Source organism: Cyprinodon tularosa, unplaced genomic scaffold (assembly GCF_016077235.1).
Source record: "Cyprinodon tularosa strain WSP-4 unplaced genomic scaffold, ASM1607723v1 ctg317, whole genome shotgun sequence".
Lineage (NCBI taxonomy): Eukaryota > Metazoa > Chordata > Actinopteri > Cyprinodontiformes > Cyprinodontidae > Cyprinodon > Cyprinodon tularosa.
The window spans coordinates 58,795-130,883 of record NW_024039027.1 but is presented as its reverse complement, the minus strand read 5'-3'; the positions used below and the strand labels follow the sequence as shown (position 1 = coordinate 130,883).

General features: G+C 41.1%; 1 protein-coding gene across 1 annotated transcript; it reads right to left on the bottom strand.

Annotated features, from left to right (window-relative positions):
* Positions 1-67,396: 67,396 nt before the first annotated feature.
* Positions 67,397-69,404, bottom strand: LOC119788434. Its single transcript, XM_038292763.1, has 4 exons — positions 69,055-69,404; positions 68,799-68,960; positions 68,614-68,706; positions 67,397-67,833 (listed from the first exon to the last, which is right to left on the bottom strand). Exons 1-4 carry the CDS (start codon positions 69,388-69,390, stop codon positions 67,504-67,506), a joined length of 921 nt encoding a protein of 306 aa, XP_038148691.1. The 5' UTR covers positions 69,391-69,404; the 3' UTR covers positions 67,397-67,503.
* Positions 69,405-72,089: the final 2,685 nt, after the last annotated feature.

Sequence of the window (72,089 nt, the reverse complement as noted above, 5' to 3'; positions counted from 1 at the left end):
TGCAGGGTTGAAGGCTCCGCTTTGAACGGGTCATTCTAGCACATGAACATGCACTGATCCAGGACCCCATTCACAAACAGACTCTGACTCCATCTGTAGCTCTGGTGGCACAGTATGGAGTATCAGTGGATGCCCTATGCCTCCTCCTGCCGGGTGGAGCTGAAAGGTCATTTAATGTCACACTCTCTGTTGTCCAACCAGTCTGATCTTAAAAGGTTAACTAACTCAAAGATGACATCCTGAATGAGCAGCTGGTAGAAAGAAGTAACTGCTGCGCTTTGGGAACCAGCTGCTGCTGAATTTTGTCCACCGATCAAACTGACTATAAATTGTTTTGCTGGTTTTACTGCTGTGTTCTTAGAGCTACTTTTTTAAATCTCTTTCTCAATATCTCTACCATAGGTTAGAAGTAAACTAAACCCTTTACTGGGTCCCCTTTAGCCTCATGGCTTCTTTACACTAAAAAGTTAAATTAAAACCGACACTGTAGATATGACTTAAAGCTGGAGGTTTAAAGATTTATTGAATATGTCTAAATACTGTACATCCATCTATGCCTTCAGGCATTGCTTCCAATTCATCTTCAACCTCTGAGTATTTTTCTGAAGAAACTGTTCTTTTCTCTCTTTTTTTATTTATATAGCACCAAATTCACAACGCATGTCATCTCAAGGCACTTTACAGTTCAACCAGATCATCCAGTCAAATTTATAAAAAGTTTTCTATCTAAGGAAACCAGTTGATTGCATCGAATCATTGACTCAAATGCAATTCCTCACACTAAGCATGCTTGTAGCGACAGTGGAGAGGAAAAACTCCCTTTGAACAGGAAGAAACCTCCAGCAGAACCAGGCTCAGTGTGAGCGGCCATCTGCTGAGGCCAACTGGGGTTCAAGGAGAAGGAAGCAGAGACACAAAAAGCAGCTGTAAATGGCGGCCCCGTCCAGGAAACACACAGCCAGGCAGACGAGCTCCGAGCCAGCTCCCACGTCAGAGGACGAAGAGAGCACATCCAGCCAGTCACGGTCAAAGAAACAGGACCACACTGGAAAACAGGCCAATCTCCAGCATCTATAAACAAGGGTGTTGATGGAAGCAGCACAGCTGATATTTCTTTCCAGGAGGGAGTCACAGCCAAACAGAGGAACAGACGAGGCAAAGCTACTTTGAGAAAAAGCAGAGAGCAGAACGTTAGAGATTGAACTAACAGATTCTGCAGAGTGGGAGAATAGAGATAGAATGAAGCAGAATGATGAAATGGGGGTTCCTATGTTCTCCAGAATTTGGGTGATACTGAGCTGCACTATTTGGAAATATCACATTTTTTTTGCTTTAAAGAGGATCTAATAAGTAGGACAGCACATACAGTTGTAGCCATTTACAATTTTTCCACTTTCCTTGATGGGCCCTTGGCTGATCCTCTACAATTCCTTTTTAAGCATCAATCTTTGTAGTAAAATATTCTTCTGTCATGATTTTAGGGCATTTAGATCTATAGAAAAGCATCATCTCCTGGTCAGACCCTGTGATTCAGGGAAAGGGTGGAGTCTGAGTAAAAAATGCTCGCCCAGTATAAGGCCAGTGGCTGGAAGTTGGAAGGGATTTTGGTCGGAGTCGCAGGGGAGTAGGCTGTCATTCGACTGGTGTTTGACTGTGAGGGGAGTTTTAAATGGCTGCTACTGTAGTGACATCAGCGCAGCTCATTACCCTAAACTGTATCATCACTTCACCATAAAAGTATCTGGATTTGCAGCACAAAAGCAGCAAGAATTGAAATATCTTCAGACTGTAAGTCATGCAAAGCTGATGTGGAACTCAAAGGCTAAACCTGAGAGTATCTTTGGGCTCAGCTTAAAATTCAAAGTATCTGGCTTCAGTGAAACCTGGCTAAATAGCAGTGTCCCATAGCAAACATGATTGATGTTAAGGTTCTAGGAGAGGGTGGAAAGGGGGAGGGGACTTTATCTAGTTTTAGATGTCCAGTTAATGAATTGAATAATTCTGATTTGTACTGTTTGTGTCTAAATGTCTGCGACAAAATTCAACACAGTGGTTTTAATAATAACCCTCTCAATTTTATTTAACACACGTCGCTTAATGTAGGAACAGATACAACTTTATTGGTAAATTCAAACCTAAATTGGATGGATGATAATAAAAAGGAAAAACTGGACATTATTACATCTGAACATAAATAACATGGCGTCATTATTCAGGCAACAAGTATCCCCCAAACTAATAGATCTCTATTTGAATTGGGTTTTGCAAACAAACCACAGAGCTGAATTAAAACCAACGGTGTTTAATGGGTCTCTCTGATCATAAATTGACCTTGTAAGTTAGAAAGTTGACTAAGAAGCAACTACAAACAGGCTTTTCTGGATTTTCAATGAAGCACCAACAAAGTGGAATTCCTAAGCAGAAAATTCTCCAATTTAAAAATGAGCTGAAAAATGTAAATTTATAAGAAATGGAAACCAGTGCAGTGGTTTTCCAAAAGGAGACACATTTGACTATAAAAAAAGTTTATATGTGCTTTGAAAAATTATTGGAAGAAAAGTAAATTTTCCTTATATGAACAAATATATGATTGGGCTTATGAAAAGGAGGGATTTAGTTTTAAAAATATTATTCCAGACAAGCAGGCTTCTTTAAGTCAGGGAACTGGGAAGCGCACTGATTTTATCTCATGCGTCTGTTTGCTAACAGCTTACTACAGTTTGTCTAAATCGAACAAATGTGAATATTTGTGCTGGTAATATGGAAACAAATTTAACTCCATCATTGTTAATTCAGTTGAAGAGTTTGATATTACAATGACGAATTAGGAAAAGATTGACCCAATAATCCATGAGGTTGAGAATTAAGCGGCTAAAGATATATTTGGCTTAAAGTTAAAGTGAAGGATGTTTTTTTTCTGGGCTGCTCATCAAAATAGGTGGCCTCCTAATTGTGAACTATTCTGATGTGTTTACATACGGCCATCCTAGGCGCTTGTTTCCATTTTTTTTTGGAAAGTAAGCTTGTATAAGCGATGCAAACAGAAACTTTTAAACAGAGCATGCACAATGAGAAAATGGCTTGTGCACGCTTGTGCATGCCTTTAATAAATGTTCCCTCTCGGGAGCAAGTACAGGGTTGTGCATATGCATTTTCTGGAGACAGCGGGTCTTTTCAAAAATTCCTGAAAATTCTCAACTTTTCAATAAACGATAAGTGTTTTAATTAAGAGTAATATCAAATTAAATGTGCTTTACTGGAGGCATCCATGTTTGTCAAAGAACACTACTGCCACCTACTGGTTTGTGACGTCACGGTGCGGTATCGGCTGTTGATCAAGTCCCAGTGCTGTATCTGGTGTTTGTCACAACGCGCTATTATCCAAGTCATCTTGAAAACATTCTTCTTCCAAATGTTGGCTACAAATTACGGGTTTTTTCTCTGGCCAGAAGTTCGATGGCAAATCCTCCCTCTTCAAGTTGGCGATCCAACGACAAACCCGTCCGTGGAGGATCAGGAATCAGAAAGGTGGAATAACTTTTTTTTTTTTCAGTTTTAACCGATGTATTCCAGCATCCAGCTGCCATGCACGTGGGCATTGTCAGTTTCACTATAGCTCTGGTGAATTTCAATGGTGAAGTCCTCTGGAAATCTTCAATAATTGTTGTTGATTGCAGATGTGTCTAGTAGTTCCCATTGATTTAGCTTGTAAAGCGGGGAGAATGGTGCTAGGCTTACCGCACCGTGACGTCACTGCTGGAAGATGGCAGGAGGGAGGGGTTACTATATTTGGGAAAAAAAACTCCCAGATTCAGTGATCGCGATGAAAATTATTGTTTTTATATTTTTACTGATTAACGCTCAGAGATGGCAAAAGTACTCACTTTCCGTACTTGAGTAAAAGTACAGATACTTGTGTTAAAAAATACTCTGGTAAAAGTGAAAGTACTGGTTAAACTTCTTTACTCAAGTAAAAGTGACAAAGTACAGGCTTGTAAATTTACTTAAAGTATAAAAGTAAAAGTAGAAACCACTTTTTTCATGCCGTTGCCTACATTTTAAATGGATGTCTGCCAATAGGACTAGATCTCCGTTGTGTTCATTGTCAATCATCTCGTCGTCCGTGCTACTATGCTAACGCCACCGCCACCAAGCTGCAATGATTTGCCGCCAATGAATACCGCCGAATCTGTTGATTCATCTTGTAGTGGTGCGTCAAATGCAACGTAGATTCCCATCCAATTAGATTGAATTTGGTATTGATGACGTGAAAAATAATAACGGTAACTCCATTGAAATGATTCAAAACTAAAGTAACGAGCCAATTTTTCAAAATGTAAGGAGTAGAAAGTACAGATATTTGTGTAAAAATGTAAGGAGTAGAAGTAAAAAGTCGCCATAAAAATACGTAGTAAAGTAAAAATATCAGAAAAATCTACTTGAGTACAGTAACGAAGTATTTGTACTTTGTTACTTCCCATCTCTGTTAACGCTAAATTCATTAAATCATAGATAATAATCAATGATTATTCCATCCTGACCGGACTTATGAGAATTATTTCCTTTCACAAAGTTCTGTTTTTTGATCTCTAATAAAATCCCAGAAAAAAAATGGCCAGTTTGTGGTTCTGTTGTGACTGAATGTGATGAAGAGCATCTATTGCAGCGTAACAGCAGGCTTAGACATTGCTCACCAAACCGTGATGGATGGGATGTTATCTCACCCAGAAGGTCAAGATCTTCAAGCATTACAGAAGGAAACCTAAGAGCTCCCTTCACATCACTTATTCATGGGCTAAATCGCTCTCTCCACGTGTGGTTCCTGCAGCAATCATTTAGAAATTCAGCTGCAATTTTTTTTTACCTTAGTGTCTAAATTATAGTAATTTAAATGGTAGGTATAGCAATGTTATGTCTGTAAAATAACAAAGATCCGTGGTTCTACAGAAGTGTTCCCTGCTGTGGTGATAGCAGGCTGAATTTCTGTGTGCAGAAGCAAAAGCTCGTCCAGCTTTCAACAAAGCAAATTTATTCGACCTGCTGCCTCAGCCTAGACCTGCACAGTAAAGCCTGACAGCCAGTTTAATCCCATCAGCATATGTCTGTGAGCGTGCCCATGTGTTTCCGGGTCCTGAGTCGTGTGCTTTTTGATCAAACAGTGAATGTAGGGACAATTTCTGTTGCTTCGTCCCTTTCCCCGGTCTCCTTTATGTTCGGTGTTTGTGTCTGGGTATGTTTGTGTGTGCACAAAGGCAAACTAGCGTGAACAGCAACAGGCCTTCCAGCAGGATGCAGCACAACCAGGTCAAAAGGAAAAGTGAGGAAGCGAGAGAATGAATGGAGTTTGCTGCAGAAAGGCTCAGAGGGACAGACAGAGAGAGGGAGATTAAAGTCAGTCAGGAAGGGTTCAAGTGGGTCGGAAGCACCCCGTGGGTAAAAACAGTGATGGGAAGGCTGATGGTTTACCTGAGGAGTCAGAATGAACAGGGGGGAGAGTAGGAGAAGGAAAAGTACATCATGAAGAGGCTTTGAAGGACAGTGTGGGGAGATAGGAGGGGGGCTGGAAAAAGGAATGAAGTATATATGAGGAGCATTTGAGGCAGAGGAGGGGCTGCATGGGATGAAGGCAGACAGCTGTTTGGTGATTCTCAGGGTGCTCAGCATAATGAGGCTCCGTACGGAGCTGCTCCACCAGAGAGCACTGTGCTGCTAAGCAGTGTCTGCAGGTGCTGGCTCTGCTGCAGCAGCCTAGTTTAAAGTCTTTACAGCTGTTTTAGAGATCTACTCGCTGCCAGGGTTTCTCAGTGGCCCCGCGCCAAGTTTAGGCCGAATGATTAACATACAGAGCTGCGCTAAGTGAGTCAACTCTGCTAAAACGGATGCTTTTACTACCGGAGGCATTTAGACTGAGATTAATACAGCAGCAGGAATGAGAGATTTACTCCAGTGTAGAGTTAGATAGGTCACAGATTCCACATGTGATCAGAGATTTATCACATGTGAAGCTCATGAGATCAGATCCCATCTCATGTGAAGGAAATTTGGGGCCCTAGGCAAAGAACAAGAAAAACAGACCCGTTATATACAGAAGATACAGAAATTTTAATAATGGGGACCCATTATTTGTTCTAGGTTTTGTCCCTCTCTTCTTGTTCCTTTTCTTGTTGTTTTCCTCTCAATGTTTCGTACTCAGCTGACTTTTCATGCAGTATCAAAAGGAATGAAATTTTTTTTCCAAGCACTAAGCTCACTTACCTGATTGCTCCATCCTGGGTTTCCAAAAGGCGACAGAAAAAGTAAATAACACAGTCCTTCTTTTCACTTTAGACATGCCATGATCTTCTTATCAGCTATTATTATGAAATAATAGCTGCATAAATCTGTCATAATTGGTTTTAGAGATCTGACCCACATGCAGAGAGACTGGTGAACCGGAACCGGAAAGTCTGAAGGGGAGTTCACAGTGATCAGTTCAGGGACTGTTGGAAAAATGACTGAGGCTTGAATATGCTGAATAGAAACTCACTTTTGGGGGGCTCTTTGTTAATTCTTGAATCTAGTTAGTGGGGGTTTGATCCAGAGAAGAGGGAACTCGTTGGAGAAACAGAAAATCAATGCTATGGTTTAGACTCTGCTAATCTCAGCTTGGCTAGAGTACCCAAAACTGGCAAACACTCTGGCGTCGAGGTAGTGACAGCCCACTGCTCAAGTACTCCTCTGGTAATAAGTCCTTCCAATGAGCTGCAGGTGTGCAGGGAGGCCCAACGAGGACAGGGCACCACCTAATTGGTGTAGAGATGAAAACACAAAAACAACCCAAACAAACTGGAATCCTGACAGAATCATGACAGCAGACAAGCTAAAGGAGAGCAGGAGGTCGGGTTACCAATCTACTTGCTCTGGAGAGCAGGGTTCAGTGCTTTTATATGTTGCCGACAAAGTCTCCAGTAGCAGAAAAAAGTCGCTAGATTAGGCGTTAGGTGCTTTTTTAAAAATAAAAGTGCTAAAGGGATCTGAAAAGCTGCTGAATATAGCGAAAAAAGCAGTAAATTCGTAGGACTGATCATTTATTTTCAAATGGTTTGCTGCTGTCTGAATGGACCTATCGGAGCATGTACAACAAATGGATTGATGCAATTTGTGGACAATGTGGGGCTGAGACAGACTTAATATTATAAGCATTCTGATGGATTTTTAGTGAAATTATTTTTTTTTTATCAAAAACGTAATTAATTTGCACAAATAAGGAATAGTTGTATTGACTATACACGTAAACAGATATGTATAGGGCCCACAGGAACTTGGGGAACATAGGAAACTGACCAATATTGCCTGTTAAATCCCCCCTGGGCATCAGAGTCATAGCCTCATAGACCTTCTATTCACATGAAAACTAAAGAGAAAGCTACTGAAGCACCCTTTAATATGCTGCTGCTAATATTCAGTAATGATCACATGGAGACGGTATGAGGCTTACAGTAGGGGTGAACATAACACCGTTCACCATTTTAGCCTTTTCAGTTTGTTAGCATAGAGCTGCTGGATAGGCAGAGTCAGAGACAGATCTACACCATGAGTGAAGTCTCTGTTTTTATTTTACCTGGTATTCTAATTGGTCTACCCTTAGGGTTACCTGACCGTCTTTGTTGCTAGAGTAAAGACTGAGATTATGCTCAATGTGCCGATGCTGCTCAGTTCAACATTAAAGACAAACTAATAGTTGGATTGTATTGATGAAAGCAGCACGTGGTGAAACCCTTATAATAAGAAAATATGGAAACGAGTGACAGTTTTCTGTATAAAGCTGAGATGAAATGTTGTGAATTGGATGAAACAAAATTCACCACAACCAAATTCTCATGTATACAGCTGCTTCATCTTTTGATTCATAATGTTAAAAAAATAATTGATCTGTATCAGCAAAGTTCTTCATACTTTGCTATGTGCAAGTTTGAAGACCTTCTCATGGACAGACGGACAGATAAATGAACATCATCCTTCACATTCATGCGGACACAGTTTTTATAAATGTGCATCATCATTTCCTTATATGGGAAGCTTGTTTTAAGTAGCCAGAAGAGTTTAGAAAGGGATGAAGAGTTGAAGATTCTCAGAGTGCTTTATTAACCTCTTCTACGGGCAGACAAACATGTCCTTTGAACTGTTTGGTCCATGTGCCTAAATTTCTCCATCTGCAGCTTTTCTTCCAGAGAAACAGATGGAAATAGGCATAGAACAAATCACCGAATTTGTTTCATAGAAGAAGAAATATAGCCAATGAGGAGCAAATGAAGGATCAGGCACAGACCCAGTCAGTCACTCTATCAAAGATAAAATAGTTTTTTCCTGGAATGGTTAGCCTTGTTGCTGTTCGAAGTGTTTCTTCCAAAGAGTCCCACAAGGACAGTGAGAAAACACAGGAGAGGACGGAATTGATAAAAAAAAAAAATCTGTTTTAACTGCATAACATAACAATCAGATATTCTTGACTCCATATATGTCACATGTATTTCCAGGTCATCCCCTCTACTGAGGGAAGACAACAGTTTAGCAGGTCAATGCCTAGAAAAAAGAGCATATGCCTCAATGACATCCCCATGGATACAGTGCCAAACATAAATGTTGTCGCTTGTTACTGACACTGTCTTTGCCAAAAAGCTTATTTCTTTAAGATGCACCTACGAGAGGTGGAAATGAGTTAGCTGGAATAAGGCCAGCAGTCAGTACCCGACCTTGTTCTGATTCACACAGATAACGCTGTCATTTACTGTGCTGGGTAGAGTAGGAGCATTACCACATGTCCCCTGCTCGGTTTGACAACTTCATCCGTCATAGTAAGAAAGCTGCAGGATAAACAGAGTTTGAAGGTAAAATGCAGAGTGTGAAAGTCAATGCATTCTGCTCAATATGGCAAAACAGCTTTAATGCTCACCTGGGGCAAAACACAGCCGAAGAAAGAGATAACTGAGGCATTTAATGACAGAAGACATTGGGTTTGGTCTGGCTTGGCACAGGAGACAGGCTAACCTACCAGATTAACATCTAGTTTCATTGGAAGGTTAAAGAATTTGTTCTGTACAAGATGATTGCCTGGATGTGTATGTTTATAAGCAGACCATCGGAAGACATACAGTAGTAGCCATTCAAACTTTAACCACTTTCCTTGATGGGCCCTAGGCTGGTCCCCTACAATTCATTTTTAAACATCAATATTTGTACTAAAATATTCTTTCTGTCATGATTTGTGGACATTAAGATCTAAAGAAAAGTGTTATACTCAGCTGACTTATCATGCTGTCTCAAAAGGAATGAAAGATTTATATAAAGTGCATATTATCTAATTATCTTATTTTAAGAGTAAAAATACTCATTCCATTGGCAGATTATCTTATTTATGTGCTCAAATCAAGGCTGAATCTAAGAAATTTTGACCGTTTTAGTAAAAATGTTTTTTTATCAAAAACATAATTAATGTGCACAATTAAGGAAGAGTTGTGTTGGGATCCTGAGGCTTGCCCACCAGAGGGCGCCGAGGATCCCTTCCTGGGAATTTTTTTGTTATTGTTGGGATCTGGGGTTCTGTCTACCTTTTCTCCACCAGAGGGCGCATGGGATCTCCTGAAGCTGGAGCTGACTTCACCAGCTGTTCCTCATCTGCTCATCAGGAGACCAGCATTTAAGTGGGCTGAGGACCGCACTCCGGTGCCAGAGTGTTAGTCAGTCACGGTTGAACCTGCCAGAAACCCCCTGAAGAGTTTCTCTGGTGGAAATCTGTCTGTCTGACCTCAGAAGAACTCTGGAGAACCTAACCTGTCAAAGATCAGCCAGCCTGCTCCCAGAAGAATCTGGAAGGGAAACTCTAACCTGGAGATCTACAGGCTCAAGCAGAGCTAAGCCTCCACCAAGCCCTCAGCCTGCCGTCAGCCTCTGAACCCTCCTGGTTTTCTCCCCCTCTGCTGCTCTGCTCAAACTCCAGGACAGTAACCCAGCCGTGACCAGCCCTGGACCTGATTACCCTATTTTTGCACTTCTTCTTTAATTAAACATTTCATCTTTTTCTCTGTCTCTGAGTTGTGTTCTGCATATGGGCTAGCATCCAGAAACCCATCATGACAAGTTGTATTAACTATATATGAAAACAGAGTTTTATTTGGGCCCCAGGAACTTGGGGCCCGAGGCAACTGCCTAGTATTGCCTGATGGTAAATCAACGCCTGCACGTACGTGATGTCAACAGCTTCTTCAGGTACTCTCTTTCACGGTGCATACATCAGTCACCAACCGCTGATGTATTCAGCTCCCTCTGTAGTCGGCTTTATGCAGCGTCTGTCTACATGGTAATTCTAAATTTCCACTTTCAGGGCATCTATCACGGCTGACAAAACACAAATAAAACGGACTGTTACTCTCAGCATCAATTTTTACCCTGACGTTATCATCCCAGCACTCCAGCGCTGCTCTCCAGTCTTTCATATCTCCGCCCTCTCTCTCTTTCACTTTTCCTCCGCTCCCTGATTCATCCAACCAACACCTCTATTTTTCGTTTACTGCTGCCCTGACTGCTCACAATGCAGAAATTTATGGCAAGGATGGAATAAAGGAAGATGAAGAAGTAGTTGTCTCCTTAAACCACCATATCAGCCACAGTTTAGAGGTTTAAACTACACCCTCTTTCTTGCAATTCAATGTTATGATGTCAGCTAAGCCTGATGGGAAAAATACTGCTAAATTCATGTCAGTAACCGGAGAGTCAAAGATGAAGGTTTGGCTTCTCCTTTAAAGGCATGTCAGTGGAGTAGGAAGTAGGGGTGTGTGTGGGAGAGCAGGTTTGAGGACATTTCTGATTGAAGGTGAGTTTTGAAATATGAGAATTAGGGCAGGAAATGAAAAAAAGAGGCAGATAACACGAAAGCAGGGAAGACAGAAGAAAGAGAAGGCTGTTCTGGGTGCGGAGTAGACTGGAGGCGAGAGCTCTGATCCTCTCTCCTCTCCCACTCTTCATGACACACTTCATGAGTTGCCAAATTAGACGTAGAACTTATGAAAAAGCACTTGAACAGCCAATTATTTCCCCTTCTTATGAAAATCCCCACGTTAGAGTCGGCTTATTAGGAGATGAATGTGCGTGGCATTTAGCTTGTTGTCTGATGCACAACTGAACGCAGGAAAAGCAAGTATTCAAAAGAGGGTGTTTTTAATATGCAGTGCACAGCATTTGCTGACACACAGCTGCAAAGATTAAAGCCACTTAGGCTACGGGAAGCTCCTCAGCATCTGCAGAAATAGAATACCTTTATGTTCCTCTGAATTAACTGTAGGGCGAAGTCCTAAACAATCGTATAAATTCACAAGCAGTAAACTTTTCTCCTATTTGTTCAGAGCTGAGATAATCATCTGTAGTTATTGATTCTATTCAGACGATTTGTCTTTAAAAAGCTTTCAACGTTCACCTTGGCGAGATTAAAAATATCTTATGGGCTTCTGTAAAATATGTTGTGCATTGATCCACTGAAAAACCTGCAGTATGTCCAAAAGAAACTACAGAATATGTGTGTTTTATTTGTTCTTTAGAGACGTTCAGAATAATATTACTGGGAGGCTAAAGCTAACATGAACAGTTTGTAAGGAAACACAATTCTATGTCTTAGAATAAAACAGAAAGACATTAAGTTACAATGCCTAAATGTATGCTGCTAATACTGAGCATGTCTACCCTCTGACTGTCATGGTTGGGTGGAGGTTTTTGAGGAACCAAATGTAGAGACCAGGAGGCAGAGGTGAGTCTTGCAAATTTAATGAGACAACTGAGCTAAATTCCAAAAATGCAAACACAAAAAATACAAAGATTCAAAAACCAAAATGTCAGGAAAAACTCAAGTGGGGAACCAGAGATGAGGAAGCAACGAAACAAAAAAAAAAACACTGAGTGACTCCAAAGGTGGTGTATATATTGGGAGACTTAGGCCCCGTCCACACGAAGTCAAAACGAACACGAAACGCTAATATTTTCCAGAACGTTTGTCGTAAAGACTGAGACGTAAAATAAATGTGATCGTCCACACGAATGCATGAAAACGCTGCAAAATGTATGCCAGGCCTGTAAGTGGCGCTGTGGTGCCAAAGCAAAAATAGGCGGCGAAATGTTGGGCATGCGTAGTAATATTTATACATGGTTGCCCTGCGGGTCCATTTTCGTGGTTCAGTCAAATTCAGGTGCTGAACTATGTGGTCGATATTGCTCTGTTCTTCCTGGAGATATTCCAGAAGAAGGAGATTCTGTTGTAAGCCCGACAGCAGGGTGAGTAGCATGAGCAGCAACCATTCAACACAGTACAGCGCCATTGTTGTTGCGTGTAAAAAAAATATGCGGTTTGTGCTTAAAGATGGAAACGCGAAAACGGCGTTTCAAAATCGTCCCACTCTGAAGGCTTAATAAAAAAAAGGTCGTTTACAGACCGCCGAAACGCCGGCTTCGTATGGATGAGAGGCTGGTTTGGTGAAAAATTTGTGCGTTTAGGCCAGGGTTAGACTTCGTGTGGACGGGGCCTTAACCAAGACAGATTAAGCAGCAGATTGAGAGCAGGTGTGGGCAAGACCAACGAGGAGGAAGGAAAGGGGAAAGGAAACAATCCCAATGGGGCAACAGTGTAACTAAAGCACTCAGCACTGGTAGAAATCAACTAAAAATAAAAATAAAAACAAACCAAAACAGAGGGCAGAACTCTGACACTGACGGATCTGTAAATAAAGACCAACACCACTGATCAAACATTCTTTCCCTTGAAGACCAGTGGACATACATAGCATCCCTATGCTACCCACGCAGGCAGAAGAGAAGAAACTGCAAGCTGTGAATTCTATGCGTCGAGAGCAGTCACCGCTCCGTTCTCACCACCCAGTACTGCCCTACGCTGTCCTGTGCTTCACATGGCACTGCTCTCCTTTCACTGCGCGGGGAGAGCGTAGCAAGCTACAGTTGAAAAGTCTGAACTTGGAATAAAGAAACAAAAGCCATTTTAATTTAGCCCTAGAAGGAATTCTCGTCATCCTCCCTTACTTCCAGCACAGACACTGACCAGTTGCAACTGCCTCTTCTTGCACTATGGTGCACTCTCCCTAGCCTCTGGAGCTAGGCCTGGTCAGCCTGCCTAGCCTTACTGTGCACCCCTCTTTTTATGTGTATCATATCAAATATTAGGATTAAAGAGTGTTTTATTCCAAATATGACAGCTTGACATTGATGTGGTATGAATACTTCTGCAAGACTCGTCAAATAGTATAAAATGAGAGGTGTTTAAGGTACCTTTGATTTTCTTCCTGTCAGCATGGTAGAAAAATCCAACACCCATTAGTAATGGTCTCCTTATGCACATCAGTCTGCAAACCTTGCTTATCTATTATCTTTATGAGCGGAGTTTGGTTTTGCAACCTTGCACTGATGAATACCATGGGCGGACCCCCCAACTCACCCTTAAAGACTAAACTGTATCCTTTCTATCGTCACACGTCTTGCTCTAGCTGCGTCAGCTGTTAGATCACAGAGCTGCAGTGAATAACATGACATCTAAAGCCTGTAAGCTCATTTCTATCTGTGTGTGTGTGTGGGGGGGGGGGGTGTCATTTGGGAGGTGTGTATGTATGTTTTCATGAGGTTGAGTGAGAAAGTGGTGTGCCGTCCTTGTCTGAGTCAGCGTGAGCATGCTGTGGTGCCAACTTTGAAGATCAGATTTGTTTAGCATCTCTGAGGTGTGTGTGTGTGGCCAGGTCTTTAATACCTGGTGGGGCCAATTTCCTAGGAATATGCTACATTTTGGGGACTCATAGGTACTTGTGGGGACCAACAACTGGTCCCCATAAGGAAAGTTTCTCTTCTTGGGGTGGGGGTTAGGTTTAGGACTAAGGTGTGAATTGAGTTTAGGCTAGGTTTAGGGATAGGTATGTGTCGGTAATGGTAATGGTTAGGGCAAGGGTCATTGTTAGGCCATATAAATTAGTGGGAAATTAATGGAAGTCAATGGAAGGTCCCCACAAGGATATTGTGACACAACATGTGTGTGTGTGTGTGTGTGTGTGTGTGTATGTGTGTTTATACCTGTCTAGCCCTAAAAGTGAGGACCATTTTTCCAATTTCACCATCAAAATGAGGAGCAGTTGTTACAAAGTGAGGACATTTTGCCGGTCCTCACAAGCTATTTTGTAAATGGTTAGGTTTAGAGCTAAGGTGTCAATTGGGTTAGGGTTAGGGTGAGGTATGCCTTGGTAATGGTTAGGTTTAGGGTTAGTAAATAGAATTGAAAAGTCAATGGAAGTCAATGAGAGTAAACACATGGTCCTCACTACATATAGCAGAACGAGTATGTGTGTTTGTGTGTGTGCCTTCAGTCTCAGTTTAATATTAAGTGTACTGAGCCAGCCAGCCAACAGTGAGCATTAGCAGAACAGAATGATTTGACACAGCAGCGGCGGCAGATAGTGAGTGCACGCACATAGAACACTCAGTAAGGCCGGATGTATGTATTTCCTTACGGATGGATATGTGTATTATAGAGATCAAGGATTCATATTTGTCAGACAGTACGTGCATGCTGGGTGGAGGCAGAAGCACTTTATCAGCTGGCCCGATAAAAACAGCATTACGAGTGCAATGGTGTTTGGCCAAAGTAGAAGGGTTGCAGACGAAAGGCAGTGGCTGGACTGCTGGAGGAAACACAATCCAATTTGATGCATTACTCAACATGTCAAAACACATTTCTCCAATTTATCTGCGTAGGTTCGGGAGGGTTAGGGTGGTGGGAGCAACTGGAGGGAACGGTGCAAAACACTGTTTACCAGGATGTAAAGGGGGGAGGGGGATGGATCATGAACTGGGTCATAGAGAAAAAAAGCTACTCTGCCTGTTTATAGCGCATTTAAACTGGTCCAGTTTCATTAGAAGTTGCCTTTCAGTATTTACACAAATCATTTCTGCAGGTATCATTAGCTTACAATAGCAGCAGAGGCTTCTCACTATTTACAACTGTATCCTGTTCTTCAGCCGGTTTAGGTACCTGCTCGGGGCCTAAGCATGGCAGTGACCTTACGCTATATGATTGGCTAAAGGTTGCAACATGACATAACACACTGTGGTTGCCCAGACAACAATAATAACATAATGCAGCATATGTGTGCCGTGTCGGGAGCATCTGTAATATTAGCATGTATAATGACCGATGAAGTTTTACTTGATTGATAACAAAACCAAAAAAATCTAATTATGGTGAAGAAAGTAACTACAAGACCATGATAAAATGGGGTAGAGCTGGGTAGCTGTGCTTAGTAACTAGCAGGTTAGCCACTTCTAGCGTGGTAATTTAGCCATATTTGTCGGGACTCCTGTTTTGTGTCTGTGTTTTCTGTGTTTGTCTCCCTTCATCCACCAGGAGGCGCCTGGTTCTGGTCCGCCTCCTCACAAACCTGCGGATGTTTTCCTCGTTAAACTGAGTGTTCTTAAGCTGCTGACTGCCACTACTTCGCAACCGGAGTGTTTGCCAGTTTAGGGTACTCTAGCCAAGCTGAGTTTTGCTGAGTCAAACTGAGTTTTCGTCTACAAGAGTTTAACTTTGTTTTGTCTTTGCCTCTTGGCAGGAAGTTGTCCTGCTAACTGGATCTCTCGGACCTTCACACTCTGGAAGGACAAAATGAGCTTCAAACTGAGCTTGGGTTCAAACAGGAGGTTTGGATCCACTTTCCCCAAGAGATCGTTTGAGCTTTCACTGAGAAAGGGATTATTCTCCACAACGACCCATTCAAGTACCGCAGGAAATCTGAGTGGCAGTCAGTATCTCCGTTCTCAAACTATCAACTATCTGGGTAAAACCTGTTCCGCCCTCCATCGAATCAGACCAACACTGGAACCACAGCACACAGACAGGAGTCAAGAACACAACAACTTCACTGGAAACATGAGTCGGCAACCAAAACCTCTTTTCCAAGTTTCAAATTCCCCACTGAGCCTGAACTAACCGCTGTGTCTTCCCCTCACTTTGCAGTTCCGGTTTAGCAGTGTTCAGAGAAACACCTCTCTCCCTTTTTACTTCTTCAATAAAACCTGTTAAACCTTTACCTGGACTCTCTGTTCAGTTTTCTACATTTTGGGTCAGAACTTTGACCATCATGACAATATTAAGGTAGACTACTTTTAACTTTGTGTCAACAACACCTTTTTGTTTTCCTCATGTAGAATAAATGTTGTTTTCTCTGTCTAAATTCTCTACGAAAGTGATTTTTAAAGATATTTAAATTGTCCTCCCTGCACTTAGATCCTAATAAAAACAATATGAAGAAGAACTGAGACTTTTTGGTCACCTTGTTAAAGGGCACAGCTCAGTCTGTTTTAGAAGGCAGTGCTTTTCTTAAAGACTGACAACACTTGTTTTCTACCTTAAGCTACTTTAGAGAATTGATGACATGTAAAATAATAACATATATGGGTAATAACACTGTATGTTGAGATTCCAGAAGAAAAACGGGTGCAATACAGTTTGACTGAGTGGCATTGCCATAATATGATGTCATCAGAAAGGACTGGGCCCTGAGCAGATCTGGTACCTACACCGGTCAAGACGATCCTCGCTCATTAGCCCCTAGCAGAGATGGCTCTGTGTGTTGTCTGCAGCTGGAAGCTGAGAGCAGCACTTTAAGCTCTTTGTTTGGCATCTTTCTGCAGCTTAAGAGCTTTTCTGATGGGAACACCTGATCTTTAGAAAAATAACACAAATTTTATGAGCAGACTTCACTGAAAAGGTCAGAAGCTGTAATATATTAGCTTCAGCTGGTCACTTTCTTGATGATGTCACTTTGATGCAAATCATTTTCCTGTATACCATTCCCGTTTGAGCCTGTACAGTTCTACAGCTTAGTTCCTAGGGTCTGTATCCAATGGTACATATTTTTGGTTCCAAGCCAACATCATCTTGAAATTTGCGCTTCCTTGCCTGGAGCAATGCAGACGATGCAGCTGCTTTATAGTCATTGTCACTGCTATAACCAAATGATTCTATTATCAGGCTATAAAAAGAATATCGCCGTTAATCTATTTCCACAATTAGGATGGGAGCTGGCTCTATACTAATGATTTCACCTTGATATTTTAGCACAGATGTATATCTGGGGATGAGAACAAATCAGCCTTCCAAAATGTGAAGGCATGCTGTGAGATTACTACATTGAACGGGACGTGCTGATATGTATGCAGCTATAAAGTGTTATGCCGAGAATTACCTCCCCTGTCGTGGGAGCATGCATCTCACACACTGAAGAATATGGTTAAAAGATCCATTTTCATTCCTACTTCAATCCGTTTTCTCATCAGTGTGTGAGAGGGGAGATAATTCTCAGCAGCCAGGTATTTCTGTCAAAAATTACGTGTAATTTTGCAAACAAAAAACGTAAACCAGTTATTTTAAATTCTGGAGGTAGCACCCACATATCATGGATGCCTTTTGCAAAATTCAAATGAGCTATTTTAATCTAGACTAATTCCAAAATTACAGTAAGATAAATCTAAATTATGCCCGCCACTATTTCAAACATTTCTACCCCCATATTTCCTGCTTAGATGCTAGGTTGCTAAATATTGCCAAACTATGCCAAATGCAGGAGTTAGTTATGGATGTGATGTAGTTCAGAGTTCTCTCTTCAGTTTTAGGAAAATTCTTGTGCTAAACCAGATGCCTTCTCAGATTAGTAGTCACTGGCCTTGCACTTGGTGTCACACCTACTGCTGGAGCATAATCTACACGCCATTATGAAAAACCTTTCACCGCTCTGGTGAAAGTCACTAATGATATTCTCATGGCCTCAGATAATGGACTTGTATCTGTGCTCGTCCTGTTGGATCTCAGTGCTGCATTTGATACAGTTGACCATAATATTCTTTTAGAAAGACTTGAATATTTTGTTGGAATTAAAGGAACAGCACTAGACTGGTTTAAATCTTATCTATCTGATCGAATTCAGTTTGTTCATGTTAATGATAGATCTTCAACACGCTCAAAGGTTACCTGTGGAGTACCACAGGGATCAGTGCTAGGACCAATTCTCTTTACTTTATACATGCTCCCAATTGGTAGAATTATTAGACAGCATGGGATTAATTTCCACTGTTACGCTGATGATACCCAGCTATATCTGTCTATAATCCAGATGAAGCTAACCCATTACATAGATTACAGGCATGTCTGAAGACATAAAAACCTGGATGACTCTTAACTTTCTGCTTCTGAATGCAGACAAAACAGAAGTTAGAGTCTTTGGACCAGAGTCTTTGAAAAAGAAGCTGATTAGCCAGTCACTTCATTTGGATGGGATTAAACTGATTTCAGATAATAAAATAAAAAATCTTGGTGTTGTTTTTGATCAGGACCTGTCATTTAAATCCCATATCAAAGAGGTTTCTAGAATTTCCTTCTTTCATCTGAGGAATATTGCAAAAATTAAAAATTATTTTAGTTATCAGGCTCCTCTCCTGTGGAACCAACTACCAGTTTTAGTCCGTGAGGCAGACACCCTGTCTACTTTTAAGGCTAGGCTTAAAACTTTCCTTTTTGATAAAGCTTCTAGTTAGAGTGGCTCAGGTTATCCTGAGCTATCTCTATAGCTATGCTGCTATAGGCTTAGACTGCTGGAGGACATAGGGACCCCCATTTCATCATTCTGCTTCATTCTATCTCTATTCTCCCACTCTGCAGAATCTGTTAGTTCAATCTCTAACGTTCTGCTCTCTCTGCTTTTTCTCATAGTAGCTTCATCTGGTCTGTTCTTGTTTGGCTGTGACTCCATCCTGGAGAGAAATATCAGCTGTGCTGCTGCTATCATCACCGTTGTTTATAGATGCCAGAGATCAGCCTGTTTTTCAGTGTGGTCCTGTTTCTCTGCCTGTGACTAACTGGATGTGCTCTCTTCGTCCTCTGACATGGGAGCTGGCTCGGAGCTCGTCTGCCTGGCTGTGTGTTTCCTGGACGGGGCCGCCTTCTACAGCTGCTTTTTGTATCTCTGCTTCCATCTCCTTGAACCCCAGTCGGCCTCAGCAGATGGCCGCTCACACTGAGCCTGGTTCTGCTGGAGGTTTCTTCCTGTTAAAAGGGAGGTTTTCCTCTCCACTGTCGCTACAAGCATGCTTAGTGTGGGGGATTGTATTTGAGTCAATGAGTCAATGCAATCAACTGGTTTTCCTTAGATAGAAAACTTTGAATCATTTTCATTGTATGATCTGGTTGAACTGTAAATTGCCTTGATACGACATGTGTTGTGAATTGGTGCTATAGAAATTAATTGAATTGAATTGAATTAGCTTTGTTTTCTTTGTTTATTGCACAGGTGGCTTCTGACATCATCACAAAATGTTTCCAGAAAATAAAAATATGATTAAAATAAAAAATGATTTTTGTCCCACAGTTATACTCCTACCTCAACCTTGCAGTCCTGGCGCTGGTCTCGGATACCTGTGTACGGTTTGTTGAAGGAGCTGGGCGAAAAAAAACGCCTGGATTCATGGAGCTATTTCATTTATAATGCGAAGGACAACACCAGAGGAAGGACGCCACCAAAGAGTCTGCGGCTTCAAAATGGCAGGGAAGAACACAGCGAATGTCAAGCGACATCTGAACCAAAGGGAAGACGGTAAGGAACGGGTGGGCCTGTAGTAGTAGTACTGCGTGTTTGTGTGTGTGGGCACACATTCATGTGGCTGTGTGTGCCTTCCTGTGCCAGAAGAAAGATGTTCTACTGATACACTGAATATTAGTCTTTTAAAATTTCTTCCTCCCAACTAGACACCTGACACAGTGACACTACAGCCAAATCAGACGTTGTGGAAGGGCGGGAAGTCTGTTGCAGAGATGTTGGGAGCCCCCCCACCGTAAAAACCTCATGCCAAAGAGCAGAAAGCCCTGGAGAACTCAGTTTCAAAGTGAATTGGGTTTTTTGGCCTGCCTGCAGGGACCATTGAGGATGAAGACTTTGTGGATATGATGAAACAAGATGACAAAAGGTTCAACGTATGCAGTGAGATATATGTTAAGAAGAGAAGTAGTGTGTGGAGAAGTTCTATTATTTATAGTGTTGACTAAAATGATTAAAATGACTAACATATGACTAAGACTAAAATAGATTTTCGTCATTTAGACTAAGACTGAGACTAAATAGGGAAGGAAATGACTTAATATGACTAAAACTAAAATAGATTTTTGTAATTGTGACTGAGACTAAAATAACAAAAGCTGAAAAACACTTAACCCCACGCTGCTCCCTGGACACCACACAATGGCAGCCCACTGCTCCCCAAGGGGATAGGTTAAATGCAGAGGTAAATTTCTCCAATGTGAGATCAATAAAGTTTTTTTATTATTATTATTATTATTATTATTATTTGCTTTGACTAGCATATTGGGAAGAGGGAACTTAACGTTCACCTCAGGCCTAAAGATAGTCGACTCCAGGACTCTCAATTAGGCAGCCTACTTCTATCTGGCCTAAAATTGTTCATAAATCTGTTCATTCTTTTCCATTTGTCATATATTTGATCTGGCATATTAAAGACAAACGTACACAATTGTTGGGATTGGGATAGAAGAAAAATTTGAAAAGCTATTTTATTCTCAGTAAGCAATAAGAGGCAAACGCAGTAGAAAAAAACAAGCAACAATCCAACCCCAGTCTGAGAGAGAGTGAAACAAATCTACAAGCAGATTGCAGCATGTGATCGTACCTCTGGCACGAGGTTTGCACTACTTAACATTTGTGCAGCAATCTTTGTAGATAACTTCCTAAACAGTCACGTATTGCAGGTACTAAAAAACCTGCATGTGCTATTTCACGCCTCTTATTTGCAAGCTTTGATGAGGCCATCTTTGTCCCAATGAGGCTTTTAGATACCAAAACACGGTGCCATTTGGTCTTAATAGAGATTTTAAGTTGATTTGATCTGGATTTTATCTTTATTTCAATAGTTACTCATTGTTATAGACAGACTTTTGTAGGGACCGAATTGAGTACTGATTTCTGTACCCATCCTTAGTTCTGGCCTGGAGGGAAATGATAACGCAGCGCTGTAGCCTTGCAACAACAAGGTCCTGCGCTCAGATCACATTCCTGGCTCTTTGGAGTTTACATTTTCTCCCAGTGCATTTGTGGGTTCTTTCTGGGTACTCCAGTCTAACATCTATTCGGTATATGTGTGTGAGAGCATGGTTGTTTGTCCTGTGTGAGTCTTATCCCTGTGATGGACCGTAGAGCTGTCTAGAACTCTCAACCAATGAACAGAGACAAGTGTTGACTAAAATGTCTTTAAAGAGGTAGTTTAAAACCCTTAAATGTGGCTGGAATAAAACTATTCATTAGGACGATGTGAGCTAAATTTCCTCCTCAGTTATATGAATCACTCTTTGTCACTTTTCACAAAGATTGATTGCTGACGCTGCTGTTGCATAACTGACATAACCATGAATTTGATTTAGGGAGCAATTGTGTTTTACATACAGCCTAGGTGGTTTGGTGGGAATTTCTCTTAGGATATTAAATTATCGTTTGAAAAATTTACTACCAGAAAAAAGAATCAAGAGCGTTTATTGTCTTACTTATCCTTAAAGAAAGGCAGAGACACCGACTCAAAATTCACATTGAGTGAAAACTGTAGAATTAGGGTCTTTATTGGAGACAAGTCGAAAAAACATGACAAGACAACAATGTCTGGCCCAGTCTATTGGGCTAAAAGTTAGTTTGACTTTCAGCAGACGTAGTTTCAGGTGCTTTTGGTTACTTTACATCTCACTGCGTGGACGGTGTGATGAACTTTGTCTCTGCCTCTCTCCTTTAGCTTTCATCACAGCATGAAAAGTTTGGGTTATTAAAATCCAGCTGAATTTCACACCACTGGTCTTGCTCTTAATGAGCCGCACGTTATGCTGCTGTTGGCTGTGCTTTTACAGAGAAAACCTTTCCATTTGTACTATGGTTATATTTTTCCTGATACCAGATTGTGTGTAGAAAGGCCGAAAAATAAAAAAAAATGTTAACCTTCAAACACTTTCTAAGATATTTCTTGCATAGAAAGTTTTATATGAACTGGTATTTCTAATTCATGTTGTTGATGACTCAGTGCTGCATTGAGCTGGTACAGTAGTAGCCATTCAAAATATCCCAGTTTTTGGTCCCCTACAATTCCTTTGTAAAATCATAGGGAAGTGGTGCACGACTTTACATGAGTGAATAAAGTCAATGTGATTGGTTGTTTATCAAGGGGTCGGGAATGTTGTGACGGAAGGTTCATAAGATAGTCTGGTTGTGGCCGGTTTGTCGGAAGCATCTTGCTAACCAGTTAGCAACTTAGCGCTAGTAGGCTCCCTATGGGAAATTCCATTGGGACCAAGTAGCACTAAATTGGTGACTTAGAAACAATACTGCCAAGGAACGCTATGGAGAGCGGAAACTTGCAAGAGGAGGAGTTTTGTTTCGTGGATGAGTCTCCTCCGTCATCCATTTTTTATTTAGAGGAGGAAAGCGGGGAGGAAGATGTTGTGGAAGAGGACGCCAGGGCGGCAGAATCTTGGTTTGGTATAGAAGGCTTCCAGCCATACATGTTTGAGCCCTTGCCTCGCAACGCTGCCAGTTCTGTTAGCTCTACACCTGCTGAAGACACAGACGTCCATCCCCGTGAACAGTGATAAAGTAAACATTTCTTATTTCAACCGTTGCTTATATTAGCTGCGACATATGAAGATGCTATGACCGAAAACATTTGATTGACATATATATATATATACATATATGCAGTGTTGTGCCTGAACTCGTTCATTGAACGAAAGTTCATGAACTCGTTCATATTTTGGGCGAACGTGAACTGAACGTACTGTATTACTGCCTGATGAACGTTATTGTGAACTCGTTCATTCTGGTGCCTGTGAACGGCACGCTCTCTCAGTTCAACTCCGTTTAATAGGTTGCCAGATTTCTATAGAGCCCTCCAAGCGAAACCCCGGCTAAATCACACCGTAAACAGGCCTTAATATGTAGCGGGAAAAACACCCAATCTGGCAACACCAGCTACCAGCGTCGTAGCCTACAGCCGCGTGCGTCATCAAAACAAAATGCAGCGCGGAAGCCACAGCAGCGTGGAGGCGACAAAGCAGCAGTATGATCACTTAAAACAGGTTTATGACCAGGTGGTCGATGAGGATGATGGCAACGATCTTACATTTCTCTGCAAACTTTGCCCGCTGGCTTTCAGTAAAAAAATCCGCACTTCAGTAACATCCAAAGCAAATCTGAAACGGCATATGTACTGAAATGGAATTTCAAAAGGAAAAAATTATTAAAATAAAAAAAAACATTTGCACCTTAAAGACTACTTTCCTGTTTTCTTTTAATAATTCCTCATTAAAAAGACCATTCAAGCAGCACATTTTTCCTGATGTTTTTGAGAATATACTGTAGGGGTGAAAGCTGCAGCTGCTACTAGTGTGAAGTGAATGGACAGCAACAAAGCGTTAAAGCAACAATGGGGAAATGCTGTCCCCTCAATGCTAATGGAAACCCTGGTTGGATAAGGATTCAAAACTGGATATGAAGATGAAATCTGACGCACAGTTTCAGTGTTACAACTGATAAAATAATTGCTGTCTGTGGTTCTACAGTAGGCTATGGTGTAATTGAGCAATATATGAAAAAAAATGAACTATGAACTAGTTAATTTTTTGGAACTGTGAACTTAGTTCAAAATTTTGAATTATGAACTATGAACTGAACTAGTTCATTTTAAAATGTGTGAACTGAACTTTGAACTAGTTCACGTAGAAAGAGAACTTTCCCAACACTGAGTATATGATTGGCCAAATTTAGTTGTTAAGGCTGATGTATAATAACGGGCCTGCATAAGATAATGAAATGTTTTTAATTCTTCAACATATCGTCTGTTTAAGCCAAAATGCCTTGAAATTTGAACATTACTTCCCTACTATTTTAAACATCAATATCTCTACTAAGAGCTGAAAAGAAGCGTCATCTCCTGGTCAGACCCTATAATTCAGTGAAAGGGTGGAGCCAGAGTAAAAAAATATGCAAGAGGGATTCACTGCAGTGGCTGGAAGTTGCAGGGAATTAGGCTGCCATTCAGCTGGCTTTTGCCTGGAAAGGGCCATTTTGAATGACTGCTACTGCAATGAACAGAGCTTAAATGGGACTACAAATCAGCTGCATTCACATAATAGTCAGTATCTAAATTGCTGGTGAATTTTTATAATATCTATAGGCAGCAAAGAAAGAAAAGGCTGAGTATGATGTTCTACTGATTCAACCCTTTTATCGCAGCCTGGTGCCAAAAGAGATGAAACGATACGAAAATGGTGTAGAGTCTAGCCAGAAACAGAGACACCACTTTATTTGCCCTGTTTATCTTTATGTGAGCCCTCAGCTTTCCAACGTGACCAGTGTTGAGCATGTCTGAGGAGCAGGTATCTCCCTGCAGACGCCGCTGCAGGAGCTGTTAGCAGAGGGGTGTTGACCTTCTCACTGCAGGACGTCGATAAAAAGCTGCCAACATGTGCTTTCTAAATATAATAGCTTCAACCCATCTGGAGCTGCAGTTTTATTTCTTTATAAACACCAAAACACTCTCATTCAGTGAAAGTTGAGGTGTCTCCCCACCTTGCTGATGGCGTTCAGGGTCAGTCCTGATACTAGTGAAAGAAGCTTTTAGCCATTTATTGATTTTTCTTAAGTGATTTTGTGCTCAGAGGTTGTTTATGCTTTCCACTTTCAGATATTCCTAAAAGAAAATGTTGGATCAGAGATATTTTGGTATCCTGGAAAATAGAAAGCCTAGCTCACCTCAGACAGTAAAATCTGCATAAAACGGTTCTATACATTTTTACCTAAATGTTTTTTTTCTTTTAAACTTATAAGGAATAAAAATATATGTTCTTCTTTTAAACATCCCCACAATTTGGAAAATGCAAAAGACAGACAGAGAGATTAGTTAGACCTTAGATGGTTTTGATTATTTTCATTTAAATCAGTGTATTTCTGTGATGTTGGCTTGAATCTGTCTTATGCTACATTCACACCTTAAGCAGCAGAGGCAGCAGAAGATGCTAGTTTACATGCAAAGTCAATGGCTGATGTGCATTAAGGTGCAGAAAAAGGTCCTGCAGCGCGTTTTGAGCAGCAGGAGCAGAGCATCATGAGCCTTTGAGCATCTGACGGTCATGACTTAATAAGCAGCAGCTGCTGAAGTTGGAAAATTGAACTTTTGCTGCTCACTATGCCACATCAACCAATCAGAGAAGCTGATCTGAGAGCTGGCAGGGAGACAGACACAGCATTGCTGATGCAGTTTATTAACTCCTAAATTAACTTAAAATTTCAAAACCTGCTGGCAAAAGGTGTTTGATTTTATTATTCTGGTGCCTGCAGTGTGGATTACATGTAAACTGCCTTCAAGCCACAGCAAACAGTAACGGGAAACCGCAAATACGCGACTGGGGCAAAGGCTGCCATTGAACGGAATGCCCAGTGAGCACCGCAGGTGTATGGGGGGTTTGAGCAGCTCTGACGGCGAAATAATGTCTGAAGGATGGATCGTGATCTGGATAAACTGACTGCAAAGATGAAGTTTTCAAGTGGACTATCTCACTAAAATATTAAAACTACTTTTCCCCTCTTATAACAGCAAATATAGCTGCCATGGTTACAGGCAAAGAAAGGGTAGCGTAGCTCCTCCCAACGTGCATCAGACCCACTTTTTGACCGTGCAGCTAGAGCAGCAAAGAAGCTTCAACTGCGTGTCAGAACTGAACTTGTACAAGCATCAAAAATGAAGCAGCACGCGATTTTTTTGCTGCTGCTGCTGCGTGCGTTCTGAACGTAGCATTAGTGCTGCCCTCTGTGGGTTCAGACAAATAAAGAAAGAGACAATTCTCTCCATCTATCTTCTAAAGCAGGCATCCCCAAACCCAAAACTCAAGGCCCGCTGTCCTGCATGTTTTAGAGGTTTCTCTGCTTCAGCGCAGCTGGTTATAATTGAGGACTGAGTTTGGGGATGCCTGTTCTAAAGCTTCTCCATCCATGCCAGCAGCCTACGGTTGAATGGCCAATCAGAGTCACCAGTGAACCTAGTTTGAAAGCTGGAGTACCCAGAGAGAACTTAGGGAAAACATGCATACAGGTGCTGGTCATAAAATTAGAATATCATGAAAAAGTAGATTGATTTCAGTAATTCCATTTAAAAAGTGAAACTTGTATATTATATTCATACATTACATACAAACTCATATATTTCAGATGTTTATTTTGTTTAATTTTGATGATTACAAAGGACAACAAATGAAAATCTCAAATTCATCATATCAGAAAATTAGAATATTACTGAAGACCAATAAAAACAAAGGATTTATAGAAATGTTGGCCAACTGAAAAGTATGAACATGAAAAGTATGAGCATGTACAGCACTCAGTATTTAGTTGGGCCTCCTTTGGCCTGTATTACTGCAGCAATGCGGCGTGGCATGGAGTCGATCAGTCTGTGGCACTGCTCAGGTGTTATGATAGCCCAGGTTGCTCTAATAGTGGCTTTTAGCTCTTCTGAATTGTTGGGTCTGGTGTATTGCATCTTCTTCTTCACAATACCCCATAGATTTTCTATGGGGTTAAGGTCAGGAGAGTTTGCTGGCCAATTAAGAACAGGGATACCATGGTCCTTCAACCAGGTACTGGTAGCTTTGGCACTGTGTGCAGGTGCCAAGTCCTGTTGGAAAATTAAATCTGCATCTCCAAAAAGTTGGTCAGCTGCAGGAAGCATGAAGTGCTCTAAAACTTCCTGGTATGTGGCTGCGTTGACCCTGGACCTCAGAAAACACAATGGACCAACACCAGCAGATGACATGGCACCCCAAACCATCACTGACTGTGGAAACTTTACACTGGACTTCAAGCAACGTGGATGAAGTGCCTCTCTTCTTTTCCTCCAGACTCTGGGACCTTGATTTCCAAAGGAAATGCAAAATTTACTTTCATCAGAGAACATGACTTTGGACCACTCACCAGCAGTCCAGTCCTGTTTCTCTTTAGCCCAGGCAAGACGCTTCTGACGCTGTCCGTGGTTCAAGAGTGGCTTGACACAAGGAATGCGACAGCAGAAACCCATGTCTTTCATACGTCTGTGTGTGGTGGTTCTTGAAGCACTCACTCCAGCTGCAGTCCACTCTTTGTGAATCTCCCCCACATTTTTGAATGGGTTTTGTTTCACAATCCTCTCCAGGGTGCGGTTATCTCTCTTGCTTGTACACTTTTTGCTTGTACACTTTTTTCGACCACATCTTTTCCTTCCCTTCGCCTCTCTATTAATGTGCTTGGACACTGAGCTCTGTGAACAGCCAGCCTCTTTAGCGATGACCTTTTGTGTCTTGCCCTCCTTGTGCAAGGTGTCGATGGTCGTCTTTTGGACAACTGTCAAGTCAGCAGTCTTCCCCATGATTGTGTAGCCTATAGAACTAGACTGAAAGACCATTTAAAGGCTTTTGCAGGTGGTTTGAGTTAATTAGCTGATTAGAGTGTGGCACCAGGGGCCATCAATTTTGAACCTTTTCACAATATTCTAATTTTCTGATATGATGAATTTGAGATTTTCATTTGTTGTCATTTGTAATCATCAAAATTAAACAAAATAAACATCTGAAATATATGAGTTTGTATGTAATGTATGAATATAATATACAAGTTTCACTTTTTAAATGGAATTACTGAAATCAATCTACTTTTTCATGATATTCTAATTTTATGACCAGCACCTGTACTCTATGCTGAGAGGTCAGGACCTTCCCTCTGCAAGAAAACAGTGCTACAAACCTGATCACCACGACTTCCCACGAAGATGACGGAGTTTGTCACAGCTTTTCAGGTATAATGAGGCATTACACAGCAGTCGGCGTAGCATTTTATTAAAGGTTCTTTATGATTTAGTTACTGTATATCATACTTACTGTTAGGGGTGAGTATTGGCATGGGTGTTGTGATACGATGCTTGTCACGATACTCGGGTCACGATACGATATTATTACTTTATTGTATTATAACCATATATTGCGATTTTTTTTCCTGCTATCAAAATTAAATGCATAGATAAAAAAGCAACCTCTATATATGCTCATCAGATGATATTGATGGTTGAGTTATTTTGGTATCCATGTTGTTTGGGGTTTAAATGAGTCCATGTCTTCCACTGTGAATGCCTAAACTATAAATAATATGCTGCTCCGCACAGCAAAAGGGTGCCACAGCGCCATCTGCCAGAGTGGCGGAACAAAGGTAGCCCATTTTCCCTCAGTTTTAGGTAAAAAAATGTTCCTTTAAAAAAATCGATAAATCGATAAAAAATGGATAAAAGATCGATATCATATTAGGCTGCCAAAAATCGCGATATATTGCCAAAATGATTTTTTTCCACACCCCTACTTACTGTCACTTTCCCTCAGCCTGACCACACCCCCACTTTTTCCCCTTCACTCGCACAGCTACCACCATGTCTTTTGGCACCACCCACTTTGGAGGCATCTTTCTGAATGTGTTTATGGGCAAATATATCCTTTCACATCAGAAGCTCTTTTAGTCTCATAAAGTGTGCTTCATTCCCCAGAGTTCCTTCTCTCATTAAGCATTTTGCCCTTGGAAGCACAAGTGACAGGACTCACACTCTCCCGTAAGGCGGAAAGGAAGGACTCGTTATTGTGTTAAATAAAAAATAAAAAAACAAAGAGTCTTAAGCTGTGCTGAAAACTATGGAATAAAAAGCTGTTTTCAAGAAGTTTGAAGGCAGACAGTGAAGTCTTATTCGTTGCCTTGGAGCAGAAACACTAGTCTTGTGTTCTTTTTGTTTTGGTATTTTTCCTGTGATATTTTTGTGCTTGGATCCTTTGTGTCTCAGCTCAGACTCATTGTTAACAGACTCATACTGTTAATTAGTCCCCGTCTCATAGCTTCATTCTTACAGTTAGTCTACTTATTTCCCAAGCGCTGATCTGGTTTGCTCTTCCCTTCATCTGTACATGTACACTTTAAATCCCTAATCTGTAAAATGAGCGAATTACTGAGGCGTACAATCTGCTGCAAACATTCTAAGCACGAATACACTCCCACTCACTAGGATCATGACACCACTTAGAGCTTGGTGAGGGAGAGCAGTTGTGCATTGGTGAAAACACTATAGACGGTGCTGAGTAGTGAAAGTTGTTTTATTTCAGGGCTGTAATGTTAAGGATGTTGCTCCAAAGCACTGAGGCACCTTTACATTTGTAGGTCCGGGGAGTCTACACCTCCTGACAATGTCACAATTGTCCAGCCAATTGTAGGCCTGGGTTAATAATTCACAACTTTGAATTTTATGAAACATTAAAAAGAAGTGAGTTGACATTAGGGCTGCAGCTAACGATTATTTTGTAAATTGATTATTCTGTTGATTATTTTTATGATTAATCAATTATTAATAATCGGTTAGCCAAAGGTTCCCTAAAGAAGATTTTTTATGAAGATAAACCAGGTAGAACTAAAACTTTTCTACTTGAGGAGTTCTGAAAAGAGCATATTGACATACAAAAAAAAAAATCTTTTTTTAAAATTGCAAATTGTTTATATATTTTTTTACAATCTTGGTATAATTAATCCGATTAATTGTTTCAGGCCTAATTGAAATATTAATAACATGTTTTGTGTGAAATAGCAGGAATTTTAATTACTTTTTTCCGGTTTAGAATCTCACTGGCATACAAGTGTTTATATTCATACAGGACTGAAAACATACAGACTTGTTTTCTTGTCATTCTCATAATAGAAAATGACTGAATTATTAATGAATACAAAAATGGTCAATATTTTCACGGAAATAGATCAAAGATATCATGCAAGACTAGTGAAGAGTGAGGCAGAAAAAGATTCTAAAGAAGAGATGAAGAATGATTCCAGATATTTTAAATCATACCTTTTATTTGTTTTCCTTTTTCTGGTAAATACATGTTCTTATCTCCATTCACTCCAAAACACCAAAATCCTGACATTTTTTATGAGTACATAAATGATTCAGACCCACATACCAACCTGAACTGGGTAACAATTGTCCATTTGAAGTGTTTGGATGAAGTTGCTCTGCTGTTACTGTAGCAACAGGGGGAAAAAAAAACAAATTTTCTCCAACAGTCACAGTCACACAAAAAAATCTCTACAAATACCTTTGAGAACAATGACTGGTTGCATGGGTGCTGCTGTGATAAGTCTCCACAGATTACCTGGTTCTGTTGTGGCAGAACATTTATCTCCACATGCAAGTATCGATACAAATGTTGAACTCAAAAACCTTCCGCAGGGTGGCTGGGCTCTCCCTCAGCGATGGGATGAGGAGCTCAGTGATACAGGGGAGGCTCAGAGTAGAGCCTCCTCTCCTGCACACAGAGGGATCAGCGGTGTCAGGGTTTGGTGGAGGTTACTTGAGAATCCAATTGCAGGAATTCTTGCAGATTTAATTTAAATACTGATGGCAACAGAAGCAAAAATCCAGGACCAAAAAATAAATAAACCAAAAACCAGGAAAAGCCGGGGAGAACCACACACAGGGAGCAAAGCAAAGGAGAGAAACCAGCACTAATGGACTAAAGAGGAGGATAATACTGTACAGGATATGGCAGACAGAGCCAAGAGTGGAGTAATCAGTTAAATGGGAGCAGGTGTGGACAGAAGCAGCTAGAAAGGAAAAAAGGGAGAAAGGAAACCAGCACAAGGTAGGCAACAGAGAGTAACACAAAAACATAACACTGCAACTAAAAATAAATCTAAACAAAGGACAGAACCCTGACAAGCCTAGGTGGGTCACATATCGCCTCTGACTTTGAGAGTTGTTTAGGGCAAAAAGGACAAAAGGTGGGATTCATTCTAGGTACAATATTGATCATGCAATGCGTAGGGTTTGGATTAGGGCTGTTATCAAGCAGCAAAAACGTTCTGGAGTAACCCCTGGTCTAGAGTGGTTTTGCATGTGGTTTGCATGTTCTTCTTCAGGTCCTCTGGGTTTCTACAAAGTGTTACAACTGTAAAACCACCAATTTTTGGTTGTTACTGATATAGCATCAAAGTGTTCAAGCCAGTTGGCCCTAACTTTAGCTGATATCCTTGCCCATATCCTTGTAGTTGAAGCTCTGCATGGTACCATCAGTGAACAAGCTGTTACCAAGAAGTCTGATGCTAAAACCATTGCAATAAAGTCGTGTGATCTTTCAACATGTACAATCTCCCTCCCTCTTTAAAAATCATTCTAGCCGCCGATGTCTGCTTCTGTCTCCTCGAACCCCAGTCAGCCTCAGCAGATGGCCGCTCACACTGAGCCTGGTTCTGCTGGAGGTTTCTTCCTGTTCAAAGGGAGTTTTACTCTCCACTGTCGCTACAAGCATGCTTAGTGTGAGGGATTACCTTCAAGTCAATGAGTCGATGCAATCAGCTGGTTTTCCTTAGACATAAAACTTTAATCAATTTGACTGTATGATCTGGTGAACTGTAAAGTGCCTTGAGATGACATGTTGTGAATTGGCGCTATAGAAATAAGCTGTATTGAAGTCTCTAAAGGAAAATGAATTACCCTGTGAAATGCATGATAGAACAGTTTACGATGTTGTGTGTGAATGCAGCAGTAGAAATATCATTTCCTATCAAATCACAGAACAAATATGACAGAGTATGTCTTTAACACACACTCCCACTTCCTCTCATTCTTCTTTTCACACTGACTCGCTCACATACAGTGCTCTCAATTATGAAGCACTTGATCATCAAGGCTTCACATTTAACACCCTCTCATCACATTAACACTTGTTCTCCATGACACGTACACACTGCCACTACTTCATCATTACACACGTACACATAAAGCAATCAGGCTTTTATCATTTGGAGTGCTGCACAGCCAGTTGGATTTGTGATATTAGTTCTATTCAGGCAACCACTAATTACTGGAGCCTGCAAAACAAAGGAGCAAACAATAATAAGAGCAAATCTGCATGTGAACTCTGCTGAGATTCTGCTGCTGCCTCTGCAGGCTGCACAAGCATGGCAGCTGGTGAACAGTGGCCCATTACACACAAACACAAATGACTTGTACACAGACACAGATTCATTAGTGAAATACTGTGCTCATACATAAAGATGCACACAAATACAAGAGTTTGCATAATGTTTCCTAAACACCTGTTTAAGTCTTTTTCAAGAGAAACAACTTGGGGTGCAGGGGACTGTAAATCCACTGGTTAAGGTCAACATGACAAGGAGTCTGGACACAACAAAGGATAAAATAATTAAGAATGTTTTAGACTTTTCAAGAATATAGCTAGAAAATGACTCTGAGAGTGCAGACCTTTGCGTAGCAGCACATTTTTCCCCAAATTGTGACTTCCACCTATAGCTATAACTGGCACATAATCTGGATCATTACCAAATTTAAATGAATTGTTCCTTGGCAAGAGAAGAACATAGGTTGAAAAAAACCCCATAAAGTCATCTTCCTTGGAAGATTTTTTTAAAACTTTTACGGAACTCCATAAAATCTGTTAATACGTTTTCCATTGATCCTGCTAACAAACCAACATTTTCTTTCTTGTGTTATTGTCATCAGTAAAATACCTCCGGACTTTTTGAGTCCGAAGCTGAGGTTGTCAATTCCCACTGCTGCCACCCTTTGGTTTGGTTTGGTAGGGAGCCAGCTGGGAATTTATATTTCTGATACTTTAATATGATTATTGCCCTCCCTGGTAGGGGTGGTAAAATATCTTATTTAATCAGAAATTATTTCGGATGTTATATATTGTTTAAGAATATATACCCTACTAGCTTTAAACTAGTGTTGCGCCGATGCCATTTTTTGGCCCCGATACCGATACCTGGCTGTGCAGTATCAGCCGATACCATAATAATGCAAAATAATTGCCATCATGGCTTCATGTCAAGCTGCTGCCTACCTTTGTGAAGCAGGAAAAAATCTAATACAAAGTGAATCCAGTAGAACTTTTTATTGCCTACCTGGAGTGGGTGACAATAGTTGAATAATCTTATGGCTCTCAAAATGGTATCGTTGCTCTATTTGTTGATACTCGCCGATACCGATACCACCATTTTAGGGCAGTATCGGGGCCCCGTCTGATACTGGTATCGGTATCGGTGCAACACTAGTTTAAACCCTTAGTGAAATAAAGCTTGTCCAAGCTTCAACAACAGCTCAAAACATGCTTCTGTATAGCATAGCGGAGCATGCAGTCCATCCTGTTAGCTTTGTCTTTACTCATCAGTAAACACATGAAATGATCAACATCATCAAAAGTAATATTGTTTGTTCTGTCCCTAATCATGCCAGATCTGCAGACATTTTTGTCCATGTCCATTGGAAGGTTTGAGTTTCATCCAGCAGCAGCTCAGGCTAACAGCAAGGCAAAGTTTCTTTGTCTCTGTGGCTGACATCAAGACAGGCTTGCTCATTCAGCCTGGCTCTATAACTTCTGAAACTCAAGAGAAATGTTTTGCAAAAGGTCTGTTTTGCAGCGGTTCTGAAAGGTTCTGACTTATCCTTGATGATTCTGGAGATCTGGGTCTTTTGGGCCCCGGATCTCCATTCTGGAGAACCAGTGGACCTACACCGAAGCCAGCCCCATGGGAAAGAGAGAGAAAAGAGAATGTTTCCTCACACAGAAGGGGGTGGTGGGTCACACCTCTGTGGGAGGTCCTGTGGAGGAGTTGGCTGAAAATGGGGTGGTTGGAGAGATCTTAAAGCTGGTTATTCACCAAATTTGTAGTCTTTTCTCTGACCACCATGTCAACATGAAATATGGACGCTGGTTCCCAATGTCCAAAAAGCATGATCATGGCATATGGCAAAACAGTGTTATAGAACCTGACTGTTTAAAAAAAATATATTTTAGTTTTTAGTATCTAGTTGCATTTTTTTATGATTTTTGAGGCTAATAAACCAATAAGCAAAGGCCAATAAGCTTCTGAACATGGGTCCTGGGCTTAAATCCTGTGCATTTTGGGCTGACTGGCCTTTTCCAGTCTCTGATCTTTTCCACTCTGTTATTTAGAGTGAGCAGGTACATCTGTTCCCATCCTGACCCGTATGTGACGTCACGGTGTGGTAAGCCTAGTGCCATTCTCACAGATTTACAAGCAAAATCAATGGGAACTACTAGACACATTTCCAATTAACAACAATTATTTTAGATTTCCAGAGGACTTCACCATTGAAATTCACCAGAGCTGTAGTTAAAGTGACATTTCCACGTGCATGGCAGTTGGTTGTTGGAAAACATCAGATAATAGTGAAAAAAAAGTTATTTCACCTTTACGATTTATGATGGGTTTGTCGTTGGATTGCCAACTAATATGTAGCCAATATTTCGAAGAAGAATGTTTTCAAAAGGACTTGGATAATTGCACGTTGTTACAAACACCAGATACATCACTGGGACTTGATCAACAGCAGTATTGTCAGTGGCAGTAGTGTTCTTTGACATGTGCAGTAAAGCACATTCAAATAAAAATACTCCTAATTAAAACACATATCATTTAATGTGTAGTAATTTCATAATTAAAGTATTTTCAGAAGTTTGAATTCTGAATATGACTTGATCAACGGCAGTAGTGCTCTTTGACAAACATGGTTTTCTCCAGTAAAACACTTTCAAATGAAATTACTCCTAATTAAAAACACATATACTTTACTGAACAGTATGTAATAATTTCATAGTTGAAGTACTTTCAGCAGTTTGAAATCTGAATATGACCAGTTTTCCTTTAAACGAACTTGGTTCGATGTTCCTTTGCTGTCTGAGCAGCTCACTGGGCTGAAATCTTTCCTCATGACAATGTACATTTTTCTCAATGCAGCTCGATGTACTCCTATTGCAGGGACTGATGGACTTGCTTGTGTGTGGCAGATACCATAGCAACAGTGTATTTTGATCTAGGATGATTAAACAGCTACTTTTTTATTAGAAAGTAGTGCTAGTTTTCGCCCTTCAAATATAAAACACCTCACAGTTTAGTAGATGCATAAGATCATCCTCCTACAGCCAGTTTCTCTGTGATGTTGTTTAGTTTATATTATAATTTAAAGGTATAGTGGAGGATGTTCTTTTCCAGGGTGGATTATCAAAATAAGTCATCCTTCTATTTGTCAATTATTCTGGTGATTGGTATACGTAAGGCCGTCCTACGTGCTCGCCCAGATTTCCGCTTACCATTGGCGAGACTGACAGTGGAAAAATTAGAAAAATCTTTTTGAAAAGTAAGCTTGTGTAAGCGATGCAAACAGCATATTTTAAGCAAGGCGTGCACAAGGAGAAATGGGCTCATGCATGCTCTCGCAGAGGTTCCTTCTCAGGAGTGGATGCAGAGTTGTGCATGTACTTTTAAAAGTGGAGAGGGAGGGTCTTTTCAAGCATTCGCGAACATCCTCCATTATACCTTTTACAGTGTTGGGCACGTTACTTTGAAAAAAATATTACTTGGAGTCACAAGTTACTTCTCCCAAAAAGTAACTGCGTTACTAACTGAGTTACTCAACAATAAAAGTAACTAGTTACTATTAAAAGTAACTATTGCATTTCTCGCCCCGTAACCCTCACCACCCACCTGTTCCCCATTGTCTGACATTCACTGAGCATGTCGTCTCTTGGAGCCTTGACTTTGATGTACTTATGGATCTTGGATGTTTCTCTCCCGGTACCCCGGCTTACTCCCACAGCCCAACATGACTGTTAGGGTTAATTTGCTTCTCTAAATTCTCATTAGGTTTGAGTGTGTGCTTGAATGGTTATTTGTCTCTGTGTTGCCCTGCAATGGACTGGCGACCTGTCCAGGGTGTACCCCGCCTCTCGCCAGCTGGAGATAGGAAACAGCACCCCTTGCGACTCCTCTTGGGATTAAGCCTGTAAGATATATATATATATATATATGTTTGTGTGTGTGTGTGTATAATGTCATTTACTGTTAGGGACCAGCTCTAACAGAAAGAAGAGCCTTTCCAAAAGTTCCTTTTCACTGAATGTATAATAATTGCCACTGAGGGAATGCACATGATATCTTTGTAATACAAAGGCTTTGTTGCATATTGATGCATGCCAAAGGGTTAATATCATCACTTTCACATTTTAATCATGAAATGTAACAAGCACATATAACTGAAAGGAAGATTAGTATGAGGGTGTATACAGAGATGAATTAAGGAAGAAGCCTATTTAAGACAAAAGCAATTCTTTACTCTATAACTGCAGCTCTGCCATGTTTACACCATAAGTAGCCATTCAGATTCAATATGCATCTAATTACCAGATGAAATAGAGCATAAAGGATGAAAATAAAATATATCACACTCATCAGAGACTGTGATTAGTTATACACAAAATCCTTCATTCTGTTTTTGTGCAGAATGTGTTAGTATCTCCATTTAGTATCAGCCATTGAGGCCAGAAAAAACTTTTAGCAAATTCAAATCTAAAATGCAGATTGTGGCTAGCTTAAGAAAATGTTCCTCACTAATATTATTAATGTAACATCAACCAGCACCACTGATTCTGAAGGCCCTGGGCAGATTTGGCTGGCATAGCAACAGGCAATAAGGGGGAAATCTGATTGGACAAAAAACATAGCAATTAGATGAAATAATAATAATTGAACTTTATTGATCACATTGGAGAAATGTACCTCTGCATTTAACCCATCCCCTTTTTCAGAGACCCACAGTGGCAGTCTGTGGGAGTGGGGCTGGAACTCAGAACCTCAGGATTCCGCACATTTACAACCACATATTATAAATAAGAATGTTTCTTAACGGCAAAAATATATTCTCAGTAAAACCAGATTACGACATTTAGCACCCAAATAGGACATTGGGTGAAGCTGGCATATGTCAGATACCACTTTTTGTTTTCGCCGTCACTCCAGCTAAGCCGATAACTGATATGTGGACAAAATCAATCTGCAATTCAATTCAGTTTATTTATATAGGGCCAATTAATAACATATGTCATCTCAAGGCATCGACTCATTGAGTCTTCAGCAATTCCTCACACTAAGCATGCTTGGAGCGACAGTGGAGAGGAAAAACTCCCTTTTAACAGGAAGAAACCTCCAGCAGAACCAGGCTCAGTGTGAGCGGCCATCTGCTGAGGCCGACTGGGGTTCAAGGAGACAGAAGCAGACATACAGAACGAAGCAAAGATGCAAAGGAACTTGTCAACCAGCTCCACATGCGGCCCTGTCCAGGAAACACACAGCCAGGCAGACGAGCTCAGAGCCAGCTCCCTTATCAGAGCCAGTCATAGTCAGCGAAACAGGGCTACACTGAAAAATAGGCCGAGCTCATATATCTGTAAACAAAGGTGTTGATGAGAGCAGCACTAGTAATACATACAAATAACTAAACATAAGTGCAAACTGAAGTTGGAAAAGCTGTATGGATCATGTCAAAGTCAAGTACACCCACTGAAAGAATTGTATAAAATAATAAAAAGCATAATTTAAGTATTTATCGTATATTTCTGTTTATAAAAAGACCACATAGTTTATTACTCCGCCACTTTTGCATGATAACAGAGTGATCCTGAAAAGGATGCTGAAGGCACCTCATGCTGGTATTGACCCATTTACAAAAGTGTTAATATACATAACAAGATAAAGAAAGGAGAGAAAAAGATGTACCAAGGCCTTAAACTGAGCCTCGACTACTGCTGAAGCAAATAACACATGGACATGTAGCCAGAGCCGGGACAAAACTCTGAAGAATAAATAAAACGACCGTTCAGACAATGAAAGAGGCCCAGAAACTGGGCCAATCACACAGACTGATATGGGTAACTTGTCAGCTAACAAATCGGATTTTCCTGCTGCCTGAACTGAGTCAGATCTTCTAAACAGATTTTAGCCCTTTCATTGTTCTGACTGATGAGATGTTGATTGTTTACAGTCACTCTGCAAAAACAGCAGGTAAAACCACCTAGTTGATAACCTATTTCTGGTTGTTGTGGTTTTATATATCAGCTGCGAACTCAGAAGGACTGAAACCTGGGAGAGAATAAAAAGGTACTTTTATGTTTACAGTTAATATATTATTTTAACTTGAACTGTACATGGAAATAACCCACAGTGTATCTGTGAACTGTCTATCTAGGACTCTATGATGACACTCACACGTTTTGTTTGCTGCCCTGCATGTGTTACAAACCGGCACATTATAACGCTCCACTGACAGCAACCCACTGTAAGTGCATATCCAACATGATCGGGAGTACACACAGACTGGGCCGCATACAACAGTGACGCACACAAGCACCTGAATGCACGTAAGCTAAACACCTACATGTTCTCATCTCTCACAGATCCCTGCACCCACTCAGCCTGTATGCCACCCAGCATGGGCAGCAGAGAAAACTCTTACAGATCCACACATCCCCTCACGCACATTACACTTGCTCCGTCAAGATGCAGATGCATTTTTCTGCTCTATTGCTTTAACGGTATGGAGGTGGCATGTTATTATAAGAGCTTTATTGGATAGATAGATGCACACACACACACACACACACACACCGACAATCTCTTCAGCTTCTGTTAATTATGAATAATATAGCAGGGGTTTAAATAATTGCCATGATGATTCTTTGGTGGCTCTCCAGCAGCTAAGTGGGTCACACTTGGTGGAGCATTTCATTCCGACCAGAGCAGGACGGGTTGGGAAGGGGATTCAGTGGAATGACGCTCTGGAAATTATCCAGCACAGACTGGGAGGAGTTCTGGGAGGATTCAAGACCATCATGTTTGATGGTGCATCTATTATTAGAACAGCAATAATTGGCTTCCTTTTGGTTCCTTTTTTTTATATGAATTCTCCAATCAAACAGAAGGTAGTGAAGCTTTTATATTAAAACATAAGTATGATGCTCCCAACAAACAGGATTTTTAAATAAACTCTATAATACCCAGTAACCAATGAATAGAAGCCTAGAATGATGTGCTCTGTTTCCACAGGTGTCAAGTAACGAAGTACAAATACTTCGTTACTGTACTTAAGTACACTTTTTAGGTGTCTATACTTTACTCCATTACTTATTTTTCCTCCTACTTTTGACTTCTACTCATTACATTTTCACACAAGTATCTTTACTTTCTATTCCTTACATTTTTAAAACAAACGTTACTCGTTAGTCTTGGCTTCGGTTTAAAGCAGAGGTCACAGATTAGCAGACTGCGATGTTATGAACAACATTAAATCCAAAGATTTTGTCCGAGGTAAAGCTGATGTATTTGTTGTAGTCTCTTGTTATTCACACACAACAATAAACAGCGATTAGCCGACGTGGGTTTTAAAACTGCAAAGCTTTGTCTTCAGCTGAAAATCAAACGCGCATCTACACACACCAGTGTGATGCATTCGCGAGCGTCAGACAGCTATGGTGCATTCAGGAGCATGGGACATTTGAGACTTAAAAGGAAAGAGACAAAAACGGAACAGAACTCATACAATAATGTATTTATTCAGAGACAGTGTGGGCTTTCTTATAATACTGAATGCTCTATAATTGTATTTCTGTTATTTTTTGATTATACACATCTGCTAGCTTTTTATTCTAAAAAATCTATAATATTACAGCAGCAAATTATCAAAGTTTTTCAAAAGCCTGTTTAAAAGCTCCAAATGAGGCTTCGGATCGTACAGCGACAATTACGCTGTTATTGTTTTACAGGCAGAATTTGCATTGGCTGAATCTTGTCTTTTAACTAGTGATGGATATACAGTCATACAAGCGCAAACTCCTCTCAGATAGAACAGGATGCAATATTTGGCAATTTTTATTTTTTCATCTTTTTTTTTTAAATTCAATGTAACATGAATGCATAAATACGTCATTTTATTTTAGTGTTAAAGTAACAGATCATTAAAAATGTCTCCTGACATTTACTGGTTGATTTTCTTTATTCAGACCCCACAGATTTTTTATTAGTTACCCGTGATTTAATGTTTCTAAATATATATTTCCCCTCATGTGCTCCATCCAATGCAGATCATTGGCTCCATCCACATCTAGTGAAAACTAGTGTGATTGGATGAGTCATTGAACGCAAACACTCATTGGTTAGCTAAAGGAAATCATCAGCAGCAAGCAGGTGTTCTTCAAACTGCAAACGTGAATTATCTATGCCATGCTACAATGTAGGATTCAGAGAAAGATGTTGAAATGTCTCAAAGGTCGGACACAGGCGAGAGCGTATCAGGAGACGGAGACCAACAAGACCTCCCTCTGTCATGATGGGTTCTCTAATGGAGACCCAAGTATGCAGAACACCACTGACGGACACAAGGATGAAAAGTTTAACAAGTTTATTTGCACAACACACAGAATGTACTGATGATTGGTTCGGGCCTGGGTTCTGGTTTCACCGGAGTCTGCGTGAGAGACAGAGCAGTTATGGACTGCAGACAGGATTTGACTTCCAAAGGAGCACTGATTGTACCTTGAGGGTTCTTGAGGTTCTCCTTGGGAGAGTCACTGTTGGTTCTGGAGAAGGGTTTATCAGCAGAGTCCGTTTGCTGCTTCAGCGTCTCACGTCTAGCTTGAACAGACCTTGGCTTTGGTTTCCCAGCTCTAGTCCTGAGCTGCTTGGTGGTTCTCAGAGAATCTTCAGGGTTTGGCTCAGAGGGTCGGCTCGGCAGGTTAGCTCTTCCTGAGCTTTCACGGAGGAGACACGGGTTTCCTGGAAACACAGAGACAGTGGTTAGAATCCAACCTGGATTCAGAGTCATAGAGATTACACAAAGATCTAGGCTTTAGCGCTGACCAACTGGAACAACACTGCGGCGTTGAGGCAAGGTCTGAAGACAGCTTATATAGTGGATCCTCTGATGATCTAGATGAGCTGCAGCTGTGCAGGAGGCTCCCTCAGAGGATCCAAGGCGGACTCTGCTGGAGAAAGATGGGATTTTCTCCAGCTCCCAACAGTACCCCCCCCTCAACGACCGCCCCTTGGCGGTCCGGAAGAGGTAGATGGGCAGGAACGCTCGTACTCCTCGATGAGTGCAGGGTCGAGGATGTACGAGCCAGGGACCCACTGACGATCCTCCGGTCCGTAGCCCTCCCAGTCGACGAGGTACTGCCATCCGCGACCTCGTCGACGGGAGTCTACTATGCGGCGCACTGTGAAGGCCGGATGGCCATCGACCTCCAGGGCGGGTGGTGGGGAGTCGGACGGAGGGCACAGAGGGCTCGAGGAAACAGGCTTGATCTGGGAGACGTGGAAAGTAGGGTGAATTCGGAGGGACTGGGGAAGTTGGAGACGGACAGCTGAAGGATTGATGACACGTGAGATCTTGAAGGGTCCTATGAATCTCGGGGAGAGTTTTCGAGACATCCCCTTGAGGGGATGAGTGGAGAGCCACACCTCCTGGCCCACAGAATACGTCTCTTGGCGTCGGCGAAACGCTTGACTGACTCGGATGACTGGTTGAGCGTGGCGATGGTCTCCCTCCAAATCCTCTGGCAGCGACGGATGTGTTGATTAACGGACAGCACCGATATCTCTCTCTCATCTGCGGGGAAAAGAGGTGGTTGGTATCCAAGACTGACCTGGAATGGGGACTGTCCAGTGGATGCAGAACGGAGAGAGTTATGGGCATATTCTATCCACGGGAGGTATTGGCTCCAATCCACGGGGTTATTTTGATGTAAGACAGCGGAGGGTGGATTCCAGTTGCTGGTTCATACGTTCGGTCTGGCCATTCGATTGGGGGTGGTAACCTGAAGTGAGAGATGGTTTGCAGCCGAGAGCAGAACAGAAAGCCTTCCATACCTGTGAGATGAATTGTGGACCTCTGTCCGAGAGGATTTCCTGGGGGATGCCATGAAGCCGGAAAACATGTTTAATTAGCAGCTGGGCTGTCTGGAAGGCCGTGGAAAGTTTTCTGAGGGGAACTAGATGGCAGGATTTCGAGAAACGGTCAACTATGGTTAGTATGGTGGACATACCTCGGGAGACAGGGAGACCGGTGACGAAATCAATGGCTATACGGGACCATGGACGCGAGGGAACAGGAAGTGGTTGAAGCAGGCCTGAAGGAGGTTGGTGTGAGGCTTTGTTGCGGGCACATGTGGGGCAAGCCAACACATACTCCTTTACGTCTTTGTGGAGTGTGGGCCACCAGAATCGCCTGGAGATGAGAGCAACTGTCCTACTCACTCCTGGATGAGCGGTGAATTTGGCGGCATGCATCCACTGGATAAGACGGGACCTGACAGAAGATGGAACATATGTATGATTAGACGGACCGGTACCTGGATCTGGTTCGGTGGCTAGGGCAGATTTGATCAGGTCCGTTATCTCCCAGTTGACCACTCCAATGGTACATGAAGCTGGGAGGACAGGTTCAGGTGTCTCTGGATGATCGACGGAGTAGAGACGAGAGAGAGAATCGGGCTTCACGTTCTTGGATCCGGGTCTGTAGGAAATGATTAGGTTGAATCGTGAGAAGAAGATTGACCACCTGGATTGGCAAGGATTTGCCTGTTTTGTTGACTGGATGTAAGCAAGGTTCTTGTGGTCTGTCCACACAAGAACCGGATGCTCAGCTCCCTCCAGCCAATGCCTCCATTCTTCCAACGCCAGCTTAATAGCCAGGAGCTCTCGGTCACCCACGTCATAGTTCTGTTCAGCTGAAGAAAGCCTACGGGAGAAGAAAGCACATGGGTGTATTTTTTGGTCTGAGTCGAGCCTTTGGGAGAGAACCGCTCCAACCCCGGAATCTGAAGCATCCACCTCTAGGATGAACTGCTTAGCTGGATCAGGTTGAATTAGTACAGGTGCTCTGGAAAACAAGGATTTTAGTTTCTCAAATGCTGCTTGAGCCTCGGGAGTCCACTGAAAAGTTTGTTTAATGGAAGTCAGTGAGGTTAATGGAAGGGCGGTTTGACTGTAATTTCTTATGAAACGACGATAGAAGTTAGCGAACCCTAAAAACCTCTGTAGCTGTTTTCGGTTCTCAGGAACTGGCCAGTCTAAGACTGCTTTGATCTTATCCTCAGAAGGTTTTACCTGGCCGCCCTCGAGCACAAACCCCAAAAAGGTGACTGAAGGTTGATGGAATTCGCACTTCTCGGCTTTCACGAACAGCTTATTCTCCAGTAGTCTCTGTAAGACAAGACGGACATGTCTCTTGTGTTCTTGGAGGTCCTTGGAATAAATGAGAATGTCATCAATGTACACAAAAACAAACACGTTGAGGAAATCTCTGAGAACATCATTAACTAGGGCCTGAAAACAGGCAGGAGTGTTTGTTAAACCGAAGGGCATCACCAGGTATTCGAATTGACCCAAGGGTGTCTTAAAAGCAGTTTTCCATTCATCGCCCTCTCGTATTCTAAGGAGGTGATAGGCGTTTCTCAAGTCCAGCTTGGAAAACACTGTTGCACCCTGTACTGGTTCAAAAGCAGAGGCGAGAAGAGGCAGTGGGTATTTATTTTTAATAGTGATCTGGTTCAAACCTCGATAATCAATACAAGGTCTCAGGGAACCATCCTTTTTGCCCACGAAGAAGAAACCGGTGCCCAAAGGAGATGATGAAGGATGAATTATTCCAGCAGCTAATGATTTGTTGATGTATTTTTCCATAGTTTCTCTTTCGGGCTTGGAAATGTTATACAATATGCTGCTAGGAAGAGGAGCACCAGGTAAAAGTTCAATGGCGCAATCGTATGGTCTGTGTGGAGGTAGGGACGTAGCACTGACCTTACTGAAGACAGGGGCTAAGTCATGGTACTCAGAGGGAACTGAAGAAAGGTCGGGAGAGTCCATCTCCCCCCCACCTCTAGGAGGCCCCACCATAGGGGCAGCGGAACGAAGGCAGGTTTCGTGGCACGTAGTAGACCATGATTCCAGGAGACGTTTGGTCCAATTGATGTGAGGGTTATGCTTCTCCAACCACTCGAACCCGAGGACCAGCGGGGAACATGCAGAGGGAAAAACAAAGAAAGTTATTGTCTCTCGGTGGTTACCTGACAGGAGTAGCTCGAGGGGCTGGGTTTGGTGGGTAACCCGGTGGAGTCTCTTTCCGTCTATGGCGGACACACTGAGAGGCTGAGAGAGAGGAACGGTTTTGATCTGGAGTTGCTGGACGAGGTTAGAGTCGATTAGATTACGCTCACAGCCTGAGTCGATGAAGGCGGAGAAAGAGAGACTTTGGTTATCACAGAAGAGCGTGGCAGGCAGCAACAATCGAGGAGATTTTATTGTGTTTGTTTGGCCCGCCAGACTCCTCAGATCCTCTGGCGGGCCCCAGCTTTTGATTTTGCCGGGCAGGAGGCGATGAAGTGTCCACTCTCGCCACAGTAGATACATAGTTTACTTAGGAAACGCCTCTGTCTCTCCTCAGGAGTGAGCCTAGTGTGTCCCACCTGCATTGGTTCAAAATCCCTATCCCCCGAATGAGAGGCCTGAACAGGCAATGGTAGAGACTGGGGCTTAGACCTCTGAGTGGGCATCTGCTCTGTAGAGGGAGAACAAACAGTCACATTATGTGAGGCAGGAGAAAAATTACTCTGCTTCTTAGAACTGTTTCTGGCTCGAATTCTATTGTCTAGTCTGATGGAGAGGCGGATTAAATCCTCGAGGGAGGCAGGTTCGTCGAGGGTTGCAAGTTCATCTTTAATCTGTTCATTTAATGCCATGAAGAAGGCTCCCTTCAAGGCGCTTTGGTTCCATCCGGAAGCTGCCGCCTTAAACCGGAAGTTAATTGAGAAATCTGCCACCGAAGAATTTCCTTGTTTAAGGCTGAAAAGAGCTCTGGAATCAATAGTTTGGTCAGTCTCCTGGTTGAAGACCTGGGTAAATTCAGCAATGAGGTCAGAAAAAAGGCAATTTAAACCGTCGTCGATGGCAAATCTTGCCTGAGCCCATTCCAAGGCTCTTCCTGTTAACTGAGAAAGAATGAATGTGATCTTCTTGTGATCAGTAGAAAAACAACCTGGAGAGTTCAGAAAAATCAGCCGGCACTGAAATAAAAATCCTTTGCAATCTTTCATGTTACCGGAGAATCGTTCTGGGAGACTAGGACGGAATTCTGATGACGTCACAGGTTGTGACCTCGGGGGAGGGACTGGAACCGGAAATGGTTGCTGTACAGATGCAGCATTAGCGCTATTCAGGAAATTAGCACAACTCTGTAGCATTTGGTTATGAGTTCCAACTAGATGGTATAACTCACGGATCGTTTGGGTTTGTCCTTGTAGTTGAGCATCCTGCTCCTCCAAACGACGGGTGAGGTGATCTGCTGGGCCTTGAGTTTGGCCGCAGTGTTCTGTCATGATGGGTTCTCTAATGGAGACCCAAGTATGCAGAACACCACTGACGGACACAGGGATGAAAAGTTTAACAAGTTTATTTGCACAACACACAGAACGTACTGATGATTGGTTCTGGCCTGGGTTCTGGTTTCACCGGAGTCTGCGTGAGAGACAGAGCAGTTATGGACTGCAGACAGGATTTGACTTCCAAAGGAGCACTGATTGTACCTTGAGGGTTCTTGAGGTTCTCCTTGGGAGAGTCACTGTTGGTTCTGGAGAAGGGTTTATCAGCAGAGTGCAATATTAATTTCAAACACAATACAATTTGATTAAGAAATGAATTAAAAGATAAATAAGGAAGATACAAAATATTAACAGGAAGAATAGAAAATGAATTAATAACCTTGGTAAATGTATACGCACCCCAAGAGAGCAACAAAAACTAATCGCGACGGAAGTAGAAGGAATTCTAATTTGTGGAGGTGATTTAAATGTGATTCTGAATCATAATATGGACACAAGTCACACAAAAAATAAAATGCATTTAGCAAAACTTATAAATATCTCAATAGGAGAGATGGGAATAACAGATGTATGGAGAAAACTACACCCATTAAAAAAGATTTTACACATTACTCAGCTATTCATGGAGTACATTCAAGAATAGATTATTCTTTAACCAAGGTAGAAGACAAACACAGAGTGAAGGAAAGTAGGATAGGGGCTGCAGATGTTTCTGACCATAATCCAATTTATTTAAAGATATGTCTGAAAAACAGGAAAATAAATTCAGTATGGAGACTAAATGTGGGGATATTGAATAATGAACAAGGGAGAGAAAAAATAAAAGCAGAAATTGAACAATATACTAAAGAAAATAATAACAGAATTGTAGACCCAACAATTATTATGGGATGCAATGAATTCAGTCATCAGTAAAGTTAATAGCTAAAACTGCGCCGGATAAAAGAATTAAACTACAGACATACAGGGCAAATACGGAGAGACTTAGGGAATTAGAAAAAGAATATCAGAAAACAAAAGACTGAAAGGTTTACCATGAAATCAGGGTCGTTAAAACAGAAAAAAAAAACATATTACTAGGAGAGACTGAAAAAAAGAACACATTTCTAAAACAGAATTACTATGAAGCAGATTCAGTGGCAACTAAACTGTTAGCAAAACAAGAAACAAGTAAGTGACAGATAATCCAGAGGAAATAGAAGAAATTTCTCGAAAATATTATGAGAAACTGTTTACACAACCCGAATTGGCACATAAAGAGGAAATGAGAACCTTCTTAAATGCATTAGATTTACCAACATTTGGAAAACTACAAAATGAGACACTGACAGCAGCAATTCAATTCAGTTTATTTCTATAGCGCCAAATTCACATGTCATCTCAAGGCACTTTACAGTTCAACCAGATCATGCAGTCAAATTGATTCAAAGTTTTCTATCTAAGGAAAACCAGTTGACAGCATCAACTCATTGACTCTTAATGAGTAACAGTAAGCATGCTTGTAGCCAGAGTGGAGAGGAAAAACTCCCTTTTAACAGGAAAAAACCTCCAACAGAGATACAAAAAGCAGCTGTAAAAGGCAGCTCCGTCCAGGAAACACACAGCCAGGCAGACGAGCTCCGAGCCAGCTCCCCTGTCAGAGGACGAAGAGAGCACATCCAGTTAGTCACAGTCAGAGAAACAGGACTACACTGAAAAACAGGCCGATCTCCAACATCTATAAACAAAGGTGTTGATGGCAGCAGCACAGCTGATATTTCTCTCCAGGATGGAGTCACAGCCAAACAGGAACAGACCAGATGAAGCTACTATGAGAAAAAGCAGAGAGAGCAGAACGTTAGAGATTGAACTAACAGATTCTGCAGAGTGGGAGAATAGAGCCAGAATGAAGCAGAATGATGAAATGGGGGTCCCTATGTCCTCCAGCAGTCTAAGCCTATAGCAGTATAACTATAGAGATAGATCAGGATAACCTGAGCCACTCTAACTATAAGCTTTATCAAAAAGGAAAGTTTTAAGCCTAGTCTACTTTTGCTCTGCACAGGCGGTCTGGAATGGAAGCAGAGTGTTTAAAGAGGATGTGGGATTAGTCTCGACCGCTGCCCCGTTATCACAGCATTGTAGGTGACAGCTACTGGCTGTTAATCTTAATACAACAAAGTATGTAGCAAGCATTTAGTATGGTCTCCAAAAGGGGAGTGCTGCATCCCCTGCGCCCCCTGTGCCCCCGTCAGTATCCACCACAGAACACTGTTCAGATTCTATGGTTACAGGAGATGCTTCCTCACCTTCCAGAGATAGGGTCTAACATTAGCCCCCCTGCAGCAGCCATCTCTCTGCATTGCTATTTATGAAGTATGGCTCGCTCTGATGGCGATTTATATTTTAGATTTGGAAAAATGTTCATTTCCTTTGTGTTTTCTGACTTTGTTAATTATTATATCCCCAATAAAAAGATTAAAAAAGAATTTATTATTATCTAGAGACTATTAATAACAGGAGGTGAAATTTAGCTCCAGATGAGCAGAGCAGGTGGTGACGTCACAAGTATGCTTCTGTTCAAACTGACTCATATTTATGCTGCTGTTGGGTCCACAGGATTGTGTGCTGAGCTGTGTTAGGGTTTTTCTTACCTTTTGCTCCTCAGACTCCAGCCCAGACAAGCCTACAGCTGGTTCCAATTGGATGCCATAAGGGAGCAGTATTTAGAGGAGTGGATTCTCTGGGACGGATGCCAGTCGGTTAAAATTCCACATAGTGAAGCTTTGCAGTCTCCGAGCCGGTTCTCCAACTCAGTCCTCCTGTATCCATCCTCGAATGCTCAACTGCCTTTCCACCCTCTGGAGCCCTCAATCCAAACCCCCCCCATCTCAGCCAATCTCAATCTCTGTGGGCTCATCCAACCTCCTCCCCATCTGCTCTTCTCTCCAAGGACCTGTAAGAAATCAGCATCTTCTCCTTATAACTCAGTTCCTCTGATCTCTCTTCCCGTTCAGTTCCAGTCGGACCAAACTATCTTTCTGTAAAAACTTCTCAATAAACATTCTAAACCACTTCCTGACTCGTATTGTGTCTGCATCAGAGTCTACTCATGTCAGCTGCGTGCCCCAGTTCTCCCCAAGTCCAGACTTTCCTGTGTTCTTCTCAAAAACATACTTGGCGAGAACATAGGTTCTTACCTTCGTTCTTGAATTGAGAAACGGCCATAGTTAGTGGGGTGCTAATACTCTTATTTTTAATAAAATCAATCTTAACTTTCCTGATGTGAGGCCAGAAAAGCTAAAAGCATGGCTCAGTGCTACAAGGCTACTTTCAAAAATTATGATCTTGCAGTCCAGGCCATATTCTTTAAAGAAAATATTTTATGAGCCCATTTTTGTCTCATAGTTAGACAACACGACAAAGCCTTCATCTAACAGGTGCTGTTTAAAGAATAAAGAGAAGGATCCGTCAACTTCTAGTCACCTGAAAGCTGTTTTTTATACATGTGGAGAAATTACAGCTTGGCTGTTTCATGTCTTTATCCTTGAAGGAATCATTTAATTATAGTTTTATATGTATTTTCAATTAACAAGTGAAGGGGAGTGATTTCCTCAGAGGAGACTCATTCTTGGTCTTTTCACACTTTCATGTTTCTGTTCATATTTATGACAATAGCACAAGTATTTCTCTATTGTACCAACACATCTACTAAAACCGTGATTCAAATAAAGACACAATAGAGGAATTCTCATGGTAAACACAAATGAAAATAGTAGAAAACTGCACTGAAATGTGACTTTTCATTATGAAGCAGGTGGATTCAGCGATTCGGTGACTTTTCCTAAGCAAGTTTAATTTTCTGTTTTGATGGGAGAAAATAGGAATTTATGCCCCAAGATACAAAAACAAAACACTAATTGCCAACCCGTGCACATCCAAGTCGGTGGGTGGCAACCACAGGGTTTGGCCAGGTTTCTTCAGGGTGCAGCCAACATACCGCTGGTTCATCCATGAATGCATTTTGTCACAAGTGAGAACAGTTCATTTCTTTAAATGCTTCTTTGTTTTCTTGTTAAATCAAGAAAACAAGAAATGCAGTTTTTTAGCCTGCATTTGGCTGACTTTTTTTGTCCTTGTTTTCAAACATTGAGAATTAGTCAGAACAGTTTAATCAGTCTCACTACGATTATGTGTGGTTGGCACAGTCATCATGGCATGCAAACCACCAACAGTGACGTGGCTAAATCAATTGGTTCTCTTCACTGTTCTATCAATTTGTGTTCCTGTCTGGTTTTAAATATTTATATGTCAGGGTGAGGCAGTGATGAGTCACATTGACTGGAACAGCCATGATGTGTATTTAGTTAAGCTTTACAACATCTGCTGGCATTTTGTCCCCTATGGGAGAATTATCCTGCCATAATGCAAGAGCACATAATTTCAATTTGAGAAAAGAATTTCATCTTCTTGCACTCAAAACTTGTGATGCTCACACTCTCTCTCAAATAATTTCTCTTCTCTCTCAAATCTTTGTTTCTTCTCTCAGATTTAATGCTTCTTGCACAGATATTTTCTCCTCTCGCTTGCCTCCTTCTCTTCGCGCACAAACCGCGCTCTGCTCGAGTCTCAGATACGCTCGCGAACCCGTAGGCTCTGCTCGCGAATTTTTTTTGCTCTCTCTCAGATTGCAGTCGGATTGTCGCCTACCAACATTTCCAGCCAATAGAACGACAGCCTCGGAAAGGGTGCGCTTGTCTAACTCTACTGAGTGTGCCTGTGATAAACCTTACCCACAATAAAATGGCTTTTCAATTTAAAAGCTATTAAAATAAGAAGCTGAAAAACAACAACAATCAGGAAAATAAAAAAGGAAATAATAAAGGGCGATTCAAGAATCACCAATGAAAAGTCACTTAATTTCTGCTGGAGGCAGAATTAGCATCTGCCCTGACTAGCAACTCTGAGGCTAGTCAGGGCAGATGCAGATGCAGATACGGTAGCACCCATTCGAAATCACACCCCAGCCGAATGGCAGCCTACTCCTCTGCGACTCCCAGCAAAATCCAATCCAACTTCCAGTCGCTGGCCTTCTCCTGGGCGTGCATTTTTTTTATTATTCTGACTCCACCTTTCCACTGAATTACAGGGTCTTACCAGGAGATGACGCTTAATTAGGGTTTTCAATTTTCAAACGAGTAATTTAAAAGATAAATACGGAAAAAATAAATAAATAAATTGCTAGGAAACTGGAGAGAAAATATCGCTCCACAGGCCTGCGAGAGTCCTTCCTAGTCTGGAAAAATGGTTTACTGCTGTATAAGAGGACCCTTTGTAAAGCAAGAGCAGCGTACTTCTCCTCATTAATAGAGGAGAATAAGAATAATCCTAGATTTCTTTTTAATACAGTTGCCAAACTCACCCAGAGCCATAGCTCTGTTGAACCGTCCATTCCACCTGCTCTTAGCAGCCATGATTTTATGGGATTCTTTATAAATAAGATTGATCTTATTAAAAATAAGATCATAAGCACTCCTCTATCCGCGATTGTACCTGAGGTAGTCATGGAATCTGAACCGGGTTTAGACTGCTTTGATCCAGTTGAACTCTCTGAATTAGCAAAATTATTGTCTTCATCTAAGCCTTCAACTTGTATGTTAGATCCAGTTCCAACCAGGTTATTTAAGGAGGTATTCCCTTTGATCTCCTCCTCCATTTTAGATGTGATTAATCTATCTCTGTTACAGGGATATGTACCTAAAGCTTTTAAGGTTGCTGTAATTAAACCTCTGCTTAAGAAACCGTCTCTTGACCCAGATGACTTGGTCAATTATAGACCTATATCCAATCTTCCTTTCTTATCCAAAATTCTTGAGAAAGTAGTTGCCAAACAAGTTTGCGATCACTTACACCATAATGAACTTTTTGAAGAGTTTCAGTCTGGCTTTAGAGCTCATCATAGCACTGAAACAGCTCTGGTGAAAGTCACTAATGATATTCTCATGGCCTCAGATAATGGACTTGTATCTGTGCTCGTCCTGTTAGATCTTAGTGCTGCATTTGATACAGTTGACCATAATATTCTTTTAGAAAGACTTGAATATTTTGTTGGAATTAAAGGAACAGAACTAGACTGGTTTAAATCTTATCTATCTGATCGAATTCAGTTTGTTCATGTTAATGATAGATCTTCAACACGCTCAAAGGTTACCTGTGGAGTACCACAGGGATCAGTGCTAGGACCAATTCTCTTTACTTTATACATGCTCCCAATTGGTAGAGTTATTAGACAGCATGGGATTAATTTCCACTGTTATGCTGATGATACCCAGCTATATCTGTCTATAAATCCAGATGAAGCCAACCCATTACATAGATTACAGGCATGTCTTGAAGACATAAAAACCTGGATGACTCTTAACTTTCTGCTCCTGAATGCAGACAAAACAGAAGTTATAGTCTTTGGACCAGAGTCTCTGAAAAAGAAACTGATTAGCCAGTCACTTCATTTGGATGGGATTAAACTGATTTCAGATAATAAAGTAAAAAATCTTGGTGTTATTTTTGATCAGGACCTGTCATTTAAATCCCATATCAAAGAGGTTTCTAGAATTTCCTTCTTTCATCTGAGGAACATTGCAAAAATTAGAAATCTCCTGTCCAGGGGTGATGCTGAGAAACTAGTCCATGCATTTGTTACTTCAAGGCTGGACTATTGTAATTCTTTACTATCAGGAAGTCCACAAACTGTAGTTAAAAGCCTTCAGCTGATCCAAAATGCTGCAGCCAGAGTTCTAATGAAAATGAAAAAGAGAGATCATATCTCTCCTATCCTGGCTTCTCTTCATTGGCTTCCTGTTAAATCAAGAATAGAATTTAAAATCCTCCTTCTCACATATAGAGCCTTAAATGGCCAAGCTCCATCTTATATCAGAGATATGATTGTTCCTTATGTTCCTAACAGAGCACTTCGCTCTCAATCTGCAGGTTTACTAGTGGTTCCTAGAATTTCTAAAAGTAGAATGGGAGGCAGATCTTTTAGTTATCAGGCTCCTCTCCTGTGGAACCAACTACCAGTTTTAGTCCGTGAGGCAGACACCCTGTCTACTTTTAAGGCTAGGCTTAAAACTTTCCTTTTTGATAAAGCTTATAGTTAGAGTGGCTCAGGTTATCCTGAGCTATCTCTATAGTTATGCTGCTATAGGCTTAGACTTTTGGAGGACATAGGGACCCCCATTTCATCATTCTGCTTCATTCTCTCTCTGTTCTCCTATTCTGCAGAATCTGTTAGTTCAATCTCTAACCTTCTGCTCTCTCTGCTTTTCCTCAGAGTAGCTTTGCCTCGTCTGTTCCTGTTTGGCTGTGACGCCATCCTGGAAAGAAACATCAGCTGTGCTGCTTCTATCAACACCCTTGTTTATAGATGTTGGAGATCGGCCTGTTTTCCAGTGTGGTCCTGTTTCTCTGACCGTGACTGAGTGGATGTGCTCTCTTCGTCCTCTGACATGGGAGCTGCCTTGGAGCTCGTCTGCCTGGCTGTGTGTTTCCTGGACGGGGCCGCCTTCTACAGCTGCTTTTTGTGTCTCTGCTTCTGTCTCCTTGAACCCCAGTGGGCCTCAGCAGATGGCCGCTCACACTGAGCCTGGTTCTGCTGGAGGTTTCTTCCTGTTAAAAGGGAGTTTTTCCTCTCCACTGTCGCTACAAGCATGCTTAGTGTGGGGGATTGTATTTGAGTCAATGAGTCGATGCAATCAACTGGTTTTCCTTAGATAGAAAACTTTGTATCAATTTGACTGTATGATCTGGTTGAACTGTAAATCGCCTTGAGATGACGTGTTGTGAATTTGGCGCTATATAAATAAACTGAATTGAATTGAATTGAAAATTGAATTGAAATCCCTTACTTGTGCTGAAAAGGCTGATCTGAGCTTAAAAGCATCACAGATCATTCAAAGAGGAGGAAACTTAGTGGAAGGAGTTTTCATTCACACCATCAACGCTTACTGTACCGAGCCTACTTCATGGGTATCTGCTTCAGTAGGATTCATATTATCATTAACATACAGAGGGAAAAGGTGTTTGTCAGAGTTAAATGTTTGTCATGATCAATGCAAACTAATGCAACACTGGACCATCGAAGGATTGGCAGATCAAAGACTCATCCATGAGGTCACCAAATTACCCAGCACATTGAAAGCACCATGGACCATGACCACTGCCTCAATGTTCATGAATTAGTAAATATAGTGTCTATGGGAGAGTTTGGAGACTAAAATACTGCTGATCAAACAAACACAAAAGTCAATCTCACATTTGCAAATCGAATGGTCCCTAAAAATCAGTGTTTTAGGGATTTACTCTGTGAAGTGACAAGACCAAAGCAAACATTTTCAAAATATATTTGAGGCTGACCAAGCAATAACCAGGATGAGGGATTAATTTCTTCTGACTGTTGACCAGGATGATAAATGGGTAGTTGCATTTTGCTATGTGGATGCTTTGCTGCCTGTTGTCACATCACAGAGCAAACGGGATAATAAGGTATAAATAAGGATAACTAACCTTATCCATGATAAGCAGCTGGATCGCCTGTCAGGACATCACCCCAAACACTCATGTGTAGATGATTGAACTTGTCTCACTGTACAGTAGCAGCCATTCAAAATGGCTCTTCCCAGTCAGAAGCCAGCCAAATGTCAGCAAAATCCTCTCCGAATTCCAGCTACTGGCCTTCTCATGGGCCTGACTCCACCCTTTCATTGAATTACAGCGACTGACCAGAATATGACGCTTTTCTTTAGATCTTAATGTCCACAAATCATGACAGAAAGATTATTTTAGATGTTTAAAAAGGAATTGTAGGGGACCAGCCAAGCGTCCATCAAAGAAAGTGCGGAGGTTTTTGATGGCTAATACTGTAGTATAGCAGTTAAAATGCGTAAGCTGGGGCTAAAATACAACATCCTACTGACAGGGGGCAATGCTGAGCCCATTTGTCAATAAAATAAAGGAAACATCAAAGAAAATAAAGATAAAAAAAGATGATAAAAACATATAGTAAAGAAATACAACTAATGATACCTCAATATTGTCAATGTTTTAGTTGAAAATTATAGTTGAAAATTATTTCTGTGAAGTTTCTCTTTATACCTTTCATAGTTAACATGATGTTTATTTTTTGAAACCTCTGTTCATATTTTTGCTCTCTCCCTTTTCTTTCTCACTGATATTTTATCATCTGAGAGACAATTTTCACTTTAACTGGAGCAATGGAATCAATGATCTCTGCAACTTTCTTCCTGTTAAAAGGGAGTTTTTCCTCTCCACTGTCGCTACAAGCATGCTTAGTGTGAGGGATTGCCTTTGAGTCGATGAGTCGATGCAATCAACTGGTTTTCCTTCGATAAAAAACTTTGAATCAAATTAACTGGAGGATCTGGTTGAACTGTAAAGTGCCTTGAGATGACATGTTTTGTGAATTTGCGTGATATAAATAAACTTAATTGAATTGAATGGAAATAATCCACCAGCTCATCTACTGAGTTATGGGGTAAGATGGAAGCAGAAGTGTGGGCCTGTTTTTAATCATGCTTTCCATGAGAACTTCTTATAAATGTGATTTAAATCTGTTCTAACAGAATGAGAGATTTCATGTTTACCTACAGAAGAAGTTGATCCCTTCCCGCTTTCATTGCAACCACAATCCCCTTACAGGGGAAGAGAAAACCTCGCCTCATCAGCCAGGCCCACAATTCCCTTTAATGACTGCCTTTTCAGAGACATAGACAGGTATGGGGCATTGTAGGCTAACAAAGAAGCCAAACGACCCTCATTCGATAGGGGTGGATACGTTCATTTGCTTCAATTTGCATGTTTTCTAAACAAAAACAAGGCTTTGTTGGGCTGCTGTATAAAATCTCAAACTCAATGCTATTCCTGACATTTTGAATTGAAAAAGCTTCCTGGATGGGAAGGGAAGTGTCTTCAAACTTGGAAACAAAGTCCAATGGATTGATTCTTAAGCTTTTTTTGGAATCCCTGTTTACCTGTTGTTTTGAAAGGTGAATTAGTTTTAGTAATGCTTAAAATAATTAGTGTGGCTGTGCAAACTTGAAAGATCTGTGACTCATTTTAACAGCAGGTATTGTTGAAAACATTTGGAAGTAAACTGACTGACTGGGCCCTGAATGAGCTGTGCAGATAGAACATCAGCCTCCACAACACACGGGTGAAATACCTTCAAAATATGAAATGTTACCATGTTGACATTGAAATATGTCAACATGGTAAAGTGTCTACATCCGACTCCAGAGGAATATGTGCCTCATCATTGATGAACTTCAATGCATGTCACTGGAAGTGTGCTTACATACAATAAAACGCTCCTATTTACCCGATGTCATTCCTCCATTAATAACCAAACCAGTAGGTTTTATTTCTGTCATTTTGAATATTATCTCACAACCAGCCTTGTGGATTTGATGGAAAAGACTAGTTTAGGTTTATTACTGATGTCTGAAGCGCCTAATGGATGATCAGATGAGGCATAAAGGAATCAGATCAGGATAAGATCAGGATAATCATAAGCAAAGAGATGGACACAGTAAAGATGACATTGAGGAGCAGTGAATGGGGAGACAGCATGAAGAACATGAAAGGGATTGGAGAGGAGAAATGAGTTCGCTAATCTTAATTAGAGTTGTAGTCTCTGTGTTCTGACAGCAAGTAAAGGTCAGGAAGCCACGGGAGGGCTTAGCCACTAATTTCAGCCTTTCACCTGGAAGATAAAGAGGTGTCCTGCAGGTTAGATCCCCAATCTTTAACTGAGGGTTCTGCATTTAAAATGAGGCAAATATGGCTGTGTGTGTGTGACTAAAATATGTTCTGTTTCAGAAAAACAAACCTTTCTGCAGAGACGACAATAGAAAAACAGTCAAAGACACAATAACATGATGCAGACTAATACTGGTTATTATTCATGGGCTCTGAAGGTTATTCAGCTCCGTTAAGGAATCACTCAGTCCATAAATTTAACTGTAAGGAGATGGACAGTAAGACTAAAGGAAGGACAGAGGTCAGCCATCTGTCAGCATCACATCCATCCATCCATCCATCCATCCATCCATCCATCATCCATCCATCCATCCATCCATCCATCCATCCATCCATCCATCCATCCATCCATCCATCCATCCATCCATCATCCATCCATCCATCCATCCATCCATCCATCCATCCATCATCCATCCATCCATCCATCCATCCTTCCATCCATCCATCCATCCATCATCCATCCATCCATCCATCCATCCATCCATCCATCCATCCATCCATCCATCCATCCATCCATCCATCCATCCATCCATCCATCCATCCATCTTCTTACTTGTTTTGTTTTCTTCACGTCAGTCAATACGCTTGGATTCTTTCAAAAACCAAAATGTGACAGGAGAATCCAGCCAGTCAGGGGAGGATTTAGGAAATTTGGGGCCCTAGGCAAAGACAGGCAGGGGGCCCTCTGAACTGAGAAGACAATACATAAAACAGACCCACTATATAGATACTGAAACTTTAATAGAATAGACATACTTTATTTTTTCTACATTTTGTCCCTTTTCTTCTTGTTTTCCTCTCTATGTTTTGTACTCAGCTGTCTTTTCATGCTGTCTCTAAAGGAATGAAAGATTTTTTCCAAGCACTAAGCTCACTTAGCTGATTGCTCCTTCCTGTGTTTCCAAAAAGGCCAAAGTAAATAACCCAGTCCTTCTTTTCACTGTAGACAAGCCATGATCTGCTTCTCTGTTCTCCATTTTTCATTTGGATGAAATAATAGCTGCATGAATCATGACAGCAGACAAGATAGAGGAGAGCAGGAGGCGGGGTTACCAATCTACTTGCTCTGGAGAGCAGAGTTCGCTGCTTGTATATTTTGTCCCTAAGTCTCCAGTAGCAGAAGAAAGTCGCTAGAGTTGGAACTAGGTGCTATTTTGAACTGGAGGGGTCTGAAAGTCTGTAAAAATAGCAACAAAACTGCTATGGTGGCATCACTGCTTTTCGCACCGTTTCTTGTCAAATGGTTTGCTGCTGTCTGTTTGGACCTTTCTGAACACGTGCAGGAAATGGCTGATCCAATGTGGTGGACACTGAAGGGGGGGCTAAGAAAGACTTTTTACAAGCGTTCAGCTGGCATTTTAGCAAAAGGATTTCTATCATTTTTCATTTCATTTATTTATTTATTTGAATAGTGACAATGCACATTAATGAACATAAGTATAAAAACAAATGTAATATGCCGGATTATAGCTACAAAGCTAGTTTTCATCCGTAGTCCCTAGGCAGGCAAATACATAAGAAAGAACATATAATATACAATACAAGCATCACAAGGAAATGTTAAGAGTTTAGTGGTTACATGACTGGTTTGTTTTCATCCATAGTTTGAGTTGAGCTCTAAAGCTGATCAGTGTAGGGCTCTCCTGTATGTGCAGAGGAAGACTGCTCCAGATGTTAGTGGCTCTCACAGAGACAGTGTTCTGACCAAAAGTTGTTCTTCTGTGAGGAACCTCACAGTCTCCTCTGGAGGAGGCCCTGCTTCTCAGGCCACTTGAAGTCTTGGGTTTGAACAGAGTAGACACAGGAGGTGGGGCTAGTCCATGTAGCGCTTTATAAATGAAGCATACATACTTAAATTTAATAAAATGTTCAAAATGTAAAAGATTTTACTCGTTCAAAATATTACATACATGGAAAGAATTAGGTTTTTGGTCAAACACTTTAAGAGATTTTTTGTACAGTGATTCAATTAATTTTAAATTGGTAATTGTGGTGAGAGACCAACTTGTGATGCAGTATTCAATGTGAGATAAAATCATTGAGTGGAGAACAATTCTAGCAGCAACAAGTGTTAAAAAAGACCTTTTATTTAAGACCTATTATTTAATTAAGCAACAATTAAGCAATAGTTGTATTAACCGTACATTTAAACAAAGTTTTATTGGGGCCCCCAGGAACTTGGGGCCCTAGGCAACTGCCTAGTATTGCCTAATGGTAAATCCCCCCCTGCAGCCTGTGTGACTCAGTCCAGGTCTACTCAGGAGTTCTAATCTATACACATGTTGCCACTCTTATTTTATAAGGGAGCCCAATAAGTCTAAATTATTCTGCTGTCATCAGGTTAAGGTGTTAATCATCATTGTGAATCTTTTGCTTTATTGTCTTCGTTTACTCTGCCTTTGGGTTTCAGTGATTCCTTTTTCTCTGTTGAGTCTTGCAACTAAAGATATTCACAAAACGAAGATGAATGCTCGGAGTCCCTGAGTTTCTGCAGATGCACCATTACAGAATTGGGTCACCAGCACAGCCTCATGCAATCCTTTATCAGCTGATGGAACCCTTCACCTCAGAACAGCCAAACCAGAGGGGACTCTGTTCTTATGTCGCTTTATTCCATAAAAAGTTTTAGAGTCAAACTGTAGCTTATTTAGGAAACTGCAGCAGGTTTCCTGTAAGGTTGGGAGGCGGGGGGACGGCTAATGAGGATCTCTTCACAGCTACAGATATGCTGTAATGACATCCTGTCAGCAATCCAGCTATAACTATGAAGCAGTTTTTATATAAATCTTACAATCTTGTTGCTGGCATGCTGTGACAGTCTGTGTCAGCAGATTCAGTGTCACCTTACCTATGCGATTAAAGCAATGCTAGACTATAATTAGGCCTTGAATTATAATCTTTATACATGCTGCCAACTGTGGGCTGCAAAACTGTAGAGCAGAGTCTGCATGCTGGGGAAATAGCTGGGCTTCAGTTATTAGGCAGCTGGTCTCTAGGTGTTGTTTTTCACATTTGCAAGCAATTAGACTGCACACCAGGGCAATTAAAAGAGTAAAGAAAGATGGAATAGGGTGTTGCCATCGCTAGGCTCCTAATCACAATAAATCAAACGAACTAGCCTTTTTTTTTATCAACTTTGGCTTTTTAGCTTGAGACAAAAACAGGATCCAAACATTTTTATCTCCACTATGTGTCCGCCTGTCTGTCCGCCCGCCAGCCTGTCTCTTAATCTATCTGCCTGCCTGTCCATCAGTCTGCCCGGCCAACCATCGGTCCGTCCATCCATCTCTTGATCGACCTATCTGCCTGACTGCTTGCCTGTCTCTCTGTCTGTTTGTCCGCCGTCCTGCCTGTCCGTCCGTCCATCCGTCCATCTCATAATCTATCTGCCTGCCTGTCCATCAGTCTGCCCGGCCAACCATCGGTCCGTCCATCCATCTCTTTATCAACCTATCTGCCTGCCTGCTTGCCTGTCTCTCTGTCTGTCTGTCTGCCCTCCCGCCGTCCTGCCTGTCCATCCATCCGTCCATCTCATAATCTATCTGCCTGCCTTTCCATCAGTCTGCCCGGCCAACCATCGGTCCGTCCATCCATCTCTTGATCGACGTATCTGCCTGACTGCTTCCCTGTCTCTCTGTCTGTTTGTCCGCCGTCCTGCCTGTCCGTCCGTCCATCCCATAATCTATCTGCCTACCTGTCCATCAGTCTGCCCGGCCAACCATCCGTCCGTCCATCCGTCTCTTTATCAACCTATCTGCCTGCCTGCTTGCCTGTCTCTCTGTCTGTCTGCCCTCCCGCCGTCCTGCCTGTCTGTCCGTCCATCCGTCCATCTCATAATCTATCTGCCTGCCTTTCCATCAGTCTGCCCGGCCAACCATCGGTCCGTCCATCCATCTCTTGATCGACCTATTTGCCTGACTGCTTGCCTGTCTCTCTGTCTGTCTGTCTGCCTGTCCGCCGTCTTGCCTGTCCGTCCGTCCAACCGTCCATCTCTTAATCTATCTGCCTACCTGTCCATCAGTCTGCCCGCCCAACCATCCGTCCGTCCATCCGTCTCTTGATCAACCTATCTGCCTGCCTGCTTGCCTGTCTCTCTGTCTGTCTGCCCACCCGCCGTCCTGCATGTCCGTCCATCTGTCCATCTCATAATCTATCTGCCTACCTGTCCATTGGTACGCCCGCCCGCCCGCCCGCCCGCCCAACCGTAAGTGTGTTCGTCCGTCTATCTCTTGATCAATCTATCTACCTGCCTACCGGTGTGTCTATCTGAGCTCTGTGGTTCTGTCGAGTGTTCTGTCTGGACCTGGACCAGCTTTGTTGTGACCCACAGAATCTGGCCAAATGGAAACAGAAACAAGAATGTGACTGAGAAGCCTTTCACAGAAGATGTTATTGGATGGTTTACCAGAAATTAGATTTTTTTTTTGCTGCCTGCATGAAGCTGTGTTGCACCAGGTGGCATAATTAAGGCTATGATGGATTTCAGCCTTTCCAATGCACCAAGGTTTGAGGCTGGGGCAGTTTGGTAAGTGTGAGTTATCGGTCTCCTGAGCCATTTTGTGAGGCCTATAAATCTTTGGTTCAGAGTTGCTGGCTTTATGCAAACCTTTTTGTATGTGACTTTAATAAACATTTTCTATTTATGAGCACTTAAGGTCAGTTAATGACATTGTCATTACATTTATTTTAAGATGTGACCTTTCATCTCTATTGCTTTTTATTAGATATATAGATTGGAGCCCAGGGCAAGAATATTCCCTTTTTTGAAGCTTATAATATGTTACTTCTACTTGTGTTTGAAAATGCTCCAAATATGAAATACAATATATTCTAAACTGAATGTTCTGAATCATGCAGAGAAAGGAAAATGGGCCAAACATTGAGTTTTAGTGCTCTGGACTTTATGCTGCTTTTCTTTCTTTATTTCTTCATATGTTTCATTGTGACGGCACTAAACTAATGTTCAGACCCAGAAGGTATCTGTGGACCATCTTAAAGTGACCCAAATACTGAAACATATTTAGAGAATTTGAGCAAATGCAAAGTTCTTAATGTTCTTATTGCTGCCAGTAGCCTCATCATTCTCCACGTCTCTCCTCTACAGGGTGCGTCTGGCAGGTGCGGTGCAGCTTGTTAGGGACCCATCAGGTGGAGCATGAAGAGGTAGATGCCAGATGGCTCATATCTGAAACTCTGAATCTTGGTTTTTCTGCACTCGCTGGGCCTTGAAGGTAAAACCTCATCAAATAGTCTGCATCTTGTTCCTCAATGGCTCTCTGGGACCCCACGACCACCACTACCACACCCAGTGGGATCCTCCTTCCCAGTGGGATCTGCTGCCAGATCCAGAGACCGTTTCTACCATAGCTAATTACAGTGTGCAGATGTTTTAATGATTTTGAACAACCATTTCGAACATTGGCCATGGTGTAGCATTACTGTCAAATCAACTGAACCCTGGTTTAGCCCATACTGGATAAATAGAGAAAGTAACTCAAATGCGATTTGTGTTCTTGCGCATGTTGGCCTATAAAAGCTGTTATGTTCATTTTCACAGTTCCTCAGTGATGGTTCTAATGCTATGTTCACACCAGACACAGCAGGCGCAGCAGAAGCAGTGAGTTTATATGCAAAGTCAATGCGTCAAAGCGCAGCAAAAAGTCCCGCAGCGCGTTTTGAGCAGCAGGCGCAGCGCCGCAAATGCTTTTGCCGTTCATACTGTAGGTAAACCAGCATCGCGGAGCCGGTCATGCAAGCTAACGCTAACTCAACTACAGAAAAATGAAAGTAATAAACTCACTGTTGAGTTAGCGTTAGCTAGCATGACTGGCTCCGTCATGCTGGTTTCCCTTTCATATGAGCGCCACAAGCGTCACGTCACGTGACTAAGAAAACGTAACGGGATCGGCTGGGTTTTGGACGCCACAATCCTTTGCTAATGTCTGTGACCTGAAGTAACCCTTCCCTTTTTACACTGAATTTAGACGCCAAATTTAAGACAGTGAAATAGAGCCAGTTGAATCTCAGGAGGCTGAAAATATTGAGTTTGAATTTTGAAAGGTTGAATTTTTTTATATGCAGATTTTTTTAACACTCAAAAATTAAACTGAAAAATAAGTAATGAAAATGTAATCACTTTGAAATTGTAATGTGAATTTTTAGCTTGAAGAGAAAATAAATTAAATTTCAACTGTGTAGACATAATGACAGTGAATTTTTTTAGGTCAAAATGTTTACTGAATATATTTTAACACTGAAACAGTAAGAACAAACAAACTACATTTAAATTTCAGTGGCATTTTTAATTAAAATTCCAGCAACACAGATTTACTTCCATACTGGAATTCACTTATAACAGGAAGTCCCACACCGTAGGTCCAGAGGACCACAACTCTCCTTACACTGGATGGCTAAAACTGATTGGGAAGACCAGATTTAGCATCAGGTGCCAGCACTGATTCCAGTTTCCAACATTAAAAAAGCCAGGTTCTCTGACATTCCGTAAACCATTTTTTCTGAATGTCTGGCTCCAGTCTAAAAGCACCCAAAGGGCTCACTATTACTAGCCTGGGTGCCATCAACAGTAGCGCGAGTATGCTAGCACAATATCTATACGATGATGGACAGATGATCAACAGTAACGTAATCAACCACGTCACCTAAGCCCGCTTGGGTGACAACAACAATGGCTGCCGCCGGAGAGTTGAGGTGAGTAGATTCTGCTATTAGGTCTGTTCTAGAAGATATCGACAGCAAATAAATTTTAAAAGAGGAACAGAGAAACGCGATCAAGGCTCATCTTCTTATTCTAGGCGTGTAACTGCACGCTTTGATTTTTGTTGACAACAACTATGCGTCGCTTAACATACGTCACGCACTCCGTTGCTCTTAATGGTTGTAGGTCTATCCAATTGAGTGCAGAGGCTTTTTTTTCCTGGTTTGTTCGAAACACGCCCCATAATCACAGCTCTATGGAGCAGTATCAGACTCATATTCTGACTAGAATTGAGTAGGACTACGTCAGGCTACACTATTACCAGCTATGAATCAAATATTTCTGACTTTTCTGGTGAGATTCTGAAGGACAGCAGAGATTAGAAGGTAGTGAAAGAAACTAACAGACAGCAGGATGTGATGGCAGCTCTGTGCCACCCAGGTTTGTTATAGATCAGGTAGTTAACCAGCTTTAGCACATTGAATGTAGCCTCCTGTTGGCCTGTGAGCGCTGTGGGACTCAGCAGGGATATGTTGCTATATTCAGAGTTGGCTGACATGTGACTCATTGTTTTACCTTGAACTCAGAGATGAGGCCAATGCAGATAATAAGAGCCAATCTACGGGTAACATTCACACAGCTGAATGTCTTCCTGTTCTCACATAGACTAACTGGAGCACATTTCAGTGTCTGTCCTTGGTCCTTGTTAAACCATTTTAACCTCATATATCCTTTTTAAACAAGGTACATTCACCTTGGCTCAGAAAAAAAAAATTCTGTACAATAAAGTTTTTAAAGTACCTCTCTAATAGAACTTCCAGAACAAAAGGTCGTGAACCAATTTTCAATGTGTCATTATTATTAGAATCTCTAAAACATCCAATATATGGAAAAATTGTCAAATCTTTTAGGTAATATCTGTGATATTAAAAGTTTTTTTTTATTATTATAAACAGACTGCATCCTATAGCCCCTTATACTGGCTCACTGCAGAGCTGGAGCATCACATCTGACTGGGAGGGAGGATTTCATGTTTGCAGGGAAAACCTCATGAAGCACGAATCACATTAGTGAGAAGGAAGCGGATCTGAAATACATTTTGAGCAAATTAAGATCAGAGCTGCAAAGAACCCATGTTGATTAAATTTAGAACAAAAACACAACCGGAACAATCAGCGCTCCAATCCGACATGTGGCTCATAAATCACTGCAGTGGAACCTGTTGATATCATTTTCCCTTCTATTCCCAGATCTTATCTTGACTTTTTATTTCTACGCTACACTTGAGATATCTGGGCAACCCTATCTAACTCTGTGAGACGGAAAATGATCTCACGTCAGGCCAACTTGGATCCCAGGTTGGGTGTCTTTTACAGGAAGTTAGATAAATGAAGTCCCAAACCATTTATTTCTATACTCCAATAAAATCTGCAGTATACGGTTGAACACTTTGAGGGGAAAAGATATTTATAAAAAAGGTTTAAAGTTAAATAAAGCAGCCAAATAAAAAGAAACTTAGAAACTGGTGTGAGTTAAAGTCACTTTTTAATGTATAAAGGATGGTTTTGTTGCAGTTTATAGGAAGGAAACCTTGGATTTAATACTGATCCACAGCCTGAGGCCTCACCGGTCTTCTTCTATCGATCTGTAAGGCCAAATGTTCACATGTTTCTGGCTTTAGAGCTCATCATAGCACTGAAACAGCTCTGGTGAAAGTCACTAATAATGTTCTCATGGCCTCAGATAACGGACTTCTATCTGTACTTGTTCTGATATATCTCAGTGCTGCATCTGATCCAGTTGATCATAATATTCTTTTAGAAGGACTTGAATATTTTGTTGGAATTAAAGGAACAGCACTAGACTGGTTTAAATCTTATTTGTCTGACAGATTTCAGTTTGTTCAATCGAATGATAAATATTGTTCGTGCTCCAGGTTTACCTGTGGAGTATCACAGGGATCAGTGCTAGAACCAATTCTCTTTACTATCTATATACTTTGATGAAAATTGAAAGCAGAGATATCTCTCCTATCCCCGCCTCTCTCCATTAGCTTCCTGTTAAATCCACATCCCTCTCACATATAAAGCCTTAAAGGTGCTGTAGGAGTTCATGGAAAAAACCATGCCTCTCCCTTCAGATCACTCCTCGAAACCCCGCCTTCAATACACATGAACGCGCACGCTGTCTGCAGCGCATCTGAAGCAGCAGGAGCAGCAAAGACAGGATAGGGTAGCTCTGCCCAACACGCATCAGACCCACTTCTTTCACCGTGCAGCCACAGCAGTAAAGATGCTTTAGCCGCTCATCAGAACTAAACTTGTACAAGCATAAAAAATGAAGCAGCATGCACGTTTTTTGCTGTTCTTGCTGCTTTAGGTGTGAACGTAGCATATTAGTGGCTAGCTTCCAGCCATGGCGTCCTGCAAGAGCATTGGGGGGTTGATTCGTTTTTGTGTCAAGGTACACGCACACGGGGGAGGGACAAGCAGGCGGCCATGATTGACGTGTCAGGAACCAATCATGTACAATCGTGTACGGATCAACTTTTATGATTGGTTGGGTTTATTCATTGATTTCTCACTGTAGCGCGGAACATTTATTGCAGTTTCACTTCCAAACCTTCTATTTCACTGCTTGCCAAGCGGCTGTGGGGAGATCTTTATAGGGGAACGCCGTTTTTTTTACATTGGGCCCTTGATTTTACGTTATTACATCATGTTCTACTCACCCATATGAGTTTTGTATCATTTGGAGCTGTTCTGAAGATATTCGGTTAGGTTATATCCAAGTAACTTCTTTCTAGTCTCCTATGGGCGAACAACTTGAAGGCACAAACTAAACTGTTCATAATTTATTCTTTATGGTACGGACTTAAGTTGTGACAAGCAGGCATCTTCCAGGCATGTGAGTAAAACTAGCAGCAGTTCAGAGGACAGGATGAAAGAATGGTAGCTGGCGTGCCCAGATGATGTCATACACACTCCGCTTTGTTTTAAAAAGATAAATATATAAAATATAACTGCGGATGTCTGGGGGATAGTGATTCGCCTACATGTTATGAATGCTGGCATACCATAAATGATAATTATAAACAGTTCAGTTTGTGCCTTCAAGTTGTTCGCCCATAGGAAGACGTTACTTGGATATAACCTAATGGAATATCTCCAGAATGGCTCCAAATGACACAAAACTCAAATCAGAGAGTAGAACATGATGTAATAATGTAAAATCAGGGGCCAAATGTAAAAAAAATGGTGTTCCCCTTTAAGCCACATGGTAAAAAACGCATCGCATAAAATCTCCTACTGCTCCTTTAAATGGCCAAGCTCCATCTCACATCAGAGATCTGATTGTTCCTTATGTTCCTAACAGAGCACTTCGCTCTCAATCCTCAGGTTTACTACACTGTAAAAATAATTAGGGTGGTTAAACTTAAAAACTTGAGTTAAGCAGCTGCCTTAAAAGCACAAGTTAACACAACTTGAAATAATGTTTTTTTTCCAACTTAGGATGGCAAGCTAGAAAAGTAGCTCAATTGCTGATAATTCATTGATTAAATATGATACCATGAGTTGAAATGACTAACTATAGAACATTATTCATTCTTTATAAATTGAGTACTCTTGTCAAGTAAAATTACAATCATATTCTATTTGAACTCAAATAATTAAGTTATACCACTTGTCTAACTAATGACTACTAGTTGTATGAACTTCATACTCCAAGTTTAAAGGCCTTGCAAAGTTAAGTTATCCATTCAAAAAAACTTGTTTTATTTTGTTGAAGTAGCAAACAATTATATATACTTTCAACTCTCATTTTAAAGTTAAACTGACTAACTGTATTCATACCAATTCCCTTTTTGAGTTAATTTAACTCAAGAGTTTAAGGCAGCTACTGAACTTCAAATTGCAATTTAAGTAAACTAACATTTCCAAATATTGCTCACTTTCTCCACTAACAATGCCAAGTTTACCAGTTTTCTAAAAATAATTACACCAATACGCTTCCATTTCAGATTATACATTTTTCTTTCTCTATCAAATATGAGACAAGCCTTAAATCAAGGGTAAAAAGAAAAAATTTTTTCGAGACAAGCAGAAGTTTTAACATTTATTGAAGGACCAAAGCAGAAATACATTTTTTGACAAACAGAAATATTTTTTTATATAAATCTCAATAAATGCACTTAAAAGGCACCAATTATGAACTCTACCTAAAGTTTTATTGTAAAAAATTTGTGAGGTATGGTGCATTTTAAGTGCATTTTATTGGCGAGTTTCAGTCCTCCATATAGACCATTATTTTACAAAACATTTTAACCACGTTGAACAGTAGCAGTCCAAAGTCAATACAACTAGCTACCATCTCTCAAAAACAGTCCAAAAAGTGCAAAATGATCAGTGTTTTAACAAACTCACAAAAATCCTGAGAGGTTTTTCCACAGATTCAGCACAGTGCTAAATGTTTTAGTGCATAACCATTAGTATTAACATTTAGTGCATAGAACAAACTGAACAAATTCTTACAGGAACTCTTATTTAAGAAAACAAAACTGTAAACATACCAGATGTTACAGTTTGTACCTCAGGAGTTTGTTTCTCAAACCATGTACTCGAGCTGAGGCCTGGTCTGGACTGATCTTCATCACCACTCTCTGAAGAAACTCGAACGAATACTTCATGTCATTTGGATACTTGAGATTGATACAGTAGATGACACCCATAAGCATAGCAAAGCCAACTGTCACATCTTTAATATTGTGAAGCACAATGGTCTCCTCCACCACAACTGCCACGTCGAAGACCTCGTGTGGGATGGCCCCCTGTTCACTACCTTCACAGGCAATCAGAAGACCGACCTGCATCCCCTTCATGGCATCATCCAGAATATCAGCATGAGCCTTAAAAATAGAAAAGAAATAATGACATTTGTGTGTAAGTAAAGAATGTAAATACTCAGTTATTTTTAAACTGCAAGTTTTTATGCTATTGTGAGGTTTAACAATCTGCATGTTTTGACACTTGTGGGGTTGTATGATGCACTTCTGTTCAGTCAGAGAATAACCTGACACACTCCCAGTTTGACAAAGCATAGAGCATAATGGCAATGAAACAGGCCACTGTTGTGGATGAGGCAAACATCCAGAAGAATTAGACATTGAAAATAAGTCCAACCTGAAAAAAAGCCTGTTTATGTGTACATATTCAACATATTTTCAGCACTTTACTTTGTCATCAGGTAGTCCTCCTTTTTGACAAACTTTTTTCATCCACAGAACTTGTATTTTCATGCACATGAGCACAGTGTATGGCAGATTAAAAACCCCCATTGTGAAGCGCTGAAATTATTCTAAAAATGTAGGACACTAGAAATGTTTCCATTCTAATGTATTTTTTTTAATCATCAAATTCTTAAAATGTCAAAAGAAATTAAGGAAAATGCAAATCAGGCATGTTTCCATCAAGTGGCTTTGAGCAAAATCAATCATGATAGACAAAGTAATTACATCAGAATTTGATGTTATGCATGGCTGTAGTAAACAGGAAGTAATGTCTCTTAAGGACTAAAAATAAGTTTTTGCAAACACTAATGCTACAAAAAGACTTTTAAGAAATGATATCAAGAAAGAGGAATAATTAAATATGTAAACAGTTTTTGTAATAACATTTGTTAGTCTTACATCACACATCCTGATGACAGTTGATGGATCTTCCCCAGATATGTAGCGTGGCAAACCAAGCAGAGCAGCAGCCCTTCTCCTTTCATTTGTGTCCTGTAAGAGATAAGACATGCAGTAAGATGAATATATTTTAACAAAAATAACAAATTATGCCTAGTTTTCTAGCCATCTTCAGTTCTGCTTACATCTTTTGCAAGGCAGTCCAAAATGTCTTTGAGTGGCTGCTTCTTCCCAGATTTGGTTGCTGCCTTGTAGACCTCCAGCAGTCTCAGAACCAGGCCATCAAGTCCGTCAACAAAAGATTTCAGAAGGTCTGTGGTGACGATTCTTGTAAATTCTGCCCTAATCTGAGGTGATAGAATATAAAACTCATCAGGACACAGTTAACTCAGTATTAAATCACTAAATCTCTTGGTGAAACTAATTCAGATGTGCGATTACCTGTCTCTCATGGAACAGAGCAGGCCATCGGGACATGAGCTCTGTGATGTGTGGTTGATCTCCTACAATGTCTTTCCTACGCTGAGAAAATGTAGAAACCATCAAATCCTCAATCAGCTGATGATTTGGGTCTTTCTTCTGCATTTCAGCCTCCATTATCTTGCGCTTCACCTCCATGTTTTCAGGACTCTGTCCTTCAGGTGGATCAGGACAGTAGTTCACCTCCCCCTTCTTTGACTTTTTGACAGTTTCCCCTTTTGAACTTCCAGATTTTCGTTTGTTTATGACCACCTCAGGGCATCCTGCTGAGCTTAATTTATGCCTGTAGTTTCCCATTTTGAATTTCAGACTGTGAAAACATGAGTACCATCCCTTTTCTGACCCTGGGTCTCGCAGACAGGGATGCCTTTCCACCAGTGTTTTGGCCACATTTTCATAGTGTTGCCTGTCAGGATAAGCAGTAATCTTTGACATACAGTCTGCAAGTGTGTCAAGGATATTAGTCTTCAAAGTTTTAGAAATCACCATCACAGATCCATCCTTAGCATATCTACAATTAGCTTCTTTCAGTTGCAGCTCAACATCATGGGAAAACTTTGGAATCGGGAAGGAGTCAGGCCATTTAACAAAATCTGCACTACTTGGAGAAGAGAGGCTTCCAGTGTCCAGTGTAGAATCCGTGGAGTCATCAGCTGTGAACAATACTTTCAAAGTTGCACGGTCAACAGGAAGGTCTTTGATGTCCGTTAGGTTGCACAACTGATTATTGAAATCAGGATCCTCAAACTGCAAAATGAATCCTCCTCTTAAGGCAAGGTTGGTTCGTAACACCTGGTACAGTTCCTCAACACTTGAGGGGATGTCTTCAATTGAAAGACGCCTGATTTCACTTTCTGAAACTATGACACGCAGCAGCATTGTAGACAACTTAGACCTGAAAAATAGAAAAATTTGCACGTTAAGAATAAGAGCCTCTGGTACAGTGACAAGACACTACATTCATGAGGAGACGAGACAAAATATTGGATTAATGATAACACAAGGTTTTACAATTTAAAGGAATCATCACTGACTAAATGGGGGCTGCACTTTGACAGTAAAAAAAAAATTTTTACTTTATCAATTAACTTAACTTGTTACTCAATATAACAATAAGCTTAAAATAAATCTATGAAAAAACAAAACAAAAAAGTATTTTAACATTTAAGATAATCAGTAACAGCATTGTGGGGCAAGGCAAATCTTTGAAATTCAAAGATCTGCAAAAATTAAAGGGGGGGAACCATATATTTCAGCTGCCTGAAATAATCTGTTCCCCCTCCATAACAGGGGAAAAAATTTATTTACCTGCAAGTCTTTAACTGTGCTTATTCCTCTCACCACCAAGAACAAATCCTGCGGATTATTTCAGGCAGCTGAAATAATCTGTTCCCCCCCCCCTTTAATTTTTGCATATAACCAGTAAATATGACCAAATCCACAGGATTTGTTCTTGGTGGTGAGAGGAATAAGCACAGTTAAAGACTTGCAGGTAAATTAATTTCTTCCCCTGTTATGGAGGGGGAACAGATTATTTCAGGCAGCTGAAATATATGGTTCCCCCCGCTTTAATTTTTGCAAATAACCAGTAAATATGACCAAATCCACAGGATTTGTTCTTGGTGGTGAGAGGAATAAGCACAGTTAAAGAATTGCAGGTAAATTAATTTCTTCCCCTGTTATGGAGGGGGAACAGATTATTTCAGTAAGCTGAAACATCCATTATCTCCTCTTCTCCTCCCATATCTTTGGGAAATAAAGAGCAACTGTTTCCAATTTCTCTAAAATTGATATGTGTGATGTGGTATACTATAAATGTCCTTAATCCAGTAATCTGTCATATTTTACATTAGAAGGTGATTAACCAGAAATTCTTCTCATCTTCGCAGGACGTCTTAATCTGTGTGCCCTGCTATCAGTCAGTTTCCATCCTCTTATATCAGCAATGAAAAATTAAAAATACACTACGGGTTGTTGTGTTCGGTGACTGACGTTTATTTCTGTCAGGCTGAAGGGACAAAAGTTGGAGAAATACCGATTCTCTTTGCGTTTAAAAAACAACACAAAACAGCGTAAGAGGACCTCATTAATGTAATTATTTTACAATTTTTTAAAAAGAGCAAGCGATTAAAATGGATGATACAAAGTTGAGATGATTATATGAGCTGTTTTTACCGAAAAATAATCAGGAGCGCCTTGAGAACGGGCAGATCCGCCCCTCTGGCCGCAATGCGCGCTCCCGACAAAGCGGGAACAGATTTTCACGGGGAAACAGAATTTCGCACAAGACCGGCAACCAGAAACGGGACACAGGTGCCCGCCAACACATTAAACAAAGGACACGGGTTACTGACAAGAAACACGACTAAATACAGACGCACAGCCTTTCCCGAAGCCGCTAACTCACCTGCAGTCAGCACGTCAATGCAAAACTTTGACCAAGCACCACATATGTGTTTCTGAGGAAGTGTACAATACCAAAATCGTGGTAGCTGCTTGCATTTTCTCTTAAGAAAAGTTCATAAGCACAACCGAGTAGCATACTGCGTTTAGCTAGGCTCAACTGCATTAACTAACTCCTGCCCTCGACAATTAGCAAGCTGTTGTTTTATGTACTGTGTTTAAACATGTAACAGAAAACCTTTAGCTCTTAACATATTTTAAAAATGGGTGGCATTATCAAAAAAAAGACAAATGAATCTTACCTTATTTCTATGACTCCAGCTCGCTTCGTATTTCCAAAAAATGTCCCGCAGAATTTGAACGCCTTTTGTACTGAGGTCTTTGAAAAATGGTATTCATCCACGACTTCGCTTTCGACGTCCTTAATGTGGTCAGGTGGTGTTCCTCTTCTTCATTTAATATGCAGTTCTAACTGGGATGGATAACTTTATAAAGTCTGACAAAATCTTACATCATATTTAGTCCCTTATCAGATAAAGAGCGAATTTCCGGCACTATTTGGATCTCGCATTAATATTGCCAGCGGTGATCAG

Bases quoted from the DNA above. Each gene is read 5' to 3' on its own strand.
- LOC119788434 (XM_038292763.1), bottom strand. From the start codon at position 69,390: ATGGGAAACTACAGGCATAAATTAAGCTCAGCAGGATGCCCTGAGGTG. The intron at 68,961-69,054 runs GTAATCGCACAT...CTATCACCTCAG, and splicing joins CTCTGTTCCATGAGAGACAG to ATTAGGGCAGAATTTACAAG. The intron at 68,707-68,798 runs GTAAGCAGAACT...TATCTCTTACAG, and splicing joins TGGACTGCCTTGCAAAAGAT to GACACAAATGAAAGGAGAAG.